This window comes from Dermacentor andersoni, chromosome 9, assembly GCF_023375885.2.
Source record: "Dermacentor andersoni chromosome 9, qqDerAnde1_hic_scaffold, whole genome shotgun sequence".
Lineage (NCBI taxonomy): Eukaryota > Metazoa > Arthropoda > Arachnida > Ixodida > Ixodidae > Dermacentor > Dermacentor andersoni.
Genome location: NC_092822.1, coordinates 67,994,945 through 68,066,793, shown reverse-complemented (window position 1 = coordinate 68,066,793; position 71,849 = coordinate 67,994,945). Strand labels below are relative to the sequence as shown.

The window sequence follows — 71,849 nt, the reverse complement described above, 5'->3', positions numbered from 1 at the left end:
CAAGTACGTAGAGTTTTTGTTGTCGTCGACAGGGATGAATCCGGAATACGCTTCCAGATTCGCGCACGGAGTTGGCAGGGTTACACGGCTGCGGTTTCGCATTTCGTTGAGTTTCGACTGGTATATGTTGTCATTTGTGGCGGGGAGCAGGAGATCATCGTCGAAAACGAGTCTGGAAAGAACACACGGTGCATTTGAAATGGCGTTGCTTTTTGGTTCACATTTTTTCAACGTTCATATGTTGACTAACAGGCGAGATGAAATCAGTTTTCTTTTTCTTTTCACGCTTTATGGATGCTTTATGTAAATTTGTTGTTTTTTTTCAGCACGCCATTCTGTTCCTGATGACGAGCATATAGACCACTTCGCTTTTTTTTTCAGACGCTTGACAACAGCAAGGATGCTCTTGAGTAATTCACAAGACTCGCGACTAAACACGGCATTTGAGCCGCGGGTCGTTCTCAGACTATGGCCGCCTCGTGGCTCAGAACTGCGCCTTACTTAGGTTCTAAAGCATTCTCATGGAATGAAAGGAAACTCTGAAAATAACTTTCGTGGCTGTGCATTTTTCACGCATTGGTGTAATATTGTGGGTGTCTTTTTTTTTCTTCTCTCACTTCCATTAATTCTTCTTTCGTCATCTAGCCTGTAGTAGCATGCCAAGTCTACTGCTAGGCTAACCTCTCAATATACCATTATTATTTCTGTGTATGTCTTTACAACTTACCAATGTTTCTTTTTTTCAAATTCAAGTGATTTCTGAGTATGAATCGTGAAAAAAGAAGAGCTTCATGTGGTTCTCGAGTAGATAGCGATTCTAATGCGACACATACTTTGCTTTGCCACCGCCACTTTGCGGGTAGTTGGCTGCCGTATTTTCGGTTCGGTTTGCGCGTAGTGTTACTACATTCAAAGAAAATTTTAATTGTCAATAAAGGAAAACCGACTGGGGCGGAGTTTCAGCCCATCTATGTGTTACTGAGGCAAGCAATACGAAAACACTTAAAAGCGGTTTTGCTTCCTTCGTACGAACGCTGAATCAGTACAGCTTCCATCTGCGACGGTTTCGCATTCGCCCACACACAGATGAGAGGAACAGTAAAAATAATAAAAATGTTGCATTCAGTGGCATGTCTTCACTTATATTGCTGCGGTAGATAAAACGTTAAAGTTTGCTTTAGGTTACACTAACGCAGTTGGAAATGGGAGACAATATTCGGAAGCGCTTTCACTTGTGCCCGTTTTGCCACCGCAGCTTTCCCATTATTGCCACAGAAAGAAGTCCCTGACGATAGATGGCGCAGCATGTCAGTGCAAAGCGGGTAATTGATAAGGAAATTATAGGGTTTAACGTGCCCTTCGAGTTAAAGATGTCCAGGTGACAGAGACAGATAGATTGCTTTCCTAACCACTTTCTGCTTTAATAACTGAGGTTGCATTCTCGGCCACAACATGTCTATTCGGTTATAACAGCACAATCGTTGATATTACGGAAGGCTCTTTTTTGCTGCCTCTAAAGCCTCTATACCAAGTGCTGTATAAGTAGTTTAGATGCTTATTATGACCGCTTAAAGGTGCCATTAGGCGTACTAAATATGTGGTGATAAGAATGCAGCTGCATTCTATGAAAACGTTCGGGGAGCTTTACGCTACTATATGGCAAGTCCATGAAACCGAAATGGTCTACCTTGCTAATTGCGCATCCCCTTGGCTAGGCGCACGCCTGGATATGTAAACATGCGCCTCTAGAAAATAAGTAGTTTTCAAATTGTATTGAATAATAACATTAGCTTATAAATTTCTACGCACGTTAAATTTTCAGTGTATGCTTACGTCGCTGAACTTCCGCTTTTATCCGAGTTCAATGTGTCCAAAGCAGTACAGTAATAGTATTTCCATGGCTGGCTACTGTGCTTGAGTAGAACACATGATCATCCAACCTATCTTGACGCTGATTGTAGGGTTCGATTCCTCTTTTTCATAACCGAAATCTTTATCTCTAGAACACTCTATAGTTTATTGGTGAATACAGAGAGCTAACATTTTCCTGTACATTCACTGTATCCGCCCCTGTGAGCCCTTCCATGACTTCTGGGGATTAGTTTTGTCATCTTACTGCCATAGCAACTACGTGGACACACCAGGCGAATGTCGGCCGTCGCCTTGATGACTGTATATATTTACGTATGCGTATGCTACACATTTACGTACGCCGTATATGCAGGAAAGGTAACATACTATTCAACCACCAAGGTAGCTCAAACCAAATCTGTCTTCTTGCCGGAATTGCCAAGCGAAGCTTGTATTGTCACGGAAAAACCCAGTTGCTCCCAGAGCAAAGCGGCTACGGCAAAGGTAGGTTTCATGAGTTCACAGCTGCGCCGACGCCGCAGTGTGAGTCATTAGACAATTTTAGTGCGTCCGGTATCCCGGCAATAACCGACCGGTTTGCCGGTTGAGCGGGGGCGTAAACATCAGCGGCCAGATTGGTGGCGCCAGCTTGTGGTGCAAAGCTCAACTACACAAACACAGAGCCAATTACTATATTCTGCTTAGCTGCTGGTGTAAATTTTCGGCAGCGGCGTAATCGTGTTCACAGTTAGGCCGTTGCCGAAAATTTGCACCCCAAGCGAAGCCGAATACAGTCATCATAATCATCAACCGCCTGGTTACGCCACTTCAGGGCAAAGGCCTCTCCCATACTTCTCCAACTACCCCGGTCATGCGCTGATTGGGGCCATGTTGTCCCTGCAAACTTCTTAATCTCATCCGTCCACCTAACTTTCTGCCGCACCCTGCTACGCTGCCCTTCTCTTGGAATCCAGTTCGTAACCCCTAATGACCACCGGTTATCTTCCCTCCTCATTACATGTCCTGCCCATGCCCATTTATTTTTCTTGATTTCAACTAAGATGTCATTAAACCGCGTTTGTTCCCTCACCCAATCTGCTCTTTTCTTATCCCTTAACGTTACACCCATCATTCTTCTTTCCATAGCTGGTTGCGTCGTCCTCAATTTAAGCAAACCCTTTTCGTAAGCCACCAGGTTTCTGCCCCATACGTGAGTACTGGTAAGACACAGCTGTTATATATTTTTCTCTTGAGGGATAGTGGCAACCTGCTGTTCATGATTTGAGAATTCCTGCCAAACGCACCCCAGCCCATTCTTATTCTTCTGATTATTTCAGCCTCATGATCCGGATCCGTGGTTCCGCGGATCTGCAATTTCAGCTCTGTGCTTGCTTGGTTGAGCTCTCCGCCACCAGGCGGCTGCACTGCTCCGGCCTCTCACGTTTACGCCCCCGCCCATCCGGCAGTCCGCCCAAACCGCCACCGTTTGCCGGAATAGCACACACGCTAAAAGTCTATAGTAGACACGCTAAAAGTTTCCAATGGAGAAACCTGTGAAACCGCCCATGAAAGGGCTCGCCGTCTGCGCGCCGATCCAGCAGTTAGAGCCGCCCGACCCCAGGTAAACCGACAGCAACGAGAAGATCCCCAGCTGAGGGATCGAGAGGCCGAAGCAATCCGGGGCTGTTACCTGTGGATTACTTAACCGTGAAGACGGTCAGGTGCGCGCAGGACAAATTTCGCTTACCCGCATTTTCCGATAGGGAAAGGGTTGGTCAGTATTTCTCAGACTTTTGCAAAATTTCAGCGTGCTAGAAAGTGTGAAAACGTTTATTTTACACCGCATGGCTTTTATACCAAACCTTCTGACCATTAAAAAGTGCCTAAGAGTATTACTGCTCACAATATGAAAATGACGTCATTTCACTGGCGTCGTTCTTTGCAGGCTGCGCAGTGGCGCTTGTGTGATACCATTGCAGGCTCTACACGGCGCATTGAAACATTTAAGGGTGTCAGAAATTTTCACGCACCCGCGTACATCGTATCCGCGTATAGAGGCATCCGCACATACTTAAGGTACCGTTCGAAGAGTTCAGATGCAACACTAAACTTTGCGCGGCGCACTCAATGATTCACTCTTCGGGTGAAACAGCCCATTATTTAGTCAAACTTTGTCATCCGAGTCCCCATTGATAGCGTGAGGCTACCGAATGAGTTACCACGAACCCTGGCGCTACTTTCAGATTATTATACAAAATACCTAATATATATATATATATATATATATATATATATATATATATATATATATATATATATATATATACTACTATATGTTATACAGCACAAAGATAAAAAATTTTTTCATTTCAGCATATACCCAACATTAATTTCCTTTCAAACCATGCTGGCTTTATAGGCGTTCCCATATTGCGATATCTTATGAATGTCGGCAAATTTAAATAAAATGAAATAATGGTCGCCAAATGCGTCAGCATTGGTCAAAATAAGTCTTTTTTTGGTGAAAGGCCCTGAGACTGTTGCTTCACAATGCAAAAGCATTGGCTAAGTATCTGCGGATTACATATTTACGTTAGAAACCCTCCTCAAAAACAGCTGATACCACATACTGGGTCTAGCCCATTGATCACATTGATCTGAATAATCCCTCTGATTCTAGTCCATAAATATCATAGCGCAACATAGTATTGCTATATGCGAATTTATTATACCAGTACACCTTGCTCAACGCCAACTCATTTGCGTGAAATTGCTGCTGCCCAAGTGAGAATTCAGTTTTTCAAATGGAGAATTGAAAACTATGAAAATGGTCGAAAATATTTACTTCTCAACAGTTGCCTGCAATGTCCACTTACCTTTGCTGGTCAGAGTCGTCATGCTCCTTGGTCTGACCAGTGGCCTTACATCTAGCTAAAGCTAAAGTCGGAATTAAAAACACTAGTGTGCCTGCGTAAAACTTCATCCTTGCCTAACCGACGACCGAACAGCAGTAGTGTCGAAATAATGTTCTGAGCTGTGCGCATTTTATATATTTCAAGAAAAAGAAAGTATCGTAGCGCGCGGCGTATGTGGTTTCAAGGAAATAAGAAGGAACATTTACTTTTAGTTTGAATGGTATAGTCTATTGTGCACGATTAAATAGATCTTTCCTTGAGTCACAGCTCGAAAGAACGTGACCTAAAGGTTGAATAACAATTCCTAACGCAAACAGGCGCGCAGATATTCCATAAGGAGTGTTTTGCCTGTATGTAAGTCTATGGTGGAAATATCATTATTTATCTAACACAATAGACGTACCCTGAGGAAAAAGCTCCTGCTAGTGGGAAAGATAGTCTATAGCGCACCAGTTAACACCGCCTTATGGCCAAGTCCCGCTGAGTCGACATGATTCCGAGGCCGTCAAGAAGCCGACGCCAACCGTCGGCCAACTATAGACGGCTGTGTGTGTCGCTGAAAGCCATTGTGCCGACGACAGCGAGTCCTCCTAGTGGGAAAGGCTTTCCGGCCGCCGATGCATGCAAAACCAGCCGACCGTCGTTCGGCTAGTGTTTTGTGCCATCGGCAGCTCAGCGAAAACTTTGCAACAACGCTGTTGTCGGGGCAACAGCGCTGGTAGAAACATTCATGCGCGCACAAAGTGAGCCTAAAGAGTTTCCGAAGTACACACGATCGTCAGCCCTCGCCAGCCGTCCTCATCGGGCCTGACCGGGTGTCAACCTTGATCAATGCAGATTAGGCCTAACAGAGCCGTCGAGTTCGTGTACGCGCGATATGTACCTTGAGCATTGCCAGGCCGCGCCATTAAGGGTGGTCATGATGTTTATTGGCATCCCCGTTGGAACTCAGCAGCAACAAACAATCAGTTAGCCTGCTTGGGGTAATCATGTTTGGCATTTTGGCTATCCTTTCTTGCTCTTCTCTTTCTCCATTAAAACTTGCATCTTTACATTGTACAGTCACCTATGCCTGTAACGACTTCGCTTCTGTCAACTACTTCCCTGCTTTTCTTCCCACATATACTCTAAAGGTATCTCGCTTAGCTTGACTGCTGAATATATGATGCTTCTATGCACTTTAAATCCAAGTCCTTCTGAAAGGTGTACGTTTCCTCCGGCTCTCACTGGGTGAATACCTTGACACTTCATTACGATGTGCAGAGTCGCTTCTGGACTTTTGCTGCCACATACACATGCCTAAGCTTGTCGCCAATATTGCCTCTGGTATGTTTTTGCCATCAGGCACCCAGCCCGGGCTTCAACTAGCAACGCAATTTTATTTGTGCTATCGTACAGATCTTCAAAGCCCCCTCCCCCCCCCCTCCCCCAACCCGATTTCTTTCTTGCCGTACTTGCAAATCGCAATGGCATTTTATCTTTCCATCATTAGGACTCAAATTACCGTCTCTGTCTACCTCATTTTCTTTTTGCTGACTGCGGGTTATCCATTTACACTTTCAACACCGACTGTTAGAAAACATCACCACGCAACCGCTTTGGCAGTTGTTTGGGGTAAAGAGATACTGCGCCATGTGAGTTTAATTGGTGTGGGACTCGTTATGGAACGGTCGTGGTAGAATAGTGAACAGTGATAAAAGGAACGGCCATCGTTACCATCATCACAACGACAAGATTCCTCGCACCACGAGACTTGAACGCGTTCTTTTTTTTTGCAGCGCTAACCACAAGAATGGAGTAGAATTACGGCACGGTGTATACAGTAACTATAGTAACTCCGGGAGTGTAAGCTCCTGTATACAGCAAGCCCCATCTACGAAGTCAGGAGGCTACCGTGGCAGGCAGTTTCGAAATCACCGGGAGGTGTGTTCCCCAGAAGCACAATCGACACAGCGACGATGCAGCAATTTATTACAGAACTGACCTGCAGCAGCATGCACATCGGGGGATTGTTTGCAATTTAACAAGAACCCAAGAATTCAAGCAGGCTTCGGTGACTGCAGCGTCGGTATCGCGGGGCAGTGCACAAACACCCTGCGACTGTTGCGATGCACGTTCACGAGCTAAAGTCAAACTCGTGCACAAGTCGACGACATTTCTGTATTATTCCTTTGTGAAACAAAACATATCACCGGCTTTGGAAGGTTCACGAGCCCAAAAGAGAACTAGCTAAAGCTAGGACGACTTGGTGACAAGTCATGCTTTCAAAGAGAACTGCTGCTCCCCGTGGTGGTCAGGTGCTTTAGGTTTAGCTATTGAGCCTACAGAAGCATCTTGAAAAGCTTCTATACGCACGAATGTTTTCCATACTATAAATTTATTGCATTTCTGGTAGATAGTGAAGCCGGCTGCTTATTTTTGAGCCAGTTGGGTTGTAAATACTTCTACTTAAGTAAATTAGCTTCCATGAGGCTTTCATACCAGAAGCACAACACAAATTCATAAATACACATACCTTATATAGCAGAACACAAGTTCATACATATAATGACTGCGTTACATTAGAAGAATCCTGCGCGCTTTTATTAATAAGTGTGATACGTCTGACTAACTGTAGGCAACTATCATTAAGTGTATGGTACATTATTATTTATTGTTTTGAAACGTTGCGGCGCTCGAACCTTTCTTCTCGGATACAATCACATCACGTTTATGCTTCCTCATCTTCTGCTTCTAGCCTGAATCAGATGCTTAGCGCCTGTTCCATAGGTAAGTTATTTTCTTGCACCTTTTTTCCCGGTATTTTGTTCGGCTCTGGCTAAACAATAGAAACGGCAACGTAACCGTTTATTTTTGCACGCCTTGGCCCTGTTGAAGTGTCGCACAATAGTATATTGTTTAGGCACAAGGAATAGGCGCACTGCAGTGCTCAAACCAACCAAACAAAGGGTAGTAGTCGTTCGCACACGATATGCAATTGTGCGATGTTTTGTGAACTTATTTTGATACCAGGCGGCTTGCGTTAAACAGCAGCTGCAGCAGGAAAGTTGTTTTTCAGAAGTGGAAAAATCTGGGCGAACTTGTTCTTGTTGAATCCGCAAACGCGAAAGCCCGATGCGAGCGCACGCGAGAAGTTTACAACTGGAGAGGAGACGTCCAGATAAATTGTAATCAATATATTGCAGAAACCATCGAACACGTTCGTCTAAATAAGCGAAGCTTCTCGTTGTTGGGCTATCTTGGCTCACTCTCGCCGCCTTTAACAATCTCGTCTTTTGGCTCACGCAGCGTCACATGTTGCGCCGTGCTTAATGAAGGATGGGACACGCTATTTGGAGCCACCTTCGTGGTATTGCAAGACGCGCCAACTCAGTGCCCAGGAGTAACACACGCCACTGAAAACCATTCCTTCTTCCGCGTTCAATAATAATAGCGCCGTTCAATAATTATAGATGGCGTCTAGGTCAGCTGGGTAGGTAAAAACATTCGTTATGTCGTGGAGAAACGCCCTCGTTTTATTAAAGAAGAAAACGCCCAGTGATGCATTCATCGATAAAGATGGCGATGATGTTTATTGGCATCCCTTTTTAACTGGACGGGGGCAAATAAACTCCTGGGCTGTTCGATTTATTTAGGCTTTATTACACATATCGCCATCTAGCGTTTGCCTCCCTGGTTTCGATCTTAATTTTCGTATTTAAAACCAGTATCACTTCTTTCACTTTACCATTGCTCACCCTTGCAATGACTCCGATGCTATCAATCTCTTTCCTGCTTTTGTTCCATTATTACTCTATACTCAAAACTTTGAGCCCAGCGCCATCTGCAGTGTCCTCGATGGACTAGCGTGGATAGCTTTCTTGAACTGGGTGCTGTCTAGCAGTAATCCAGAACTTCCTGGGATCTTCGAGCTCTTGCGATGCTTCCGTGGTGTTTGTAGCCAGTCTCCGGTTGAAAGAAGGTGTCGTCGTCATTCGAACGCTCATCTAGGATAGTCTGCATAAGAAGTCTATGCTCGCGGAAAAATTCACTTGGTAATGAAAGGGAAGCCATACTGAAGGAAAGCGCGCACAAGTAAGTGCGCTCCTAGAAAAGTGTAATATCGTCATCCGCCCTTGTCTAATGGGGAAGAGGGAATATAAACATCTTATGCAGAAAAGCAAAATAAAGCAAAATGCAAGACTGGGTGTTAAATTTGACTATTTTTTCGAGCTTTCTCTTCCAAGTCTGGGGATAAGGAGAAATTGCTTCATGTGGAAGTTAGGCTGATTTAGTAGCTGTTTGAAAGCAATCTCGACTTATAGTCAATAGAATCGATGTTCTCAGCAACGAATACAGGAAGCCTACTCCGAATACAAGTCATTTGAACCTCTGTTGATCCGTCCTGGCGGACTTGGGAGTGGATTTTGCGCCACCCGAACTTCTCGCCTTGTTGAAATAAAAGAAAGAAAATGGGTTAGCCGTAGTTGCGAACAGGATGAGTATATGTAGACTGCACACCCAGACAGCATCACGTTTTGATAATTGAAAGAATCTGCTCCTCATGAACGTATGTGCCATAACGTAACCCCAATGGCGCTGCAAAAGATGCTTAGTAACATTCATTAACAGCTGGTTCTTGCTAAGCTGAATTCATCATGTTTTTTTTAAAGATTGACTGTGTTTTTCGGTGTTGATTTAGCTTATGCACGCGTCCTTTGGGTATGCGTCCCTGTAAGGAATAATTTAGCACGTGTGAGATAGAAAGGCTTCGGGTCACGTTCATAACTTTGTTAAGATTAAGAATGGTTTGCCAGCTATATTGGCATGTACTTTTGTATTTGGGAAAACTTAATATTTTAGTATATTATCAATCCTGCAAAGCTTGACTGCCTATTCTTTAAATTTCTATAGGACCATAATTTTCAAAATACTCAGTTGCCTTTTACCATAAAAGTTAGAGAGATTGATTAGAGATATGCGCACAACGCTTGAGCTTGCATACTTTCAAAGGCACGTAGGCAGGAATTTCGAATATCCGTAAGTAGTGGTGAGCTATATCACAGGTTAGCTGCAAATAGTGCCTGGTGCAACTGCAGCCTCATTTAAGAGGAAGCTTTAGCTCGGACATTACTCCAACGCGGCCAATTCAAATACATGTAAAAAGCAAAGACGATTTTCAGAGATAATTCCTGGACCGATTTTAATGAAATTTCCTGCATTTGAGAGAAAAATTTAAATTTTAGGGACTAGGGGACGCGGACTTTCGATTTAGGGCTTGAATGTTATTGAAAGAATTTTCTAAAATTTGAAAGTTTAAAATAACAAACAAGCACGAAGTTTACAAATTATTAGCTCTCGGTCAAGAACAGATATCGCGCAAACGGCATTGTAAACGGCATCCATTAGATCATTTTAAGCAGACAAATTTGGTATGTCAATTTATATATTATGGGAATTAGTTACGTTGTGTACAAAGGTACTGCAAAAGCTGTATTTACAGGTTACTAAGTTCTTTTAGATTCATGTGTAACATATAAATTTTCTCTGCTTTAGATGTGCTATGAGATACAATTCACATAAATGTGATATCGTTTTTCACTGCTGAGTTACGGAGTTGTAAACTAGATAGTTTCGTATTCTGAAAGTCTGCGATCTTTGCCAATATTTAGTAAAAAATTTACGACCTAAATAAATGCAGTTACTAGATTCTAAGTTTGTCTTTTAAATGCAAGAAAGCTTATCAAGTTTGGTGCAGTGGTTGCCAAGAAAAGCGAATTCTCCTTTTACATGTATTTAGATAGAAGCACCGGAGCTAAAGCTTCCTCTTAATTTCTGCTACGTATATCAAGATATGTACGAAGCTTTCAAGTTTTCCTTTAGGCGTCGTTCCATGCTTAGACCTGTTGAGGCTGACGCATGGTGTCATAGCACAGTCAGTGGTAATCACATACCTGATCATTGGCGTGTGGGTTAAGCAAGCGCAGTAAATTTCGCACCTGCTACTTGCAAAGCACGAAGGTCTAAGCGCATCGAGACAGCAGATGAAGCACGTTGCAGTCACGTTTGCAATGGGGCTCATAATACTCAAAAAGTCCAACCACGCATGTAACCAGCATATGCTGTCAATTTCAAGTAACTCTTTCGGAAGCCCAATTAGGGCTGCATTAAACCCCGTAGGGACTTAGTACGCCACCCTGAGGAACGCTTCGACCGAGTTGGTGACAAACGCTGTCGCCATCAGCTGTCATCATGAAAAGCGTGTTACTTCTGTGGTAATGCATGAACCAAGCATACATGCAGCCCTCAACGCGTATCTCTTCCAATGCATCGAGAATTACTTTGTGTAAAACACTGTCATACGTGCCTTCAGTTTCCAAAGAAACTGCGCCCGACAGGCGGTGGTGTTTCGTCTACGGTCCTACGGAGGTAGCCAGATCGATGGCGCTGTTTAAGAATCCGCCTTTTCAAAAACCTGTCATTTATCTGGGTAGAGACTAGTCCTCTCTGTAATCACTGTAAGCGCGTCAGCACCACTATCGCTATCTCTTTTCTGGCACAGCTTGCCAGGGCAACTAGTCTGTAAGGTGAGATTTCGCGATACCTTTTCTGGTTTCAAAAGGACCACGATCCGACTGCATTTCTAATTTTGAGGCACAATGCCATACATCTATTGCGCATTGTACGCTGAAAGGAGAAGCTCGCGAGCCTCTTCTCCCTGATAACACAACGCTGTGTGTGAGATACCGTCTGGACCAGCTGCTGATGAACGCATTGATGAAGAGACGGCAGTTTTGAGTTCCTGCAACCTCTAAACAATGTAGACAAGGTCACCCATTGACGGCAGTGTGGTACGAACGTGATACGATAGTTAAAGATGCGAAGAGGTTTATGTTATCGTGCTGTAGTCCTTCAGAGAACTCAACCTTATTTTTGCGTTGTAGAAGAATCAGTGTGCGAAAAAATAAAAGAATGCTTCTCTTGTAGTGGAAATCGCAAGCTGCGTACAACCAGCGGTATTCTGCAGTGATGCCTTTAGGAAATCAGATAAGCACTGAATCTGGAAGATCCTCCAAAACGCTCAACCAGACTAAATCATTCCAAAAGAATCTATGTTCCCCCAAGTCGTGTTAATGTTCCCCAACATTCCCCTTTTCCGTCGGCAATTTCCCAGTGGAATAAGTTAACTAACGATATTGTGTGTTGCAATAACATCGACTCTCTTATTAATCGCATTCTGTGTATTGACTTTTCACCATGATTTTCTTATCATTACACTTCTGTACCACTCCTGCACGGGCCATGAAGGGCCTGCAGTATATTAAAATAAAAAGAAAGACTTCTCCATTGCTGTTTACTCTACCTGTCTTGGTGGCGGTGCATATGGCACTGAACTTCGGAAATCATTACGAGGTCTGATGGCGTTTTCATTCTATTTTTTTTTCTCTATGCCTGGTGCCGAATGGTACAAAGACGTTCATGATAACCACCAAAAGGAGTCCTAACAGTTTGTGTGCTGACAGATTTTGTTGTCCCTGAAAAGTTAAGGCAATAATCCTGTCGCAACGGACCATCAGGGCAAGACGCCTAACTCGTTCGTTCTCCAAAATCTAACTGCCAGCCGTGTCATGCTCTTCCGCATGCCACAAACCCCGCAGCTTTATTAACTTCGTCGCCTTATGCTTGCTAATTCTGCAAGCCGACTGAAGCTGTCGGGAGAGGGCGCTAGAGTGCCGCGGGCCTAGACGAGACGTCGCAACGGGCATAGTGGCGAAACGAGTTTAAGTCCAGGGTTCACGGGGAAGCGACTGTGGTAACATCGATGATCGATGTCCATGGGTAAGGTGTGATAAAGCGTCTTTAAGTAGGCAGGTTTTATGCCACAAGACTCACGACCTCCTCACTGCCGTTATGAAAAAAACTGTTGCCGACTTTACTGTTGATTGAGGGACGCCAAACGGCCCGTCGCAGGCAGGCGCCAAAAGTGTCTTGAGGGCATCGTGCCGGAGAAGCAGTCCACAAGGAAGCTGTGGTCCGATATGCGAGGACATACAATGCGTAGAAATTTCCGACAATCATGGAGGCACTGGGAATTAGTGTTTTGTCTGGAGTGGTGCGTCCTTCGAGGAATATAAGTCACCAGGATGCCTCAAGAGCGCATCAAAAACTAGGTCGGCCGCCGAATATCCTAGTTTATCGCGATAAACCATTAGCGCACCGAGCAGTGCCATAAGGAAATGGACAACCCTGTGTTCGTGGTTGAGGCGTCCCGTAAGAGCAATCTTCAGCTGGCGATGTAGCCGCTCGACCATGCCGTTGGCACAAGGTTGGTAAGCCGTGATTCAGCAGTGAGTTGTGCCGAAGAGATGAGCGAGAGACGTAAATAAGGTGGATTCAGACTTCCGGCTGCAATCTGTCGTGACAGTTCTGTAATAGCCGAAGCGCGATACCAAGGCGCACATGAACGCTTGGGCAAGAAATTCGGCAGTGACGTCATGTATGGGCACGGCCTCAGGCCAACGCCTAAAGCTAAAGCGCTCCACAATTTTAGTACGTACTCGTAGCTGCAAGCACATGACCAAGTAGTTGGTCCAACCACGTTTATGCGCACGTGGTCGAAGCATCGGTCGGCTATCCGCAAACGCAGGGTCGGAGACTTGATATGCCGCGTCATGTTCGCTTATTGGCATGTGCAGGAGCCCGGAATCGTGCCTTCGGCGTCTTGCGTAACACAGAGGGTCGCTCTCTGGCCGAAGCCGCTGATGCGTCTCGTAACGGGTAGCTGACCTACACTGCGGGGCGTCACTCGGAGGCTAAGTGAGCCCACGCCCTCGTCCGAGTTTTCCTGACCAGGGTTGCTTCTTTAAGTGAAGAGTGCGAGGTCGAGAGGATGAGGAATGGAACAGGGGGCTTATTCACGTAGGAAACACAAACTTATTTAACAAAACAAAGGGTACTCGTACTGGCCGGAGCACGGAGGGCAGTACATCGTTCTCGTAGCACCAGCTAGAGGTCAGAAGGCTACATCTTTCGGGCGAGCACACATCAGAGCACGTCAGCACAACAAAGCACAGTAGCACACTCCAGCTACACCTAGGCGCTCGTCGTCGCCTGGAGGGCGAGAGTGCGGCAAAATCACTCTGGTACCTTTGTTCCCGGAACGCAATCGGAGAAATACTTCCGGGTGCACACGGCTCACTCCCCCAGAGATAGAAGGGGATGCTCGAAGTAATGGTTGTCACGCTTGATTCCGTTTGCGCGTCTTGGCTCGCGGTATGGCCCAGTAGTGACCGTAACGAAGCGGCGCATAACACATTGTCAGTGGAGTTCTTTGGTTTCAGCGTCGTAGTCGGCGACCAAGTGCCATTTATGAGCCCCGTAGCTGTAAAACGTGTCTCGCCTTGGTTTCGCCGCCGGTCTGTCTGAGGCGACGTATTGTGAGCCTCATCACGCAATTTATCACAGAAGGCCAAGAGAGGCTGGAAGGTCGCTTCCCCCGCCGGCCGATTCCCACAGTTCCTTCTCGTGCTGAAAAATCTCGACTGGCGTGTGCTGACAACTTTTGGACTAAATGGGAATGGCTGGTGACCAATAAGATGGCTTGGCTCTACGCAACAACTGGAAACTCGGAACGCCTCAATCTCACAGCAACCGGCACGGAAGCGCCGATCCCGGGAACACCGCCCCACACCGCGTGCAAGCACCCGGAGTCAGCTGTTAACCTACTGGGCTTCCTACCAAAATTTCAATATTCGCCGCTCAACTGGGGACTAGAAATTTCGACCCCAAAAGTCATAGTGAATTCAACCAAGCCCGACTGTGGTGCTGCACGAGAGCAAAGGTGTAGGCACAATTGAACCAAAGGCTGTAAGTTAACAATGCTTCAACATAACTTATGCAGCCTAACTTCACGAACAGCCTGTTTATACCGTAGTGCAGTGGCGTACTTATCGTACGTAGTGGTGCCACTGAACAGCCTCGTCGTCAACTGTACGGATACGTAATCGAAATCGCGCTAGCTTTGTGGTCACAACTGAACGCGCACTTGCGTCTCATACAGGCGTTTCCTAACGCTTACTCACGTTTCTTCCTGTAGTTCATACAGGACACGTACCTCAAAAGAACAACTGAACTTTCGTAACTTCCACACTCACAAGGCCCTAAAAAAACCGCGTCTTCTAATAACTAGTTCCTCGTACGCTTACTAGAAAAGTATAGAATATTGTATTGTGAAAACCCTTATAATCTCTGCCGATATACCGCGGCCTTCAATCAGGAGGGGGAGTCTCGATAGTTATCAAACATGCTCTTGTGTCGCAACACATTCCGATTGTTTCATCATTCGAATTTGTGCGTGTGCGAGTGGTCATTGCAAACCGCGAGTTTATTTTCTGTGCCTGTTATACACCGCCTGCTGCTTCTATTTCATTTTATCACGAACTCCATGATGCAATTCATCATATTATTATTACATAACTTACGTCACCTTTGCTCATACTTGGGGACTTCAATTTTCCGCATGTTGTGTGGTCAAATGTCCCGTCGCGGTTAAACAACGTTCTCCAAAATTTTCAGAATCTTTAAACCTTTGCCACGATTGCAATTTAATCCAACTTGTACACTGCCCCACGTGTTCTACACCGATTTCTGCCAACACATTCCACTTTTTCTGACTGGTTGGGCGTTGGGAAACTTATCAGCAGTGTAAAAATGTATTCGTCTTGTGACCCTGACGCCATAAACTGAAAAATGCTAGAACGCACTGAATTGTTTTGATCTATTATTTTGTCGAACATTTTTTTTACCACTCTTTACAGCTTTTTGCCCTGCCCAAAGATTGGATGGGGGGAAAGGTGGTTCCGGTTCACAAATCACGTGACATCCTTTGCGCTGATAATTACCGACCAATTTCTTTTAAATGCATCCTAAGCAAAATTTTGGAGCATATAATTTATTCACATCCCATCAATTTCTTGACACCAACTTTTTCTCTGACAACGCGCAGCATGGCTTTAGAAAATTATTTTCCTGTAAAACGGAGTTTCTTTCTTTTGCGAACGATTTCTTTAATAATGCGGATCAGAAAATTGACAGCGACAGCGTATTTCTGGACTTCTCGCAAGCTTTCGATTCTATTTCTCACGATTTACTGATTTCTAACCTTTCTTAATATTGACTCCAAGTTATTTGAATGGCTAAAGGATTTACTCTTTAATAGGACCCAGTATGTAACCACTAACGAATTTACGTCCAGACCTTGTTCCGTAACATCCGGTGTACTACAAGGATAGGTACTCGGTCCCTTGCTTTTTCTCACCTACATTTATGACCTTCTTACTGCATCTCTAATTCAACTATTAGGAAGTTCGCGGACGATTGTGTCAGCTATAGCAAAATAACCAATCTTAGTGATTCAAGTCTGCTACAGGACGACCTCGACAGCGTATCCAACTGGTGAAACAAATGGCTAACGCAGCTTAACAAAACTAAATGCAAAAGTATGTGTGTCTCCTGTAGTTCCTACCTGTTGTGATATATTCCCATATTGTATTAATGGTACTGCCCTATCGGTTGTTAACGACTATAAGTATCTTGGCCTATATATTACAAAAAGACCTTTCAGGGAATGTGCAGGTTGAATATGTCACTAACGATGATAACCGAACGTTAGGCTATCCCCTTTTATTCTCTCAGATTATTCACGTCATTGTAGCGTCACGTCCATGAAAAAAAAAAGAAAGAAAACTAGATCTCCTTGACCTCTCCTTGCGTGTCAAGTAATCTTGTCTGTCTTTTTCATAGAATATATCACTTTAACCGTTCTCCTAAAGGAAAATCTTTTCACCGCACCATGTTATACCTCGTCTCGCATCGACCATCAATATAACATCGAAGTGCCATCTTGTCGAACTAATTTGCACCATAGTTTCTTTTTGCCAAGAACCGCCATCTAATGGAACCTCCTTACCGCATATACAGTCTGAATTTGGGACACCACTAACTTCCAAGATCGCCGTTCTAAGTGCCTTGTCTGATTCTCTATTTTTGCCCAGTAGTGCAAATTCTCTATATTATCACCACTCCTTTCTCTTGTGCCTACAAGGCCTTGAAACTATGTATAATAAAATATATATATATAAGAAAATAAATACATTACAAAATAAATTGACAACGAATGTGTGACGCCAGCAATTAGTTGCGTTTTTCGTATCGACGCCGAACTAACATTGACCTTTCTTTTGCTTGTCATTCGTTTGGGTATTTGCAGTAGTGCGTCTTTGATTCGCTCTCACCTCAGCTGGTTACATCTGGAGTGACTGCTGTAAGCAAAAGAAGCATGGGGCTCACGTAGATATTTATCGCTGATCAGACTATGCAAAAGCCAAATCAATGCGACCGCATGGGCCTCTCTATGTGGCCTTTGCGTGAAGGTCAGCTGTAGTTTCTAGTGTATATAACAGAGCGACTGCGGGTCGAGATGGCTCCCATCCGAAGGGGACATGTCTTTCGTTGATGGTAAAGTGATCAATTCGTTTCAGCAGTGAAAAATAAGAATTTTGGGCATTATACCAATAAAAGGTTTGACAGAACGGGCTTACAGAACGTAGTTTGGGAAAGTTTGTCCACCTGTGTAAAGACTTCCTGTGCGTTGAGCCTTTAAATGTTTGACAGAGCTGGCTTACAGAACGTACTTTGAAATTTTTTCTTTTTTTTTGCCGGGGAACAACATTAACTATGAATGCGGTATGGGAATGCTCGCTGACAAATGATAATACCGTTAGGCTAGAAGCACACCATCAAACAGCTAGGAAAAAATTAAAGCAAATTTTACGTCAGAACAGAAAAATGTCACCAGCTGTGCGCGCACAAAAAAAAAAAAAATGAAGCCATGCGTCAAGATTTACAACACTACTGCTGAGTGCCCGGTTTTCGCAAAGAACGTGCGGCGGCTTTCTGTCTCGAGCCCCTTCCTTTCGATGTTACCCGCCGTGGTTGCTCAGTGGCTATGGTTGTGGGCTGCTCAGCACAAGGTCGCGGGATCGAATCCCGGCCAAGGCGGCCGCATTTCGGTAGGGGCGAAATGCGAAAACACCCGTGGTACTTAGATTTAGGTGCAAGTTAAGGAACCCCAGGTGGTCGAAATTTCCCGAGTCCTCCACTACGGCCTGTCTCACATTCAGAAAGTGGTTTTGGCGCGTACAACCCCATATATTAATTTTGATTTTCCTTTATACGTTACTGGAAATTACCTTTGAAACATCAAAATTTTATACTCGGCTTTTATTAAGTTTTGCCTTTTGAGCGGGAATGATAAGCAACACTTGAAGTCGCCTGAGGAGACCAATATTTTCCATTGGTTAATAACCTATTTATTTATACAGTGTGTTTTATGGTGTACATTTTCAGAGGTTGGGCACCAGCACTGCACGTCACTGCACTTTATTAGCAGGCTTAGTGTTCTTAATGTTGTCCTAAGCGAGGAGCCCTTTCGATAGCGCGTAGTAGCTGACGTGTTCATGCCAACGAATCCCATATTTCCTAGGCACCTTTCTCTTCGCTTAATTGTGCAAAGGTCCCATAGAGTGATCGCATATTTCTTACTAGTTTTTACCATAGCACACTTCACATCGATGCTTCATTTGTTCGTGTGGTAAAAAAATATGCACATGTAGTGCTCGTGTGGGAATGTCTGGGAAGCAAAGCTTTAGTGAGGACGATAATTAAATGCTATGCTTGTAGCTCTGCCGAAATGCGAGCACCAAAACAGACGGATGAACAGCGTGATCCGTCTACGCAGTTGTGTCACGCGAACGAAAACAATCTATGAGGCTTGTCGAGGGAACAATGGAGATTACGGGAGCGCGTACAGAGAAATATATAACGCATGTCTAGCTACATTTAAGAATCATGAACCTCTTCTGTCACAGTGGCACAGCTTGCCTCACGTGGTATGGGGCTCTTGCATTGCCCAGGGGGCGCTGCAAAAATGGTGCTAAAAAGCGCCCTCTGTCCTGAACTGGGTACTACCGAGCTCGGTCGTCTGCTTCGGAAAGCACGTTTACAATATGGACCCGCCACTTTCGCTTTTGTTGTACCACGGCTTGCAGGGAATATCGGGCGCCGAAGATATTTTTCAGGGGTGGCACGCTGCGTAAAGGCAATAAATTATGCAACATCGAATACGTGTACACCGTTCAAGAAATAAGCGGCGAAGTTTTAGCGCGGTGTCAGTAGCAAGTGAAGCCAGTCGCGTACGAAGTTGAACTTCAGGCAAGTATTGCATGCTGCTAGATTCAGGCGCACAAACGCGAGGAAATTCTTGCTATAAATGAATTCACAGTAGCGATAAGCAGACATCATGTGTACGGAACAGCTCGATCGCATGATCGTACAAGCCGCGACGGCAGCGGTCTTTCGACATGCCGCGAAACGGCGGGCCTCATGCAATCTTCGTTGACTGCATGCCGCTAGAGAAGTAGTTATGCCTGCACTGTAGTAGCGGCCATCTATCCCTTTAGCAACTGATAAATAAATGATCCAATGCATATGAGCTCTCAGTAACGTATGTGCGTATCGCGCTGCTCGCTTGATGTAGCTTTTAATGACAGCGCTCTAACATCGATGTGCTGCAATCAATACTACCTTGCTGCGCTGCCTCAACGTGCTGGCTTGAGGTCAAGGATGAGCACATTTAACTCTATAAGCTGTGCTGCTCGTAGTGGGATAGTGATTTGTCACCGAATCAGCCCGACCATTTGTGCTCATTTGGACACACCTGGTCACTTCACCACTTCGAACCAGTCGAATTGTTAATTGTCGCTGTGGTCGGGTCTCGAATCGTGAATTACCAGCCATGCCTGCTGCTATATTGATATGCCGTAGGACTGTAGGTGGAAAATACCAAATTTTAGAACGCAGATAATCAAGCAAGCTTTAAGACCGGCGAAGCAGTCAGCATGGCGCGAAGTTTCGCTTACCCAGCGCGACGAACTGCAGCTATCCAACGTGCCCGACGCTCCGCTTCGTGAAACCTTGAAGGAAAACGGTAGAATCTGATGTTGGGATTCAGGCCTTCTTGTTCATGGCAGTCCACGAGGCAGAAGTAACGATGATGACGCTTTTTCGAGGCTGAGGTAAGTCTCTCCGGATCGGCGTCGCCGATTACTTCTGCTTCAAGCATTACGGCTCACGGAGAGTCCGCTTTCGTTAAACTATAGGCTGCAGCGAGCTCGCAGCGTGGCCGGCCTGGTCTTTGAGAAGTGACGAGCCTTTTCGCACTCGCAACAGGGCAGAAAAAAAGCGCGAATCGACGCAAAACTTGTACTAGAAACGTGCTTCGCCACAGCCAGGGTTCAATACTACCCAAGCTGGTACTACCCAGATAACGTTTCGCGCGCCGCCACCAGGCGCCGCTATTATACCTCAAACTTCAGCGCAAGACGCCCATACGTGCTACTGCATGTGTTTGCGAAAAGGAACTTGAGCCACGCGCTAAGTGCCACTGTCTATGTGTTCCAATAAACAACTTTTGTCACGGGGTTTGTGAATCCGGCCATGTGCCACTGGGTATGTGTTCATTCTTTGCCAATCTCCCAGAATAGGATTGTGCCGCTGTGGACACAAGTGGTACAGAAGCCTTAGTTATGATTTAGATAGATTTCGTACTTCTCTGTGAACGCACCTCTCAATTGCGTTCTTCCTGCGGCAAGCATAATACACTGCTCTCCTACTCACCAAACAGACAGCTGACAGCTACAGGCTACAAGGCTGTGTTTCTGCAACCATTTTGGGAGCTGCGCTCAGCTCCTTTGGATTCCCCTCCCCTTCCTTAAAGGGCAACTCCTGGCGATTTTTCGATATCAACTGATCTTAATAAAATTCTGAATATACGTGCTTTTTGCGCTCTGGTTATCTTTGCCAAGAGTATGGCTGCAAGTCATTTAGTTTTCCTGAAAACTAATTTTAAAGATTGGTTCCGTTCCCGATTCACGAGTTCTTGCTGGCCACCTTGTGTTTGTGACGTCAGAGACTACACCGCCACCATCGCTGAAATCGTCACTGAAATTGCCTGTCTAGTTCAGAAAATCTGTAAAAGCTCCCTGTGTCGTCAGGATTTGTGTTTAGCGCCAAGTGTACTGCGTGTTTAGCACGCGTTCTGCGTGTTTACATTGTGGTAGTGTAGGATCTCACGTCATCGACTCATCGCGCCCTCACACAAATTCGCTACTCATTCCTGTTTCGGTATCAATTTCATTTGTTATTTAACATTATTCATGAATTTCAAAGCAAACTGAATTCGCTCACCGGTGACAGGACTGGCAATGCCATTTGAAAATGATGATATCCACATATGGTAAAAAAAAACTGCGCAGTTGCCCTTTAAGGCACTTAGCTGCGCTGCCAAAAGAGTTGAAGAAAATAGCGCCTTTTCCTCATCACAATCTCTCTCACGTGTCATATTTTAGTGCTGCTTTCTCGCTAACTCAAACAAGCATTACCTAACTATCTTACAACATGGGTTAAATCTGCGTGTTTTGGAGCATTTAGCTTTCGCTTGGAACTAACGGCAATTTGCTTACGACTCTAATTGCTCTCGTAGGCCGCTCGCGAGGATAGTGCAGTCAAACACAACGGTAAAAAACCACACGCTGGTGCGGCACCACACGGTGGTAAGATGCATGAGCGTACTCGCATCCTCCTCCCGTGACAGCTAGCGTTTTGAGACGCTGTTTTTGAGACGCTGCGTCTCCTGTAGAAGTCGCTGCATGGGTTCCGAACTGGTATTTGAGGAAGTGGTGCCATGGATAAGGCACGCTGCGAAGGGGCGCGCTAGCCATATTGTAGATTGTAGATTGTGCAACATAGTGTCAGAAATAACCACCTCCCAAAGCATGCGAAACGCGTTATGGATAGGAACCAGGACTGGTTCTTCATATTTTTTTCGCTGTTTCTGCAGAGCTACGCTAATGAACCTTGAGAACCTATATTTTAGGTGAATAACAATTTTCCGGTGGTGTACATAACAATGGACGCAGAAATTGAAGATGCGTCATTGTTAATTGACTCGAACTTGTATTATTGGACACTGACACTGGCTTCCGCAGGCTTCCTGTTTATTTCGAAATCTCCCTGGTCTGTACTGTCCACTCAGCCAACCCAGCGTTATTCTCTTTTGCAACGAGGAAGCCACCTACACATTTAAAATAATAAGACCAAAACCAGCACTCATGTGCCGGCGTCTGTTTCAGTCTCTTACGAGTGACAGTTCTTCCTCTTGACTTGAAGAAGATGTATCACCAAAAACTTTAGATCTGTCGGGTAGGGTACAACAAGTGGAGCGCGTATAATTGTTTTCTTTTTGGCTCGATCGTCTAACAAGAACTATGAACTTCCGCTAAAGTTTCCGTGTGTACTAACAAAACATGTCTTTAACAATGGACGCACAATGTACACAGCTTAGAAGTTGAACCCATAGGCCATTTGTGCAACGTTGTATTTGGTGACGCACGCTGACTAGCAGCCGGTGCACCACGATAGATCGACGGACTCGCAGACACACTCCGTATTTGCGCTTCGAGCAATTCTGGACGCACTGCATAATCGAGCAAAGCCAGCTTCCCTTTGATACCATCTGAAGCTATTTCTGTCGCACACACACAAAAAAACGCTATAAGGTGCCCTGCTTGTCTTGCGAACAAAAACCTGAAGCTTATAACAGCGTTTGTACAGTTCATCTCACCGTGTATGCAGCTGAACCGACGCAGTACGTAGATGTCTGCACACCGGCGACAGTAGAGACCTCTTATACATCACTCGACAATCATTTTTAGGATCACTCTAATTGCGGACGATTTCCTTATTTCATTGTACCTTGTGTTACAGTGCGATGCGCTTGGAGGGTACAAAATATCTGCAAGGAAATTCTGGTCCATACGTTCGCTGCAGTAGTGATCTATAAGTATGAAAGACAATTTTATTTTACTAACGCACCAAGCGCCGACCTTTGCTAAGGGAAAGTTTATTAACCAAGAGGTTAGCCTACAGAAGCTATTCTAGGAATCAATCGATCAACTGCAATTAAGTAGCAGAGTAGTTTTCATATTAAAGCACACTTCAGCAATGTACACTATCAGCCAGAACATTACATTGTCAACAGCAGCATGGATCTGTACTCCGGATAAAACATTTAAAAACATAAAAAGAAGAGAAAGTGTGAGTGCAAATTTAATACATAAGAGTTAAGAGAACACACAGAAACCCAAGCGAAATAGTCCATGTCAAATACTAGATACAGCAAATGAAAAAGTAACATTTTCTGATAGAAACGAGCTATATATAAATTTTGCGAAGTTCGGACCTGCTACATAAAGCAACGGCTATACCATCCCGCTATATTTCATTTAAAACAAAGAGCAGTGTAATAATCAACATTTGGGCACGGTAATTTGTTCGAGATGTTCTATGAAACTTCCTTAATTGGTTAATTCTGCTTTATAATTATGGGTCGAAATAGAAATGTTTACTTTATGCTAAAATGGTAAAGCTAGCCGCAATTCATAAAAAATAAAAGATTTTCAGAATATCAGCAATTCGGAAGAGCTGGACAGTGGGATGATCTCGGCCTAAGTTGTATATCGGGAATAGAAATACTTTTTTTATAGACAAACTTATTCCAGCAACGTATGGTTGGCGGTGCCTCAGACAGTTTGGCAGTATCTCATGTGCGACATGTATATAAATTTAGAAACAACTTCAATAGGCAGGCTATGATTATTACGGCATAAAAGACCAATTAAAAGAGACATGGATAAAAAAAAAACGTGGGTTACATGCACATCCCAAAGCAGCTTCTCTGTAAAAAAAAACGCCGAGTTCTTTGAAAGCTGGCACAATTAATATGTTATTGGAATGAAAACTAAAAAAAAATCAGAACAAAGTCTACTTTTACGTTGCGGATCGAAAAACAGAACTTGTTTTCGTACCATTAAGTTGTGAAGCATTGAAACGCGACAAACGCTCGAGCATGGCAAGCATTTCGCTAGCTTTACTCATTAATTGATCCAGACCTTTCCCGTAAATAAAAATACGCGGGTGATTGGCGCATACAACAGAATATTCATAAGAGTGAATACAGCATTTTTGTATAAATAAAAAAAAAACTCGAGCAGGGTATTGAACAGCGCCGTTTAACGAGATGCCTAATTGTGTGTTTCTTTAGGTAACAGGGTGCAACGCGCTTCATTTAAAACTTCGCAGGCAATACTTCTGTCACACGGCACGTGTAATGTAATTCACAGTAAATGAGAGAGAGAGAGAGAGAACCCTTTAATAAAAGGCAGAGATTTTAGCCCGCGTACATTCATTCCGAGTGACATTGTTATCTTGCGTTCCCCGTCTACACGTTATATAAAAAAAGGCAGTCGCAATTGATGGCGATGTTTATCGGCACCTTGCACACGCAGGCACTCGGAAATCGACATGTATACTTTCAGGTTGCGCTTCACCCTGCACAAATCGGTGAGGTGGTCTTCCCACACTTTCAGCAGCGCCCACCGCTCGTCGTCGGTCCAGTGTGCTTTTCGCTTCTCCGCTGACAAAGCAGAGTTGGTCTCCGTGGCTGGTGGATAGGCTTTAGCGTGGCACCACTTTGAAAACAGTATGAAGAAATAGAAAAAAAAACAGCAGACGAACGTTTGTAAACATGGTCGACAAGAGGTGCTAGCGTCCAGTCGGAGACTGGGAACAAGAATATAGCTGCACAAACTACTTCAGCGATCGCGCTGTACGTCACAAATGTGTTAAAAAGTTGATAACAGCAATTACGGCAACCTTTACTCTGATTACATTTCGTTTTAGCTTATCGATTCCGAGATCTTTTGCCAAGTTCCTGCCGTCGAGATTACACAAGTCGCGCTTGCGTGAGTTCGGGAAACTCATCCAATGAGCGAATGCCATTAGTTGCGAATGTCATTCACTATGCTCGTGTAGAAGCAACAGAAATGACATTAAGACGCAATCTCATTCGCTTCGAATGACATTACACGTGCCGTGTGAGTGGAGTATAAGTCTACACATGTTCCGTAAGAAGAATAGAAAGCTAAACCGGACCTCATCGAGAACCATTTCGTGGCCTACAGTGTAGAAGAGTAGCGCACATGTTAGACAGGACCTGCGTTTGCGCAATGGAGCGCCTAGTGTTTCTTGAAAATTCTAGCTGCCTTCGCGAGATCTCATTCAGCACAAATTGGGATTGCAAAGAGCGATGTATACATGTAACTTACGCGACTGCATGTATAACATAGACCACCTATTGTGCCACAGTCCCCCCTTTTATTTAAAACTGCCTGAGATGGTCCAACGGCACATTGCCTTTAGATTGGAAAATGGCTAAGATAATTCCAATTCATAAATCTGGTGATACGCACAACCCTTATAACAATAGGCCCAATAGTTTGACTTCAGTGCCCTGTAAGATAATGGAGCACGTAATTTATTCTCAGGTAATCAATCACCTTGAATCTAACAACTTCTTTACGTCTAGCCAACATGGTTTTCGTAAAGCATCCTCCTGTGATACCCAGCTTTACTAATGACTTGCATGCCAACTTGGACGCAGGATTTCTTACGGACTGTATTTTTCTTGATTTCGCTAAAGCTTTTCACAAAGCGCACCACAGATTACTGCTATCTAAACTCAGCGCAGAAGACATTGATAATAATTTACTTAATTGGATAAAAGCTTTTCTGACACACCGCAGCAATTTGTAAGCGCTAATGAAGTTAATTCAAATCTAACACCCGTCAAATCTTGTGTTCCACAAGGGTCTGTGCTTGGACCACTGTTGTTTATGATCTATGTTAACGATATACCTGATAAAATTTCGTCTAAAATTTGTCTTTTTGCAGATGACTGCGTAATATATCCTAAAATTACTACACATTAATATTTCATCTCTTCAGGACGATTTAAACACGCTGCATAACTGGAATATAAAATGGCACATGCAGCTAAACATCAAGAAACGTAAATCGATGCGACTATCCCGTATTAATGAAGCTTGTCCTGCCTATTTACTTCATAACATTCCTTTAGAGAGCGTCACAAACTACAAATATCTGGGCGTCCATATAACCCATACCTTATCCTGGAAGTACCATATCGAATTTATAACAAGCAAAGCTAATCGCACACTTGGATATCTTCGCGGAAACTTCTCGCTCGCACAGTTATCACTCAAGCATTTGTTATACACGACATATGTTCGCCCATAGTTGGAATATACATCATCAGTATGGGACCCACATCATGCCATCTCAATTAACTGCCTTGAAAGTGTCCAGAACCGCTCCGCTCGGTTTATATACTAGCCAATTACCATCGTACGGCAAGCGTAACACAAATGAAGATTACACTGAGCCTACCGTCGCTATTAACCCGCAGGAAACAATCACGCCTATGCTTATTTCATAAGATTTACTACGAGAACACAGCGCTTCGGTCGGCATGGATTAATCCAGCACCATTCATCTCCTCACGTAGAGATCATACGCATATGGTACATGTGCCTCGCTCTAACACACTAACATATTCGCATTGATTTTTACCCAAAACATGCAACAAATGGAACGCTCTGCCAGCATCTATTCTTAGTATAGGTAATCCTGTTCAATTAGAAATGCTAAATTTAGTTAACTACATGTAGATCATGAAACTTACGTTCAATATATCATGTGACTTGTTATTGCAGAAATACTATATTTGCAAATTAACTATGCATGTATTCACCTATCATTCCCAACTTGTGTATTGCAAAGTCTATCGTGAGATTTCTATGGTGAGCTACCACTATTATTTCTTGTTTATGATGTGTAAATTAGTGAGTTAGCATAATTTTTCATTGTTACTTATACTGTGCCTTTTCTGTATATCCTTTTTTACCTCCTTTATGTAGCCTCTCCCCTCTGTAATGTATACTTACTCTCAGGGTACTGCAAATAAATAAATAAATAAATGCACTGCGGCGATTACGCGAAGGCCCACTGTCCGTGCAGACGTTACTGAAAGGCCGTCAGCGCCGATAATCGGCCCGAAAGGCCGTGAAGGCACTTTTGTGCTTTTTGAAAACGACTTGCTTGGGCGAGCGTTTTCGACCTTGCGCTGCTGTCTGCGCATGGGCACACGCTCACCGCCTCCCACTCTCTCTCTCCTCTTTGTACTGCCCTGGGGCCCTATAACGTAAAGCTATTCCAATATATTTTTATTCCAATCTCCTGACGTCAAACTTGCGTAAACGCCGACGCAAGCATTGGGCGGTCACCAACAGGGTTGTCTAAACAGACCAATCAGACGCTCTCCCCGTTCATAGGAGGTCACTTTTGTTTGCTTGAAAAACTAACAACATTGCGTAAACAATGAGCGGCTTGTCTTATCTAATTGGCTGACAAGAAGTGAGGAGCACGCTCAAGCGCAGAGGGATTCGATGGGGCCGAGCCACTTCACTGAAAATTGATAACCGGATGAAGGGGTGGAGCCGGCGTCTGCGGTTGGTCCGCTTTCCCTTACTTAGCCTGCGGTGGCTAGTCGAAAATCACGGCGGCATGCAACGGAAGCTTAAGAATGACACTAAAACGGATCTTCAGCAAAGAAGCGTTGGTAGAACGAAGTCGCAAAAGTGCCGAAAGTGCTCGAAAACGTTACACGGCCACACAGAAAGCTTTGTGCGAATAGCCAGTGCCCGAATGATCGGGGGCAGCCATCGTTTATTTCTTTCGGAACGGGTCAGTCTGCGGCTATTCAGAAGAAAATTCAGTTTTGTTCGTCATATTAATGCATCTTTAACGCGTACACGTCACTTTGACGCGTTGAGTTTTCGCAGTTTTTAGACGCCGCGTGACAGGCAGGTGAAGCAGGTGCAGCCCGAAAACTCTTGACCAATAGCCAAGGGCTAATGGGGAAATGCGTCAAATCAAACATGGCTATTTTTTTGTTCGGTCAAATCATACATAATCAGGGTGTACAAGTCATATCAGATGGGGAGCTATCGCATTTTTCGTGACGTCGCGTCACTGACATGCGAAATGGGGGTGGTCCCAAAAAAAACTTTTTTGTCCTATCGCGGAGGGCTGATAGCAGAATTCGAATAGAAAAGTTTAGAATAGATTTACGTTATATCGCCGCTGTTTGCTTTCCCTAGCGTATAGTAGCCAACAAGACGCGTTTTCGGTTACCAGACCCACCTTATTTCCTCCCTCTATTTCTATAACTGTATGCAGCTCGAACAAGTAAAGACCAATTACGTGCGCTTCTCTTTATTGCGAAGCAATACTACATTAGGTCGCACTTCAGCCCGTTCCGTGGCGAGGCGGTGGTAGGCACCATTGACCTTTAGCGTGCCCTCGCTGCGTGACGTCACACCACGTGACCTAGAGTGACGTCACACCAGCTGTGTAAAAACGGGGCCCCATCTCACGCCGTCGCGAGGCGAGGCGGTAGCCACCAACGGCGGCCTAACTCCCGCTCCTCTCACCAGGGGCGCCACCGTCGATGTGACGTCACACCAGCTGTGCAAAAACGGGGCCCCATCTCACGCCGTCGCGAGGCGAGGCGGTAGCCACCAACGGCGGCCTAACTCCCGCTCCTCTCAGGCATTACTGAGTATATTTACTCAATTACTACCAGCTGATCCGAGAATAACACACTATTGCTTGGCAATCACCAGGCTTAACCAAGCTAAGCCACGGCCGTTTTTTTTTTTATTACAACATACGAAATGGTAGATCAACCTACGCACTAGACACGAGCGTCTTAGTATACAGGCCTATAGGTGAAGACATATTTGTCGCTATCTCTGCATAGTATTATTCGCCCGCACGAACCGATGAGCGTCAGAGACAGTGGCGATGGTGGCTTGGGAATGAAGTTAATTTTGAAGCAGTGTCTGTCTGTGCTATATATTCTTATGCTTCGCTTTCGTAGTCTACGTTGCGCTTTATTGATACTTATTAAAATAAATCAGGCAGCTTAAACGTAAACTTCGCTTGCCGATTTATCCAATCACCTATGTATATACTAGTTCACGGGGACTACGCCACTTACATCATCCTTCATCTCAACCTGTGGTAACACCATTAAGCCTCACCTTGAATGTCTCATCAACAATTTCTGACCAGTGTCGCAAGGAACGACTTCCTGCTTCCGATTTATTCGCATTGACCGATCGGGCCCCTAGCGTTTAATGACATTATTACTCACAAAATTGCGGCAATGTTAAAGAGCGCTAATTCACACCCAACACGTTTCTCCTGGAGTTGACAATGTTGACGCCGGTCACAAAGCGTTCGATCATATTATACACGGTTTCGGACGCGTGGAACAGCACCTGGTGTCCAGAGCGAGTCAAAACAACATATGTCAGGTCCTTGGTCGTCCTGGCGTAGCCGACAAGTCTTGACCCGGGCCCGGACACATGCCAGGGTCTCCTCGCTGCCTTTCTCAGTGCCGCTGTCCCCGTCCAGTTGAGCGACAGCAAGTATTTCTCTTGCTTAACCGCTGGGAACACCGTGTCTAGCTGCCCCCAGAAGACCAGCATCTTCGTAGCGTCGAGCAGGTACTCGACTTTTTCTCGGAGGTCCACGATGTAGTCGCCGGCAAGGTACAGCATGACCAGCAGCCGGCTACTCTCCACTGTAGCCTGGGAGCGCAGGTGCAGAGATTTCTTGAAAAGCGGCTTCTGCATGTACCGGTAGTAGTGGACGAACTCCCGGGGCCTCCGGCAATCGAGCAGGCCCCCGTGGTCACTGTAACCGGTGAGGTTAGTGAAGAGGCTGCCCGAATGGTGCAGCCGGAAGATGGTGTGACTAAGGAGGTGCAGCGCCACAGTGTGGTTGGTGGTCCACAGTTGGCGGATGCGGTGCATCGCCTGTGCGAACATGTCGCGCCCGTTGGCGTCGAGCATGCCGAAGTGGTACAGCGTGTCGGCAGAGTCCAAGTGGTCTAGGGGGCTGTTGAAGACTGGGGACCCAGCAATCACGCCAGACACCCTAAGCGGTAGGCCGGGATCCGCATTCGTCATGAGGCTGTGAGCCAGGGCTACGGCTCCTCGAGCTGAACGGAGAAAGAAAAGCAGCGGCATTATGGTTCAGGCGAAACACGAGCAGGGACAGCGGGTGAAATACGCCGTTTGCATTTGTGTGCCTGTAGAGAGGCACTACGCATTTATGAAGGGGGGGAACGCGAGAGTGCATGAGCTGCATTCTGCGTCGGCCGCTTCTGCCACTGCCAACTAGCGGCTGGAAGGGTGATAGTGATGATACGATGATGATGATGATGGTGATGATGGTTTATACTGGTGTTCGCTGTGAAACGGAACGGCGACCGTCGGCTAATATGCGTAAGCTAATTATCTTGTACCATATCTATTACGATCTTGTATTTTGCCTGTCTGCTATATCGTGTAAAATTATCCATGCAACTGAGGATCCCACGCCCCATATCTCTCCTGCTCATTTTCCACCAATACTCTCATGCCTCTTTCTCATGTAGACAGCTGTCCTGTTAACGCTTCTTTAAGTTTCGAACCGCAGTGCCTCTGAAAGATCGACGTTCTCTACGGCATTGGCTGGATAAATGCCGTGAGATTTCTTTGCTCAGTCGTCTTGCTTGAAAAATCGAGACCCTGTCAGCTTTTCACGGCTTAGCAAAAATTTTCTTTCCTCATTAACGCACCGCATATGTAAAGCTCCACGGACTGATTTGTTTTCATTCCTTGCATCAAGTTTGCCCCCTCTGTTTCGGTAACTGTTTTTTTTTTCATGACTCTGAGTTGTCTACTTGGACTTCCACTTACCCTGTACTTACCTGACAGCAAGGTTGAGCGTGTAGGCCCTACACCTGGTATATTCATGAGCAGGCAATCGGAAGAACTACCAATGTCAAGCCACGAACAAAAAACTCCCTCGAACAAAGAAAAGGGGACGCGGCAGCCGTAGTTTCCGCCAGCAGCTGTCAAGCTTCTCGCCGCCGCTGAGCGACGGCACCATAAGCGACTGCCGAGGATCAGAAGTCACGTGCCCACGTGTTCTGTTTACCAAAGGCAGTGTGTGTACCTGTGCTTCAAGGTTGATCGATTAACAAAAAAGAAAGCTTTTCTCAGAAGAAAAGTAACTTGAGCCAGAACCAATCTCACGATAACTGTCGACGTTATTGAGACCAACAATCAAGCACTAAAGCGACACACCGTATTCCTGAAGGCACCTTTAGGAAATGTAGTGTCATTCCAAGAGTTTCATTGCTACGGCCATATGCGACCTGCACTGTCTCCGCGATCGGCCCACTTGGCTGACTCTCGCTCGTCAAGATCGGCCATGACCGCCACGGCATGACAACTCTATAACGGCGACGCCACGACGATGATGAAATGACAAAAAAAGAAAGGATTGACATTAGGGGAGAGACGAAGGTGGTAGGACGACGAGGCCAGGACAACGATGGGGTGGCGATACTGAAGTGTTGACAATGGTATAACGATTACCGCGTGACAAAGATAGTGTGAGGTCAATGGGACGTAGATGAAAGGTCAATAACGTATATGAAACGATGAGGGTGGTATGACGACGATGGCATGACGATAAGTAAATGACAATTCTGCAGGGATGATTATGGGATGGCGACGATGGCATGACGAGAGTCGCATAGCGAAGCTGGAATGACGACGCCAGAATGACCACGACGGCATCGCGACCGCGAGCACCCACCTAGTGGCGCGAGCTGGTAGACAACCTGAGTCACTGCGTCGGCGTAAGACACAAGACAGATACTCAAGGTGTCTGAAGTAGGCAAAGAGGGCTAATTGCAATAAAATACATAAAAAATTAAAGCTTTGACCACACAGGGTTGTCTGACAAAAAAATAGCCGATAGGCTTGGCGCTGGGCTGGTTGGTTCATGGTATATAGTAAGATAAAGGAGCGTAAAAAAATAGATGGGCAAGACTTGGACGCTGGAATTGTTCAGTCTCGTCAGTGTCCACATTTGCGCTCCTTTATCTTTACTATAAGCCAATGGGTTTTCTTTATTTTCCCGCTGAGAGCTTCGGGAAAGCGCTAGCTAATGGCCGCCAATCAGACTGTTAAGAGAAATCTCCGCAAAACGTCTAACATTTTCCATTTCACAGATTAGTGTGGGAAAATTTATTGCCACTTGCGCGAAGTATTAACTCCTTTACTAAGTTTTTCTAAGGGTAAAACGCTTCGTGCATGCAATCGAAGGACTAATTGCATAACCCTCGTCCGGAAAACGCTACAGCCCTCGTCTTGGGCACTGGCCTATAGCTAAGTGCGTCAAGATGTTAACGGAGCTGCAAGAACCTCGGTTTAACACTTTGTGGGGCGACATTTCGGTTTCTGTGTTTGTTATAAGTATTTTCTTTGAAAACAAGAGCCGGTATAAGTTCTTATGCGAGATACACACATTTAGCTTTAAATCGATACATTATGGAAAGGAGTGCTATACTTGCCGTTGATTCGCCAACTAAACCCCACTAATCAATCAAAGCCGACCCGCTAGCATACTGAGCACTTCCTGAGGCACTAGTGACTGAAATTGCTACGACTTTGCTGTGGTTCAAGGAGAAATCGGCCCCGTCAATTATTTTGTTAGGCACCGGGAGCGGTGATCTTTCCTCTACAAGGCAACCGTCAGTGCAGTACGCCATGCAACACTTTTATTACCTTGCACTATTTAAAACCAGCACCAGCGCAATGCCTTATTTTGAAATTATTTTTAAAAAAGTGTTTTTCTGCCGCAAGGTAAAACCCCCACACAAGAAAAACACATAGAAGACAACGCGGGTGACCCGTGTTGTCTTCTATGTTTCTTCCTTTTGTGTGTCATTTAACTTGCGGCAAAAAAACATGTGTTTTATCAAGCACCAGCTAGGCCTATACACAGTTCTATTGCAAGAAATTATTTTTCTTGTCGTGGTGTAGAGAGAGCGCTGTCATCTACACCACTTGCTCCACTGTCGAAAATGACGATGGAGAAAACGCTGAGTCATTGAACGGTGAAACGACTAGCCCGGACGGCAACCCGCTACCAGTTCCGCAGGCAACAGTCTGCCGCCGAAACATCATCACCCGCAATAAAAGTGGATCGCCTTCTTGCTAGCCACCACACACCACTCAGAAAGCGACACAGACGACGACCAATGTGAAGAAATTATCAGGGAGTAGAGATTTCGGCGCCGACACGGAAGCGTTGTTCGCAATAGCTTTGTCAACGTGAATAATGAATGCGAATGAAATCTTATTTTTAATTATTAACTGACTGGAATGGCACAGTGGGTTATGGTACATACTTTAGTCTGGGACTCCGAAATATTTTGACGACCTGCGTTTTTTGTTTTTTTTGTTCCTGTGCACGGTACACGAGTGTTATTGCGGTTGTTGAAGCTTACATCGAACCTCTGGCATCGCGCTTAGCAGGGAAACCCACTGCCACTGGGTGACTGCGGTAGCTATATGTATTAATCAAGCGATAAATCAAAGTTTACGATGAATGTGAATTCCCTGTAAATGCTTTCAGATTCACTTTGAACAAGGATCAGCGTGGGGCCTGACAGGTCAACTGTTTTTTGTCGTGGCCGGCGTCAGTTACGTTCCTAAATCTTCCAGACCGCGCAATATTTCGTCACGCTGTCGACTTTGTCGTACATCGTGTTCCTAATCCTCTCGCGAATAAATTTTGGTTCTGGCCCTCATGTCGAAAGAATCGACGTGTCCTTCGCGCCAACGTTCTCAACTCACTTCCGTAACTCTCGCCGGCGACGTAGAGCTCGCGGTTCCTGTTCTCCGGGAACAACAGCAGGAACTGCCTGAGGAACTCTCGCAAGCCCGCCACGCAGTCGTCGATGCTGCGCGCGTAGCCCATCGGGGACTTGCTGAAGCTGAAGCCCGACCCTACCGGCTGGTCTAGGAAGATGACGTTGAACATCCTCTGGACGGTGTGCGGTCTCCGGTAGAGGATCCCCTCCGAGTTGACGCCCAGAGGCCCAACCTCCAGGAACTGGCCGAATGTACCCGACTTGCCGGGACCTCCTTGCAGGTATATCATGAGCGGCGCTCGCTCCGGATTGAGCTGAAGAGGACGAACGCCAAAGAGAGAAGTTGCACACAAATTACGTGACGTTCAGGTCCAAAGTTTGACGGTGACCCGCAATGCTGAGTGGCTATGGCGTCGTGCTGCTCGAGGACACGGGTTCGATTCTGACCGCGGCGGCCGTATTTCAGTGGAGGCGGAAGGCAAGAAAACTCGTGCACTGAGATTTAGGCGCGCCTCGAATAATTCAAAGTGGTCAAAATCAATCCGGAGTCCCTCACTACACGACGTATCCCTTGATCGGATCGTGCTTTTGGCACGTAAAATCCCCGTAAGTCGCTCTTCTTTTTCAGGTTGGTGGCAACCTGACTGGCCGACAAAGATACACGTCGCCTAAAGACGTGAAGGGAAGCACAGGCCAAAAGACTAGTGAAATGTATTTGATGCTGCGGAATGTCTGACACGTTCGGATTCGTTCAGATTCGGCAGATCGAATCTCTGCCCCTCCGCGCCGTGACGCACCCATTCAACAGCAATTATGGGACACTTGCCGTAACGCAGCTGAATGCTTGCGTTCCATATACAGTTGAGCGTCCGTCGTTTTTGGGTCAAACTCGATAATCTCAGATCTTAGCACCTCGAACAAAATTTACGGAAATCTGAATAAATTCGGTTTCTCCCCGAAGCTTGCCGTTTCGTAAAGTATAATTAAAAATGCAGGTGTCACAAAACTTGCAAATGCAGCCCACCTTTTGTGAGCAAATTGTAAATATATGTCATAATAATAATAGTCGCACTAATATATCAATGTGATATTAGGCCCTATCTTCAATTAACACTCATACGAAAATCGGGGTGCTTAAACATATATATTTAGCAGCTCCGGCCTTGAGTAAACTAAACCAACGTTGTAACATTTTTAGTGGCCGGGTTTACATGGTGCACAACAATCATGTAAATGCGGCGGTGTACTGGGAAGCGGATTACTGCAGCGCTGACGTTGCTGTCGATTGCGAACGGTAGCGTTGTGAAGATGTTTACCGAATTACATTAACTTTAAACAGCACCAAAAAACCCACGGACAAGGAAGAGCCCATGCCCAGTGCTGTCTAGTGATGTCCGTGTCTTTCTTGGTGCCGTTTAAAGTGAATGATCCGTACTAACTAGCTCGCACCCAGAACCTTCTAAGTTACCGAACCACGTTTCATTCGAAGCAGGGTGGCTGATCAGACTATTTGGTATTCCATTAATTTTGTTGCAAGAGAATATATTGGGAATTAACCAGTAACGAATGACGACAACAAGCAAGTATGAAAGACGCGACCGACCTACGATGAACGCAGAAAAGCCCCCAATGCATAAAATAATATAAGTTCACAATAGCCTTTTAGTATAAGGAAAAGCATCACACCATGCTGCGACGCTTGCCCGTGTGCGCTTGTTTTTCTGCTTTGCCTGTGTTAAAAAAAGTGCACTCTAAAACAAAGTGAAGAAGTCATCGCTGAACTTGCCCCTATGTTGTTTTTGTTGTTGTGGTTTCCTTTAAATTTATTCATGATTTATGAATACCGGCATTCGTAGAGACGACACCGTCACATAATGTGCGAGCAGATTTTATTGCTATTACATGTTCCTGTGAGTGATTTCATTCGTTTAATAGAACGTTTGCCTCTAAAGAGGTACTATTTTTTGTGTTAATGAGTAAAGTTACCAGCAAAATCCCCGCACTTCAGGCAGCCGCACAATAAAACCCCAAATTTATCCCCTGGTTTTCTCTCTAATATTACACCAAATTTTTCTCCCCGAATTTGAATTAAAAAAAAAAACGATTACAACGGGCCCTATAACGTACTTAAGCGTACACGAACATGCTGTGTTTGTTTGCATGATTTTCAACAAGGCTTTCTTATAAGAGGCGAACCGCCCATTAAATCTCATTGCTATTGTGGTCAGCGCTACACTTACATTCACTTGGGACAAAAATAGTTGATATTTGCGAAAACAGCTAAGCACACAATAAGCCAGGACAAAACGTCACAGCATGCCATGGTGACACAGTGGCTATGACGCTTTGCTGTTGAGTGTATGATGCCGCTGGTTGGATTTTCAGCCACGGCGGCCCCTTTTCGACAGAGACTGAATACAAAAAGCAGTCTTGTGCTAGGATTTTGGTGCACCTTAAAGAACCGCGGGTGGCGCAAACTAACCGGAAGTTCGCCACTATGGCGTCCCTCATAAGACACTGTGAAATTAGTTTCGACAAAAGCAACACAGCAACTGGAAATTGACACTCAGTGTAAATAAGGAGAATCCTTGCCACAGGTTCATATTATCGGTCTGTTATCTTTGATGATCACTTTCTGAGGACAAGTCTCCCGTCCTCTGGTATAACTGTGCAGCATTTGGCTTCGACGACAGTATTCACAAAGATCTTCGTTGTGATGCTCTTGTAAAGGAAGTACAAAGGTTCTTTTATAGCATCTTTTCATTTTCCTTGCATTTTCTTATCTTGTATGGTTGCCATGTTTCGTGATGTTTTCTGCGGTTTCAACATTATAAAAGCCATGACAGCACTACGTATTTTGTGGTTTTCGTTTCATATTGCAGGGCACATAGCAGTGGCACAAAGAGTTCGAAAGATAACTTTAATCAGGAAGAGAAGAGCCCAAATCTTGCTAACTGGCCTACGAAATAGGAACTTCATAATTTGTATGTGTAACAACGCTTGTACGCCCACTAAGTAAATTGAGGCGAATGCTTCAATGTAATATAAAATTCTGATAAGTTAATGGAGCAGTGATCTTAAAACTCAAACTTGCTCAAGTCCAGTTTCAGAGCAGCGTAAAAGCAGTTACTGTTTTAACGCAATCCCAATGCAGCACTATTATAAGAGTTCACCGGGACTTTCTGTTTAAGTACTACACTCCTGACGAGACACGCCGACTTAAAAGCCAGCTGACAGCTGCTATGTCTTGTAACGATCTAAACAAACACTAAGTGGGCTTTCGCATCAGCCATGGTATGTCTGAGCACATTACAAGAAAAAGAAGTAGACGTTTCCCTACGAGTGTTACGTAGAACTTACGAAAGAGTACTTTCTAGCAATTATTCGGCGATACCCGTGCCCCCTTTTCAAGAACTCAAACCCACCTTAGGTACTCTGTTTCTATTAGTCATTCCTCCTGAAATCTCGCAAAGCATGTCAGCGCTGACGACAACCAGAATAAGTAAAGAAGGTTTAGACCTGAGTAGCTACACCGCGAATTCAAAATTGGTTGAATTGCTTTTTCGGCAATTTAGCACACTAAAAAGATAAATCAAAAGCGAAGTTATTATTCGCTTGTATTGCAACATACGTCATATGCGACTCATCATGGCTGCCGTCGTCAGCACTATAACAACCCGCGAGACCCGCTCCTGCTACGAGACTGTTCCCGAATGTTGCTCCCGCATATAGAAAGACGGGCCCGTTCTCACATAATGTGCCGACTAAGCTGTAGCACGTGATCGTGATTTCGCGGTTACCCCCAAGTTAGCTAAAACGTACGATGAGACCCGCTATATAGCGGGAAGAGCCTGATAACAGTGCAATTGTAATCAACAGCTGCTAACCGCGCTTGTACCTATCGCTGCCTGCCGAGTTGTAACATCATCACCATCACCATCAATATCATATTTATGTTCACTGCAGGGGGAAGGCCTGTACTGGTCATCTTCAGTTACCCCTGTCTTGGTCCAGCTGGCTATATCCTATGCACTCAAACGTTCATCACACAAGATATTTATCTTCCGTCCATCACTGCACGCGCTTGTCTTTTCTCTTGCTGCTGATTTCATGACTCTAATAGATCACTTTAGCTCACCGTACGCATTATATGGCTAGTCCCGCTCCATTTATTCTTCATAATGTGAAATAGAACAACGGCTACCCTTCTTTCCTTTCTTATCCACGCTGCTGTCTTCCTGTCTCTTAACAGTTTCACTCTCATACAGGCTGTCCTACGCACTTTGGCGCCAAAATTTAATAATATGCAAGTGCCACGTAGATGGACATACCCAAGGTAATCTTGTCTGCCGTCGCTTTGAGCAAGTCAGACGATCTCTTCTTGCATTTGGCTTAATTACATAATTAGTTACTATTATTTATTCAATTACTGGAATATGATATTCTGAACAAAATTGTATTTGATAAAGTGTAGGCTATCCTACGAAAATCCAGATCCAGCTATATGTTGCTCCATACGCGCTACATATGTATTTTCCATGCCTAATAGAAAGCCCGCGAAATACACATGGCATTGAAACAGTATATCTTCATTGAAAGGGCGTGACTTTAGTCGATAAAGCGTTTCCGTCTGGGTAGGTTGTCGGCCTTCTTTCCTGCCGGCCAACTCTCGTGACCACCACGCGACAATACCGTTTCCTAACTAGGCCCTCCGAGGCCTTCCTTACCTGAGCTTGCATATAAATGAAGTACAGATTCGCCTGCTGTTCCTTGTTGATGGTGATGAAGCCGGAGTATGCCGTGGCGTTCGCTCTCATCTTGAACATTTTCACGAAGCTGGCATCCCTGGCGGATTTAACGGCTTTCCTCTCGATCAAAGGCGTCAGGAACTGGCCGCTGTAATCGGTCTTCTGCGATCTGAGAAAATACAAATAAGCGTGAGGTAATGGCGCACAACAACTAAACAATTTCAAACATTCTCCAAGTAATCTTTAACAGTGAACAACTTGCTAATCATAATAAAACTCGATTTGCATTAGCTAACAACTTCTTATCACCTAAAATCAGAACTAATTTTGGTGAATTAATTTTTGCGTTCACAGCGATGTCCTTCTGGAACTGTATTCCAACGGACATAAAGCTGTCTCCTAGTATAGGCAGCTTTAAAAAGCATTTATTGTCATATTTACTTAATTTGTGAATGCTGTGATGTAATTTAACATGTTCTGTTTGCTTCATTATGTGTAAACCATTATATTTCTTTAACATTTCAGCATGTCTCAGTCCACTTGTTTCCTTCTGTCAGTACTTGTTAAACCTCTGCCTCTTGGCTACATTTAACTACCCCTGATTTGTTTTGTGTTTAATTCAGTACAATATGTAATTCTGTATAGCATTGTGCCATGTTTTCAGTTTACTTGTTTTCTTGCATTAATACATGTTAACAATTCTACCTCTTCGCTGTATTTGCTTTAGCGTGAATTGTTTTGTTACTTTTTATTTGTTCAAAACGCAATTCTGTGTACTATTATATAATATTTCAGTTCTTTTGCTGTCATGTGTAACTATTTGAAGACAACTTTACAACTTTGCTACATTTGCTTTAACCTAATTTGTTTTGTTCTTTCTTATTATAACAGGAGGTCCCCTTACAGCCTTGAGCTTTGGGACCCCCTTCTGTATATCTTGTTACTGTGCTTTTGTTTTCGTGAGTGAATAAATAAAATTCTTGTTCTTCAATTTCTCTCGCAAGTGAGCAATTGCGAAGATGTGCTTGATTACTAGCTAAAGGAAGAGCTCGCTAACGCTCTTAGAGTAACATTGTAGCGCATGAAAATGAGGAAGCAAGAAGTCACATGAAACACACAGACACATCTTTAATGTGCCTTCTTGCGTCCTCATCTACACGCTCTACAATAATACACGAAGATGTCATCCCCCCCCCCCAAAAAAAAAAAGAAAACGCATTGGAACACTGGTCGCAAACAGAATTTTGATAAACTTTAATTTTTTTTTTTTTAGAACGCTCCCCTGCTTAATCACGTTCACTTGTGCTTCTTCAAGCGGTAGCGCCACTAGATGGCGCAAGGTGTTCAGCGGGAATCGCGAGAGAGGAGTCAGGCCAAATCACACTCGTCATGCATGACGTCTTTCGGTGGTGGTTATAGGGTATCTCGCCACATTGCTTCAATGCTGTTCGCATTTGCGCCTACAGTCATCCTGAGATTCTTTCTGAGATAACTTTCTTTTTTTTTACCCATGTTTGAACATATCTCTGTGTATCGCCCGCAAAAGTCGAGCCAGGTTACTGACCTTGACAATGTAGATCCCACAGGCGGACCTTCTTGCGACGGTGAACAAGGCATTAGACACAGCAAAAGTACAACAGACATTTTCGCAATCACCTGCATATCTTCAGGCTTTTTCTGGAGATCCCGCAACAGCTACAAAGAAAGAAAACATCAAATTACTAGGTAGCTGCACGAAGTAAGGATAATAGTTTTATCGGCCGTATAAACTTGTAAACACTCGCTTGCTAACTTAATAAACTAATTAAATGATAGAATGCGTAAGCGTGACCCAATGAGGACGTAGAAAGCAACAGACACACAGAGACAGCGCTGTCATTGTGTGTCTGCTTTTTTATACATCCTTGTTCAGTCGCGCTTACACATTCCATCATGGATTCAAACCAACTAGCCCCTCAACGTGTTTCAACTAAATCAACCAGCACAGTGTCACGCGCGCACAGGTGAACATGAACACATCATGCTCGATGCGCGTGCAAACTCGCTGTCAATATTTTGGAGTGAGGAATCGCGGCAGCTGCAAGTGAATTGAGCTTCATGCATCTCTCGCTTTACCGCGAACGAAACGTCAAAAGCACAGCGCGTGAGAAGTTACCGGCACTACGCGCACTCTGTAAGCATCGCAGATCGCTTTGAAGATGAGGCCCGTGCTGGCGCGAACTTGGCCACGTCGCAGATCGCTTTCAATACACACGAGCGCCGGCAACGCGTCCCTACGGCGTCCGCCAAAGGCGTCTACCACGGCGGCTACGATTCGCGTGGCCAACGCCGTTGTAGACGCCGCGGTTGTCTCCACTTTGTACGGAGCGGCTGGCGAGAACGACAACGAGGCACCCTAGCAGCCGCTGGAGAAGAACGCCCCTCCTGCCTCGCCTGAAACCACTGCCTCGCGCGCGACAGGCGAGGGCAGGTATCCGAGCCGCGCTCCTCGCTCGCACACGCGAGATGGAACCGCGTTCGCCGGCTCAACTTCACACGCTTTCACTCATGCGGAACCTCACGGCGACGCCGACGGCGCAGGCAGAAATGCGCCTGGAGTGTCCACATAATTGCTATTGGAATAAAATGGAAGACGCTAACACAGGCAGTCATGCTACTTAAGGACAGTCATGCTGCACAAAGACAGTCATGCTTTCTTTTCTGAATTATCTTTTCGGAAAGGCCTTGCATAAACTTTGACGCATAACTTGAACTGAAAAAGAAGACCATGTTTCTGTCTGTTAGATTTTTTTTTCTTCAGTGATAGGAAGTAGCTTTTCCCCTCACGTAGTCTCGCGCTTGCAGACTTATTCAACGCTCTGTTTTTCAGAATAATTATTATTGGCGAGGGCACCGTTTGCCTAGTATCCATCTTCTCGTTTTTGTTCAGCGTTGTGCGCTGCCCCGCACAGCAATCAGTATGAGCTCCGTTGAGGGAGCGGATGGGATTTTAAGAAGAACCAATGCCGGTGGGCGTGAATATAACCGATAGCAACGAATTGCAGCCCTACTCGAGTACAAATGAAAGACGGTGACAGCGAGTTGCAGTGGGGATGAGTACGATGCGAGAGATGCCGGTGTCACACGTCAACTTCCGATGGTAATCCAACGCGATCAGTATCGCTTTTCTTGATCGCGATAATGAATACCGCTACACGGTCCAAAGAGTCGGATCAAGTTTGGCGAGTTCAAGCGCATCAGGTGTCATTTGTGGATCCAAAAAGCTATGTAATCTCTAATATGCTGTAAAAATGTTTGATGTAAAGTGAATATATTTAAAAAAAATATTCTTAAATTTGTCATTGTGGGTAATGCTCTTATCGTGTGCTGACAGTCTACGAGTCTCAGAAGTACGGGGTCGTTAGCCTACGATCGCGATCTAGAGGCTCGATCGCGATGGGCGGATGGCACGGATGAAGATTGTCTGAATCTGGATCGAGCTAAGTTGTGAACTAAAGCGACCGTGTAGCAGCACTCGATCCCGATTGTGCTCATTCCGAATCGGGCCCGGTCACAATTGAAAGTGACCGTCTGACACCGATATAAGCGTTGGTGATTGCGAGTGGATGCACGCTTGAGTATTTGTGGGTGTTTGCTGTAAGCGTGAACGAAAGCAAGTGTGAACGTGGCTTAGTGTTTGCGAGTAAATGTGGGTGCGACTATATAGGAGAGTGAGTTAACAGCGATGACAGAATGTTAGTAGAACGTGCGAGTGAGCGTGTAGCTGACTCACACGATTTGTGAGTTTCTGTGAGCTAGTTGTGTCACTTATTTTGCCAATCTATGCGCCACACAAGCCACGCCTATGCCGTCTGTGGTTCGTCCGTTAACCACCATTGCCTTTTTTTACTTCGAAGCCCACGATAAGGAATTGGTTCACTAAATCCCCGCTAAGGAATTGCTCACGCTGCCTTTCCCACAGTACAAGACGAGTAAATTGTATAGAGAGAGATTCAGAATGATGGACGACGAGCTTATGGTGGACAATGCGTGTTTAAGGACCAACGCTTGAGTTTTCTAGTTGTGCAATTCCTACGCAATAAAATATTACCGTTCAGTGTAGCCTTCTGAGCATACTTATTTTGTTTAAAAGAGGATGTGCACGATTTATTATACTGGGTGTTTTCCTCTTGGGCAATATTGGTTTCCTATTTAAAAAAAGAAGAAGCCGTACTTTCGCCCGAAAGGCGAAGCATCGATAGCGATAGCAAATTAATGGATATCTATCGGAAGTAAGGATAGTAGTTTTATCGGGCGTATAAAACTGTACACGCAGGCAGACTAACTAAATTAACAAGCATGGTGTCACGCGCGGACAAGCCAACATGAACACATCTCTTACCCGCCGTGGTTGCTCAGTGGCTATGGCGTTGGGCTGCTGAGCACGGGGTCGCGGAATCGAATGCCGGCCACGGCGGCCGAATTTCGATGGGGGCCAAATGCGAAAACACCCGTCTACTTAGGTTTAGGTGCACGTTAAAGAGCCCCGGGTGGTCAAAATATCCGGAGTCCTCTCCTACAGCGTGCCTCATAATCATAAAGTAGTTTTGGCACTTAAAACCCCATAATTTAATTTTTTTTAATGAACACATCTCAATCGATGACCGCACAATCTCGCTATCAAAACACTGTAGCGAGGAAACGTAGCAGCAGCGGCTAGCGAATTGACCTTTGCGCTGCATCTAGCGTCAACACGAAGTAAGCCACGAAAACACAAAGCATGGCGGACTCTGTTCCCGTCGCAGGTGGCTTTCAAGATACAGTCGCCGGGGCTGGCGGGCGCGGCCATTCTGCCATGGTGCGTGGGTCGGACGATGTTGTACGTTACGTGACTAACCACATGCATTTTTGTGCAAAGGCCTTTTGATTTGGTATAAAGGACATATTTTATGCTCCGCCACGCAATGGGCTTTTGTGTTGCACAGTAGAGAAAATAAGACAGACATGGCGTTGTTGTCTTTCACGATGAAGCAAGTATCCCTGCCGGTGGCTTTTTGGAATTGTTGCATGTGTATCTATCTGCACGTCTAATTATGCTATTTTGGTCAAAGGAACTTTACCGTAGAAGGAGGACATCTGTATTGGTTCTTCGATAGCGCCTGTACTCAGTGACTTATCCTTAGCCATGTGCGATAGGAATCTTAACATCCAGTCGCGTGGTTTAAACTTTGTTTGTATGCTTAGATACGTTGACGATTTTTTAATTCTTCCTCACGTGCCAGATAACGGTGATTTTACTGTAGCAGGGAAAAATGTGCTTATTGTTTTTGAAAGTGTTTCAAGTCCACCAACCGTCACGCATTGGCTTTCTGAAGAATATCCCATTCGGTTTTTAGACCTGCGCGTTCAGTTTTTGAGACAACACGTGTGCTGGATTTTTGAACCAAGGGCGAACAAGCCATTACTTCCATTCGGGTCTGCACAATCTAAACTCGTGAAGAGATGTGTTGTATTCTCTTGCCTTACAAATGCCTTGAAGAAGTCCTGTGTACACAAGGCGCAAGAAAGGTTTCAGTCGCAGGTATACCGCTTCAGTGCAGCTTAATATGCCTTATGTTTGCAGGTTGATGTCCCGGAAGGCATACTTAAGAAAGTAAAAAGGGCTGGTCGCACACGGACACAGTTTACAGAAGGGCCAAGCCTGGATAACGCTAAGGCAGGTATTCCATATTTTCATGGAATTTCACGCTACCTTAAGATGGTAGGCGTGCAAACGTTGATGTTCTTTTTTTCCGTGCCTAGAAAACTGGTGTCACTGAGTAAGCAAACTTGCGGTCTTTTCTAAGAGAAGGCTCAGTGCAAAACTAATCACAGGCAGTGTTACGCACAATGTGCCCAGTGTGTCGTATATCACATACCTATCTCACGTGGTAAAGTCTACATCGGGCTAACTAGAAATGCATTACCGATCGGCTTAGGGAACACGACAACAATGTCAGCACCACAATTCAAGGTCATCTAGGCGTGCACTATTGCCACTCTGGGCGTAATCCTGTCTTCTAAAAATGCAAGATTATATCTAGAAACAAATCAAGCCTTGGTAGAAAAATTACCGATGCTTCCGCCGTTTAATGCGCGGAAACAAACTGCGTCAGTTGTCGATCGTTAGCCTTGTGTAAAAAGAGCTGACCTCCCTATATTCAAGTGCCAGGGTGCGATAGCGTTTCGATCAGGCTGTGCGCGCATGTGCGATCTCCTCGTTTCTTTGTCCCAGTGCTTACTAGAAAACTAGCTGTGCGCCGGCAAAATTATGAGCACTTTATGATGGGATGCTTAGGCCAGGCGATCATAAAGTGCTGGTTCTATAATAAAAGGTTATCCCCCCCCCCCCCCCCCCCCGCCGCGGCAACAAATTTTTTTGTTGAAAGTAAGCGCTGCGTTTGTGTACTTTGGCGCCTCCTTTGTCTCCATCGGTTCCCGCGCTGTGTCCTCCTACTAATTTAAGTAGGCTAACTGCTTACGATACAATTCTATGCAGCTGACCAACGTTGTGCCTGTCCGCGGACTGAAACAACACTGTCATCTATTCTGCGAATAAATATTTGCCATGCATGCGAAGTGGTCATCACGCCGTGTTTACATCAGCCAAAGGCGAGGCGAGTGCTTACCTCTAATTTCTTTCCAAATATGCGCATTCACGCCTCCGTGGTTGGTAACGCCCTACACGTCGAGGCCAATTTTTGGGCTACACAGAAGCTTAGATCGTTCCAAGGCTACCACATCATGGTGAAAATTTTGTGCCGCGCAGTAGCTGATGATGACGCCCCTTTAGTATGCACGCACCCACAATGAGTGATGGGTCAGAAATTGGGTAGTTGTATGCTCAGTTCACTCATTTAAATATAAAGAACAGGAATAGATATAACTTCGAATAAAAAAGTATGTGTAATTTAGCTAAGAGACCAGATGAATTGACGGTCTAAGGTAAAAGAAATAATAACCTTGTTTGCGCAATATATGATGAGAAGACTCTAGTGTAATAATAATAATAGTAAGGAAAGTAGGGATTAGCATGGCATACGCTTTGTTGCATCCTACGTTATGGCATTGTTCCTGTGTGGCTGCATCCTACGCATGGCGTACGTTTCATTACTTACTGTATAATTCTATTATGCATGAAAATAAAAACACAAAGAAAAAAAGAAGAGAGAACTGCAATCCCTCACAGTGGGTATGCGCCATCATAAAAGGAAGACGAAATAAAATAAAATGCAGCAATGCGTTCGTTTTCGGCAACACGAAGGAGCGCGCTTCGTTTGGAATTGCGCAAGTAAATCTAAATAGAACTCGCAACTAAATTTAGAACTTAACCGGACCTCATCGGTAGGCCATTCCGGGAAGTAGATATCGAACAGCAACAGACGTATTAATGAGAGGCCGGCTTCCTAAGTTGATCCCCTGCGCACACTTAAGAATTCTGCCTGTATACAGCTGCAAATATGTCTACTGACAACGCGTCAACATTATTGAGGCCTAGAAAAACAAAACCAATTAGCATACAGACGCTGAGTTCAAGAATTTTGCACAAATAAACGTTTGGGCACGAGTTAAACATGCACTGAGGAAGACAGCACGGGACTAAAGCTGCAGTTCTGATTTTAACTTTTTTATTGCTATTTATAACATTTATTCGCTCGTACGAAAGCAGCGTTCAGAGTCATTGTCTGTTACGACGTTGGTTCCGGGGATAAAGTGAATGTAATAGCATTTTCTGTCTGCATTACTATATCTTCGTTATTGTTCGCGTTCATCGCATATACACTGCGCTCTAATAAAAATTAACTCATTTCATGTACACGTAAACGTTGTGTGGCGGCTGAATCATTCCTACCCAATTACATATATACTGGTTCATAATGACTGAGCCAATTGTCGTGGCAGTCATTACCTCAACACAAGGTAACACCCTTGAGCCTCCGTTGAACGTCCTAGCGTATCTCACAAGGCCTTACAAGGAATGCCTCATTTCTATTCGATTTATTGGCAATAATCGATCAGGCCACTCATGTTTAAAGGCATTCCTGCATTCCTACTTTCAAATCTGGCGGCGATGTTAAGAGCGCTAATTCACAGCCAGCACTTTTCGTCTGGAATTGACAATCTCGACGCCGGTCACAAAGCTTTCGATCATATTGTACGCGGCTTCGGAGGCGTCGAACAGCACATGGTGTCCTGAGCGAGCCATGACCACGTATGTCAGGTCCTTGGCCGTCTTGACGTAGCCCAGAAGCCTCGACTCGGATCCGGACGCATACCAGGGTCTCCTCGCTGCCTTTCTCAGTGCCGCTGTTCCCGTCCAGTTGAGCGACAGCAAGTATTTTTCTTGCTTCACCATGGGGAACACCGTGTCTAGTTGCCCCGAGAGGACCAGCATCTTCGTAGCGTCGAGCAGGTACTCGACTTTTTCTCGGAGATCGACGATGTAGTCGCCGGCAAGGTAGAGCATGACCAGCAGCCGGGTACTCTCCACTGTAGCCTGGGAAGACAGGTGCAGAGATTTCTTGAACAGCGGCTTCTGCATGTAGTGGTAGTAGTGGACGAACTCCTGGGGCCTCTCGTCACTAAACAGGCTCGCGTGGTCACTGTAACCGGTGAGGTTAGTGAAGAGACTGGCTGAATGGTGCAGCCGGAAGATGGTGTGACTAAGGAGGTTCAGTGCCACAGTGATGTTGGTGGTCCACAGTTGGCGGATACGGTGCATGGCCTGTGCGAACATGTCGCGCCCGTTGGTGTCGAGCATGCCGAAGTGGTACAGCGTGTCGGCAGAGTCCATGAGGTCTAGGACGCAGCCGAAGATTGGAGACCCAGTAATCACGCCGGACACCTTGAGCGCTAGACCGGGATCCGGATTCGTCATGAGGCTGTGAGCCAGGGTTATGGCTGCACGAGCTGAAGAGAGAATGCAAATTAGCGAGCCCTGTGTTCGGGTTCAACATGGACAAGGACGATGGGTGAAACGTCCCCAGTGTATTACGTCTCTGTGTACATGTAATCGCTGCGCTTTTATGAAGTCCACCACTCGATCGCGTGGCACGCCCTCCACATGGGCCGCTTATGCCGCCGCTAACTGGCGGCTGGGAAAGGCTCAACAGCTACTAGAGGATTCTGCCTGACTGCGACAACGCTACGAATAGCTGGTGTACATTGTGCACGGACTTAAGGAAGCTCCAAGCGGCACCTGCATTTCCCACTAGCGTTGGTCAAGTGTCTCACAGCCGCCTAATTGCAGCACGATAAAGTGGACGCTGCGGATGACAAACCACTTCTTTATGTTCCATTTCCTTAGGCAGGGGCCCTATAACGTAAACCTATTCCAATATGTTTCTGTTCCAATCTCCTGACGTCAAATTTGCGTAACCACCAACGCAAGCACCGGACCAAGCAAACAGACCAATCAAACGCTCTCCTCGTTCATAGGAGGTCACTTTTGTTTGCTTGAAAAACGAATAACATTGCCTACACTGAGCGGCTTGTCGTATCTAATTGGCTGACAAGAGGCAAGGAGAACGCTCTTGTGGAGAGGGATTCGATGGGGCCGAGCCACTGCACTGAAAGTCGATAACCGGATGAAGAGGGTGGTGCCGGCGTCTATGATTGGTCGGCTTTCCCTTACTTAGCTTGCGGTGGCTGGTCGAAAATCGCGGCGGCATGCAGCGGAAGCTCAAGAATGACGCTAAAACGGACCCTCAGCAAAGAAGAGTTGGCAGAATGAGGGGGTAAACGTGCCGAAAGTGCTCGAAAACGTTACACGGCCACGCAAGAAGTTTTATTATACGCAAATACACCCATGCTCTCCGGCAGGTGCGAGTAGCCAGCGTCTGAGAGATCGGCGGCAGCCATCTTCTGTTCCTTTCGGAACGGAGCAGCCTGCGGCTATTCCGAAGAAAATTCAGTTTTGTTCGGCATATTAATGCATCTTTATCGCGTACACGTTACGTTGACGCCGCGAGTTCTTGCGGTTTTGTGACGTCGCGTGACAGGCAGGTGAAGTGGATGCAGCTCGAAAACTTTTTACCAATAGCCGAGGGCTAATGGCGAAAAGGGGTCGAATCAGAAATAACTCTTTTTCCTTTTTCTGTCAAATCATGCATAATCAGTGTGTACACATCATATCAGATGGGGAGGTATCGCGGTTTTCGTGTCGCCGCGTGACAGACAGGTGAAGTGGGGGTGGTCGAAAAAAGTTTTTGACCAATCGTGGAGGGCTTATAGCAGAATTGGAATAGAAATGTTTGGAATAGTTTTACGTTATAGCGCCCCAGATCTCTGTACCTGGGCTCCGAGAACGGTTCACCTACAGGAATGCTTCTCAAAACTACGTTCAACATAACGCAGGCCTCACCGGGGTGTTTGTCAAAAGACTAACCAGAGTGCTTTCTCTCTTTCTCCCTCTCTACTTTCAAGTGAAGTCTAGCATGTTTATTTGCGAAAAGAATGCACTATTCTTGTGGGAGACAAAGACTTCAGGCAAAACGCTTGACATGGTCTTGGCTCCCTGACCAAAGATTCAGCCTACAGCAGTGGACAATACACTGGAAAAAATAAACAAAGTAAATAAAGTAAATAAATGCACAAAAGTTTTCTCATTATATTCACATTTCATAGAAGTACGTACCATAGGTTCACCTTCGATTGTAACTACTTGCGCAAGTCTACGCACATTCAAGGCCCCTTTTTAGACTAGTTACACCTCCGCGAAAGTGCTAGTAAATTTCAGTAATGCATGAAGATGGGCGTCTAAATCTACAGAATAATAAAATGCGTTGTGGACGCTACCCCACATAATTAAATTTATTGCAGAGCCCATCTCTGCATCCGTGCGTATGGTCTTCCGGAAGGAGTTACACAGCCCGCGGCTTGAGCGACGTTCCTCCGTTGGTTTGGTGTGCAAAGTGCTTATTTAGTAGCAGGGGTTGGAATTATTACACTGACTAGAGCACGATGTAACTGTTTGTTAAAGGTTATTTTTCTTTGTTTTGGGGGGAACAAAACCTGACGTGATTTTCTGTGCGAGACAAACACAAGGAGCTCTGATATGCAGGTTTCGCTGCAAAAGTACTGTAATTTGAGTTGATGAGTTCATTAAATCTCTTAATTCAATCAGAAGAAACTCCAACATCCTCCAAGTATCTTGAGGACGAAGTGATTAACAATGACAGGTGTGTGCTGTGGCTCAAAGCCACTACTGCCATGTCGATTACTTTGCAGGACAGGAGGTGGAGAGGGCGGTTGTTAGGTTATAACGGGGGAGCATTCACCTTTTCTTTGCTGAGAGACACGACGGGCATCTACATGTGACATGAATTCCAATTGTTCCTGCCAGCAAAATCAGCGTTAGTTCAAACTGTACGGCGGAAATGACCTTTTTATGAATTGTGAGCAATGAATGTGAAGGAAGGAAACAATGAATCTATAAATCAATCTCAACAATGAATATGAATTCCCTGTGATAGAATTTCGATCAGTCGTGAATCAGGTGCCAGTGTGCAAGCATAAACGCCCAGTTTTATTGCCATAGCAATTTAACGGACATTGCATCCCATTTTGTTGCACGAGGACCGCCTCCGCCGTTATGCTGACGACGGCGCATCCCCGGTCCACACGTGAAGTCACGAGAAACGCGAGAGAGGCGCAGTGTGTTTGGCCGCAAGACGTGACGAAGTGCACGCACCTCCACAGCCCACTCAATCGGCTCTGACGCAGAGCCACATCTGTGTTTAGCCTTCCGCGCTGCCGGCCCGAATGTTTTGGGCACAAAAACTATAGCTGTGCGCATACCCCCTCCCCTCCCCTATGGTTGCCGTGGATGGCTAGTGCTTGTGTTCCAGCGCAGTAATGACCCCACCGTGGTTCCCACAGTCGTCTGAACGGATCGGACAGTAAGCTTCAACCTTGCAATGCCGATGGTTTACTTTGCCTCCCATATCGTGCACCAATGAGGTGCGGCGTCTGTAACGCCTATGGCAGTACTCCTCATCACGCTAGTGTTGCGAGAGACCAAGTACAGCTGCCAGGGCTCCGTTTCTGCTACTCTGCAGCAGCTGCCTTTCTTGCTATTTCGCGCCAAAACACTGCACCGCCCGTATTGCTTCAACATGGACATAAGAGGTCAAGGGCAGTGGTAAACCTTGCTATAGATTTCCACTCCTCGTTCTTCGGGTGAAATCTGAATACTTCTAAATAGGTTTTTTTTTTCACATTAGTCGGCGTTACTTTTGCTTTCATCGCGATTGCTCTGGACCGGACGAAATTTCCTCCGACTCTTCCCTTCGCCTACACGGTGTTCATCTAGCCCTCCCCTAAAAGTTACGTTTTAGGTTCTCAAGCCGTAAAAGTCTCGCCGTGTCTTTCGGTGAACGCTCCGAACTCACTTCCGTAACTCTCGCCGGCGACGTAGAGTTCGCGGTTCCTGTTCTCCGGGAACAACAGTAGGAACTGCCTGAGGAACTCTCTCACGCCCGCCACGCAGTCGTCGATGCTGCGCGCGTAGCCCATCGGGGACTTGCTGAAGCTGAAGCCCGACCCTACCGGCTGGTCTAGGAAGATGACGTTGAACATCCTCTGGACGGTGTGCGGCCTCCGGTAGAGGATCCCCTCCGAGTTGACGCCCAGAGGCCCGACCTCCAGGAACTGGCCGAATGTGCCCGACTTGCCGGGACCTCCTTGCAGGTATATCATGAGTGGCGCTCGCTCGGGATTGATCTGACGTGGACGAAAGTCGAAGATACAAATTGCACAAATTATACGACATCGAAGTGCAAACACTGTCGGCAACCCGTCTGACAGGGGAAATGCATGTTGTGCAAGGACACGAAGTAAGGCGCATACCAAAAGAGTACAGAAATCTAATAAGCGCTTCGGCACGCTCAAAACACCACAGGGATTCGGGAGATCCAAAGCCCTGAACGTCCAGACCATGGTACGCACGTTGGCCGGACATGACGGGACACTTTCCACGATGTATGCTTCTTGCTTGCGTCAGATGGGGGGTGCGATCATTTTTTGAAATATATTTTTGATAATTGAGTATGTGTTTCAATTTATCGTGCAAGTAATGTCCGCCTCTCTGAATAAGCCAACTTAAGGACTAGGATTGAGTTATCTAAAACAGGAGATATTTAAAAATACTGTAAAATTTTAAAATGATCACCTGGTATACTGAAGCTTACTGAACACGCTGTTTTATTCACTAGTCTTTATTGTTAACAAAATTTTGGATTGGGAACGCTAGCGTTCATTAGAGTTAGCTACTCATTTGGCCAGTCTTTCACTTCGCCTATTTGGGCAAGATTAGTTTGCGTGGTTGAAGTCAGGTAAGTACTGCATGCACTAAGACAAAATTAACAATCCGCCGCGCTGATTTGGAGGTTGCGGTGCTTTGCTGCTAAGCACGAGACTGCTGGTTCGATTCCTAGCGTTGGCAGACGCACTTTCATGGAGAAGGAATGCGAAAATGCTCGCACTCTTATGTTTAGGTGCGCATTAGAGAACCGCAGGTGCTCCAAATTGGCCGGAGCCCTCCCCTAACACATCCCTCATAAACCACTCTACAATTTATTGGCGTATACGGATGTGTACAATTTGACTTTGAGACAAAAAAGTAAGAAAGGACTATGCTATTGTAACAACACTGAGCTTAAACTGGGAGAATCCGTGCCGTCGGTTCCTAGTTCTGGTCTATTATCTCTTTGTATTCACTTCCTGAAGACAAGTCTACCGTCTTTTAGTAGAACTGCTCAAGACTTTCTTCTAGTAAAATTATTCAGCACAATTTTTGTTATTATGCCCGGTAACACTACAACGAAGGATCGTGCTTGTTTTTGTTTCATCTTGTCGTTTCCCTGGTATTGTTTTCATGCTTCTTTCATAGTTGCCACTTTTTCTGCTGTTCTTGAGTGTTTCAAATTTTTCGGCAGCGAGGACGGCACGGTAGCATACCGTTCTGTCTGTATTCCATTGTACATAGCTGTGGTTCGAATAATTTGCAAGATACTTTTATTCATAGAGGGAAGATTAGGTTCTACCTCAATTACGACGTAGCGATTGCGTAATTTCTTTAACAGAGCGTTGCTCGTACATGCCATCTAAGCAAATCAAAGTGAGTGTTTAAGTGTTAATTAAAATCCCGTTAATTTAAGTAGGCAAACATTTTGAAAGCCATGTGCGCTCAAATTCACAGTCGCAGCGCTGTGCAAAAGCATTTACAGGTTTATTTCACTCACATTTCCGCACTCTTACAGCAGTTCGCCAGGATATTGCAGTTAAGCACAGAAACATCTGGCGCGACATTCAGATTCGAAATCCCGATCAGAGCGCAATGCCTGGAACGATCTAACCAACCACTGTAGCTAGGCATTTTGTAGAATTATACATTCTAGCACTTGACACGAAAAATGTCAACGTTTCACTATGCATATTACCTCAAACTAATACAAAGCACCTCCTGCTATTAATCGGTCAACTCTGGTAATTTATTTCTCAGTGGTCAAGGTAATAGCAAGATGGCAAATAATTTAGCCCTTGGTAATACTTGCCCTATAAAATTCACTAACTGTTGAATAACTTTTCCAGTATTTGAGCTCACTGATACCTTATCTCACAAGTGAATATCTTATTCGGTTTCAATGCCACATACGTCATGTCTGATTAAGCGTGACACCCGTTATCACAACTATATCATCCCACGAGTTGCGGCCACGCTAATAAATTTTTTGTGTGTGACGAATCTTGCAGCCACATGCAGAAACATACTCTATACACCCTATTTATTTAAGTAGCTGAAATACTCCTTTTCCGGGGCTTTAAATGAGGTATGGTCAAGTATACATAGAAACAAGTCAACAACAAGAAAAAGCGTTAATTACTACAATGCAAAATAACTATGAATAGCAGATACAACCACTTAGGAAATACAACGCATATATGGGTAAAATAAATAAATATGGACATGAGTAATATTTAGCGCAGTAAAAAGAAGACGTAAGTGCGCTTGATATGTATATACATATATAAATATGTCAATGCAGCGCGTTGCAACATGAAACGAGCGATCAAGGCATAACACTGTAATGTCCGTAAGAACCGATTTGTGTTTCTCAGGTTCGGTGTTTAGAGCATCTACGGGTAACTTGTTCCAATCTTTTGCCGCCTGGACAAAAAATGAAGGCATATGAGCAGAAGTGTCGGCATGTGAAGGATTTTTGGTGACTGATGCGAAGCGATAGTCGGTGAGCAGGAGTGATGACGGCGTGCTTTGCCGATGTGTGAAAAAAGAATTATTGAAATGTAGAAAGCCTCGAAATTTTGCGGCGGCATTTGAGACTGAAAGCTGGCCCGGTACGTATTTGAGTGCTGTGACGCTAGTTAGATGAAAGCATACTCTGAATAATTGAACCTCGCAGAATTATTTTGGACCGATTGCCACATTTTTCACAGGTTAATCTGATGGGGCTTTCAAATTGCGCTGGCGTACTCCACCTTCGGTCGTGCCAGTATTTGCTAAGCAAGACTATTTACAGAACACGGGGTGTTATGCAAATTACGGCGTAAATAAGCGAGGGTGCGGTTAGCATCGTTTGTGATGTTAATTGTGTGAGACGACCATGTATTTGTAAGACCACGAGATAGGCAGACGCCAAGTTCTTTATATGACTGTAAGGAAGATATTTGGGAGCCATAAATTGCGTGACATGTTGCGAAATGTGCGAGGGCCGACGGTGGAAGGAAATGAGAGCGTTTGTTTTTTGCGTTGAAGGACCTCAACCACACATCGCGCCAGTTTTAGAGGAGATGCAGATCATTTTGGAGTTTGTTAGAGACGAGGTTGTTATTGATGCTGCAGTAAATACTGAAGGAAGAATGTACCGACAACATTAGCACGTTCTCGATTTTGCGTGGTTAGCTCAAAGTTAACTGGAATGCACATCGACAACAGCTATAAATAGGGGACAACATGATAGGCGCGTGCCATTGTATTGGACGACTGGCGGCCACATTCGTGCCATCGCTGTCGCCGAGATATCATCATCATCGTCGGCATTATCATCATCATCATCATCGTCATCATCATCATCTTTATGGTCACTGCTGGACGAAGGCCTCTCTCGGGAATCTCCAGTTACCCCAGTCTTAAAGCCGCTCACTGCCTCTTATGCCTGCAAATTTTCTAATTTCCTAACACCACCCAGTTCTCTGCTGTCCTTGACAGCACCTCCTCTTTTCTTTGTTTTCGCATCCATATTATAACTCTAGTAGGCCACTTGTTATGCGACCTACGTATCAAATTGGCAGGCGAGCTTCGATTTTTCCTCTTCATGTCAAACACAAAATTGGCCATGGCCGTTTGCTCTCTAATCCCGGACGCTTTCTCCTTTCCATAGATCGCACAAGTTCGGCGAGTAAAACGTTTCCTTCCAAGTAGGTTGTTTGCCTGCCTTGTTGCCTCCCAGCACTCGTGACTACCACGGGACCATACCGTGTACAATTCCTGACTGAGCCCTCCGAGGCGTTCCTTACCTGAGCTTGCATATAAATGAAGTACATATTCGCCTGGTGTTCCTTGTTGACGGTGATGAAGCCGGAGTATGCCGTGGCGTTCGCCCTCATCCTGAACATCTTCGCGAAGCTGGCATCCCTGGCGGATCTGACGGCTTTCTTCTCGATCAAGGGTGTCAGAAACTGTCCGCTGTCATCCCTCTTCTGAGTTCTAACGGAGCGCCTTTTGAGGCAAGAGAAGGAACCGTGAGAACACCAGGCATAGTGACTTACAAATTTCGATCGTGATTGAATAAACACAATGTTGTTAAATTATTAGGTTTTACGAGTTATTACCACGATCTGGTTATGAGGCTAGCCGTAGTGGGGTACTCCAGATTAATTTTGACCACCTGGGGTTCTTTAAAGTGCATCTAAATCTAAGTACAGAAGTGTTCTTGCGTTTCGCCGCCATCGAAATGCGGCCTTCGTGGCCGCGATTTAATCACGCAACTTCGTGCTTCGCAGCGAAGCACCAAAGCCACTAAGCAACCCCGGCGGGCAAACTCACCGACGTCTTAGCTTATACTAACTAAATAGAGAGCTCTCAAGCAGTATTTTGAAGTGAAAGAAGTGAGTTCGAAAAAAATTATGCACATCTAACGCACATTTTCGTATATATGTGAAGCGCAGCCTTCGTGAAGCGAATAATGAAATGCTACAAATCTGCCTATTTCACATCTGCGTCTTCTGTGTAGAAAAAAAAAGCTGCCGTCCCGTATGTGCTCTCACGCATCCGTGCTATACGCAACGTGACAACTCATATATTGGCTTGTATTCCCTAATTCTTTTCTTACATATCTTAAATGTACCGCCATATTTTTAGCCCATGCCCCGTTGAGGGTATGTACCATAGTATGGAAATTATCATAACACGCGGTGATCCTCTCAATGTGTTACTTGGCGTTGGCACGGTAGAAGTGTACGTACGATTCCGGCCTAATGTTAATGACAATAGCACAAGGACACAACCACAAAGAGATACAGAACACTTTGCAGGAGCTACTAACAATTTAATTGAAAGGAACTGAGCTGCATTATATGTAATATTTCCAATATGCAGGTGCATGAGCCACAGTCGACTTGCTGCAGTGGGTGGATATCGAAGCAGGCAAAATGATTTGCAAGATTAAAGAAAAAAGTTATGCTCCCCGTAATTGATGATCTATTATTACTAATTAGTTCATTATTTGGCCGGCTTCGACAAGCACTCAGTGTCGCACGTCGATTGTCGCTGATCCATCTGCGCATTAGAAAGAGTACATACAGTGCAGTTCAATGCATTTTAATAAAGTTGTTAGCAGCGCTTGTGTCATGTTGTGTATCTATTTGTGGTTGCGCCCTTGCGCTACATTATGTAATTAAGTAAGCGCCAACTAGTTCCCAGACATGTCTCTTTGTGGCTTAATAGTTAAGGCATCGGGGGCTGCTGTGCGGGGGGGGGGGGGGGGGGGGGGTACGTGATTCCAACATCAGACACGTATGCAACACAGCAGCAGCACCGAGACAGCAGCCACGGTCACAAAATTCCAGGAGGATTCACAAAGAGATCTTCTCTTTAAGGCGCTATTCGTCTCCATACGTTTACCTAATGGCAATTCCATAATCTATTACTTGTACTGGCAACACTATCCGAATAAGCAAAAATGGCTACGACGCCTATGTTCGCGGCGGCTCTTACACTTGTTGCTTTGCTCAAGCTTCTCAATTGTGGCGTTGAATCGAGGTGTTTTCGGCAGAGCCGAAGGGTCCCTGCTGCCGATTACATTATTTTGATTGCCCCCAAGGATTTCAGCAATGAAACTGCAGAAAGCATGGTGCTGTGCCTGCGAACGTACGGCCTACCTAGTGAGCTGTGTCAGTCTTGTTTTGAGAGAAATAGTGTAAGAGTGAGAAACACTGTAATGTTGAGAGGCTATTGTTGATCTTTTTTAATGGCAATTAGGGATATCCTGTAAAAGTGACCCTTTGTTCCTGACAGTTAGCTGTCTTTCTTGCACTAGTCAGTACAGGCGTGAGGCCTAATTATACCGGAAGAAAATATTCCTTCTGTAAATATATACGTCTGCGTTTGACTACTTGATTAAATATTCGACGCGTTCTACTCCTATTACATTCGTATTCAAAAGAAGTTGATATTCGCCAAACTCTAATTTTAAAGCGATAACTTGCTTTGTCTGGAGTACTTAGCAGCCTTCTGTTTTACAACTGCGATGCGACGCTTTCTGCAGTGAGTTTAAACACATGGCCTACCTTTGCGGTACACATATAGGGTGTTGCGCATGAAATTACTGAACCACGGACCGAACCCCGTAAGTGAATTTTATTTTGAGCCCCTGGCTTAAACCAGTTGCGTTTACGACAGCGTACAATGGTGGTCAAAAGTGACAGGAACACGGGATCTGCGGCTTAACTATAGAGTCAACGAAAAGCCTTTTCTAGCGAATCTGGGCCAAGCCGCATGCCACTGGTATGTGGTTTGGCCCAGCTTTGGGAGGAAGCAAGAAATTGTAGCACCCCTGCAGTAAGACTGGCGCCTACAGCAAGTTCACAACTCCCCAACAGATTTTTTTTTTGTCACCCACGCATTAGAGCGTCATTCGCAACTTCTGTGGCTGAACAGTCGCTAGATTAAAGGCGCTAGTAGCATAGCTGTCTTTACAGTTCGCGTACGCTATAGAAACACTTCATGACGCAAGTGAACATACCTATGCCACCACCGCCTCAGTCACAGACACTGAGGACAACGCCCCGATGTGCGTGTAAAGAAGCTGGTCATTAGGCCTGATCTGGCGACCAGCGCCGGTCGGGGCGAATGTGAGATCCAGCTTCGTGCTTGCTCCGGAAGCTGCTAGAGGGCACTGAAATACTGTTGGACCCCAGCTTCCATGTTCTTATTACCTTTGTCTTCACCCGTGCATCATTTCCGAGTCATATGGTAGAGCGCATGATAGTTAGCCTGAATAAAAAGAACTACGGCGGTTGTACACTGATGAGGTCATGCAGACGCCAGGGTTCCTTTATTGTAAAAAAAATTCTTTCACAGATTCTATTCTTTAAACCTAAACCGTTCAAGGCTGGTCACTCTCGGTGGTAACGTTGGCGGAGCGGCCTCTCAGACCGCATATAATGTGTGCAAAGGAGCACGGGAATATAACCAACACATTATTCAGACCAATTGCTAGATTTACCTCCAGTATTCTTAGTATAGAGATCGGAGACTCACGTCATTCTCGGTGCGTTATTACGCCATACCCATTACGCCGCTTCGAGAACCAATGCAATCACTGCAATGGAATTTACTCCACAAGAAGTGTCCGTCATGGTGAATTCTTATTTCCCGAAGAAGACGGCAGTGGTCTTTTTGTTTAATCCAGAACTACACACGCTTCTGTATTGCCGCATTCAAAATGGGCCAAGTCACTCACCTTGACAATGTGTATCTCAAAGCCTGACCTTCTTGCGACGGTGCGCAGAGCAGGAGGCATAGCAAAAGTGCTACACGAATTTTCGCAATCACAAGCATATCGTCGGGATTTTAATCAAAAACCCGAAACTGCTGGAAAAGAGAGAAAAAAAGAGACTTCAGTCGCTTAGTGAAAATAAAAAAAAAAAAAAACAATTCCAGCACTTTCGCGTGGAAGAGGCTTTCTACGTGCTAACGCACGTTCCGAGGGACCACAATAAAGTTTTACCATACTATACCACACTTTCGCAGTATTCGAAAACTACAGATGTCTGGTTTACCATCAATGCTAGGTCGAATAGCGGAAATCTTGAATGCACATCGTAAAATAATTGAAACATCGTAAAATTTTCTTGGCAGATTGATTGAACTAACTGCAACCAACTCGAATACCTGAATCTTGCCGCCGAATGGAGGTTATACTAAATAAGAAAGAAATAATGAGAAAACCGCCTTAAGCTAGCGTGTTCAAATCATCCCAATCAGAAATCTCCTGTGTCATGCATAGAGGCCATAATATGGTTAAAGAATAAGAAACGCTGCTCGGTATAATTATGAGGTATGATGTACATTGAACGTTGAGTGGTCATAAAAAAAATTTTCTTCACGTCTACACAAGCATGTCTACACAACCAGCGTTTCTAGTTAATTCTTCGGGCACGATTCCTTTACAACTTTTTTTTTTTTACCACGGAGTCCACAGCGAGGAATGGTTGCGGTAAATTTCCGTTCAATAATTATTCTCGCTGCCTCTCTTGCAGTATCAGCCGAGTAAAATGTATAGAGAGGCTTAACTCCGTATTCTCAAACGATCCACGACTCGTACCTCTTTCTCCCCTACATGGATGGATGTTATGAGCGTCCGTTTGGAACGGGGCGGTGGGTTACGCCACCACGCTCTTGCTATTATACTGCGTAATGTCCTACCTAGATTAAACAATAAAAAAAGAAAGAAAAAAAAGACACTATGAACTTCCACGATCAAATTTTCTGATCCCCTATTGCGAACTATGCTTTTGTACGTCCGTTTTTTGTTGTTGTTGTTTCCCTGCTTTTCTTCTACCAATCCTCCAATCGCCTCTTACTAACCCATACTGCGGACGTGTTTGCTTTTCCACTGCTCCCGCTGAACCCAAGGGCTTCAAGGACGCCAGTGGTGCCTAAATCAACCGCTGGACAGACGTCTTCACATTCTAATAAAATATACTCTATTATTCATATCCATGCGCCGCCCCTCGGCTGATGAACGCGCTAACCTTCTCAAGAATTGCCACGGACGATAAAGAAGCGAAGTGACCACTTCTGTGGAGGTGTGGCACTGCCGTAACTACTTCCCTTGGGTAACGCTGGAGTGCTGATGAGAGTGACGTTCTAGAATACGAGGATCAGAATAATGGACTGCAAGACTATAGGTATAATACATACGGCTATTACATGATTCAGAACCACAGGCGCGGAGGCTCCGAGTTGCACAACGTGCGAAAAACACAAAATTACCGGTTAACGTCATGCTCCGAGACTATCGTTTTCTGTAAGGCAAGAGGTACCACCGTATTTATTATAAATACCAATAATTTTTTTCTTCTACTATCAGGCCTACTCCAAACACCGGTGGTATAGGCGAAAGTGGCGCGAGGTTTAACCAAAATAATGTCAACCCAAAGGGGACGTTTGGATGTTTACTCTATTTTTGTTAGAAGCAACATGTAAATGCGTACCGCCACGTAATACATAGTAGAGCTTCTGGTACCTTTAGGACTGCATGAAAAGTGCTTCAGATTTTAACAAACAGTAGTATTAACACCCTTACGGCTACTACTTTTTCTGGTATGGTGCTGAACAATATCAGAGACAGTTTATTAACTCTTGCCCGCTGTATATTACCCTTTGTACATTCGCAATGATAAAATGCACGCGTTCCCATATGCAGTTCTAGTTGCGCGACGAGACGTCGTACACGTGTGAACCTAATAATATACCTGAAGCGATGAAACAAATGCATTGACGCTGGTGCTAGAATATTCGCACTCTTGCGAGACTGGACAGGCCACAGAGTAGAGCATTGGAACAGAATAATGAAATGTACGGTGCATCAAGTTGGCACTACAAACATCATTAATCCGAGAAACGACTGGGTATACAGGCATATTTAGAGGACTAAGCCGGCGTATAAAATCAGAGTTGCCACCTTAAATAACAATGGAGTACGATGTGCGAATTATGCGCTGTCTTCATCAGCGTTCTCAATATCGCAGCGTTTTGACCTTCATATATTGCCCTAGAGGACGCATTATAATTTGGTAGGTGTGTACAAGGATTTGTAGTCTACTAGCGCTTCACTCTCAAAATTGTGCGGAAATTTTCGTCAAGTGGCGATTTCAGATTGGACTGGACTGACGGTGGCATGAAAGGTAATTGTGAGAGGGTTTTTCTGCGATGCATTGAAGCTTTTCAGTACAGCAGTTATTCTACGCAGTGACCCAGACACGAAACAAGGACTCAAGCAAAGGTGAGACAGGGAGCTCGCAACAATTATTGGAGCGCAGTGCAGGCTCTATAGTGCGTAAAAACCACCGGTCTTAATTAGGGACGCGAATAAATAGGAAGACGCGGGCATAGACGTGAATAACCGACAACATCAAGAACAAACGTTCCGATTTAACACAGAAGAAAGACATGAACAAAAACATCTGTCAGCCGTCGAGTGATACTGATCACGATGGTGCTATAAACCCTCTTCCTCGTACCAGGAAGGGAGAGAGCCATAGGCATAAATACTAAGAAGTAACCGGGAGGGCAACCAGAGGATAGAGCCGGTTTGCTACCCTGTACTGAGAAAGTGGAAAGGCGTATTAAATAATGGATAAAAAGACAAGAGAAAGCAAACGAAGAGAATAACAAAAAATGAAGAGCGCTGTCACATAATCTGTGAAGGCGCCACATAGTGATAAACAATGTCAATGTCCCACTCATGCAGAACGCGTCTCTCCGTGCACAGTAAAAATTGGTCGCACACCCCGGTGTCTCCAACCAAACGCATGCAGCAGCACCATAATAGCGGCTCGCACTGATGTCTGTGTAGGCCAGTGCCATATCATTGTTATCTGTGAGTGTACCACGCAGGACTTCACCAACACTACAAGCCATAAACATAGGCAACACCCGTTTAGATCAAGAGTGCCTAATCTCGACTGCGTTGCCAGCCGTGGGCATGTAATTTGGCAGACTGCGGTTTTGATGACGCGGTACCTGACGACAAAACCGTGGGGAGCAAACACTGGCGACAAGCACAGGATAAGGACAGGCTGAGAATTGTCGCGGTTATTTTGTTTTTACCACGAGTTTCCGCACTCCCCTGCAAAAGATGGCTACCCCGAAAGCGCTGCGAATTCTGGTCTATACGAAGGTGGCTGCCAAGAACCGAAGCCACTAAACTTGCGCAGATTACGATACGGCGTAGACCAATGCATACGCAAAGTGTAGCGCTGTGTTGGACCTTGACGTGCATACGAAGCGCTCATCACATTGTGTTCGCATGAGCCAAGACTGAGTTAAACGCTACCTTACCTCTAATTTCGTTCGAAATGTGCGCAGTCACGCCTCCACGGCTGGCTATGTCCCACACGTCCAGGCCAATTTAGGTCACATAGAAATCTCTAGATGAACCGAGAGCTACCGAATCATGGTCAAAAATTTTGTGCCGCACACGTGAGCTTCGCGACCACTTCAGTTTTGTCTTCTTCTCTCGGGCCGGTACCAATGATAGTTTACGAAATCAATTCGATCAGACATGGCCGTGTCAACGAGAAAGATTGGCCACGCATGAGAAATGAAATCACCGAAGCAAGAAATAATAAAATTTAGTGAACAGGATATTGGCACGTTGTTATGAAGGGAATCCCTTAAGCACTGCCAGGAGTACGGTCCAAGAATTTAGTTGTTCATTGCGCTAACAGTCCCCAGAAAGAGAAACACTGAAAGCACAAAAACAGCGGTGAGCACAGTCATACCCGTGCCTGCCTCTCCTCTTCCGAGAGAGTGACATCGTGAGTGGGCGGAAGCATCTACCGCCCGGCGCAAGAGACTGCGGGAGATAATTCCATCAAACGCCATGTGCTCTGGGATTGCTGAGTCCTCGAGGATGCCGCGCGACCGCCATCGTGGCACTGCAAAAAAAAAAAAAAAAAAAAAAAAGAAGAAACCCCTTTCGAGGAGTGGATTTTTCCGCCCGGGGCTAAGTGGGGGCTGCCCTACAGTTTATCTGGGACTACGCCCTGGAGATGCCGTGGCCGGCCGGATGTCGGTGATCAGGGACGTTATGAGAAGTTTCGTCGCCACCGAGAGCGTTGACGTTCCTTTAGCATCTCGTCTTCAGCGGCAGGCGGTGGGGTTTCCCCGCCAGTTTCTTTTCTATTCCCTACCCATCCTCTCGCACCCAGCATAAGGCATGAAGCCGTCCATTTTTTCAATAAAATTTATTCATTCAGTGATTTTGTAAAGCTGGGCGCGATTTCGGCCAAATGAATATATTGTCAGTGCACGAAAATGTGCTGATGCCTCCGAAATTCTTATGCAGCAGATGCATATGCTTCCTCCGGATGCGAATATTTGCTCCTGAATGGTTTCGTCCTCAAGCAGCCCGCTCTTTCCTCAAAAAGCAATGTTTTGCCGTTTGATACACTGCACCTTCGGGCCACCGGCCAGGACACCTGAGTCGGTGGCGTCATCACGCGGCGTCGACCTGTACCTTGTCGAACCTTTCAAGCGCGCCGCTTTTTCTTGATTGTCCTGGGCGGCACTCGTACATACTGCGTTTTACAAGAGTAAGGCTGACTTATCGACATTGTAAGGCTGACTTATCGACATTGTAAGCCCTGCAAATGGTTATGGAAGCACACGGAAGGTGAAGCGCGCCATGCCGGGTTCATTTCTGTGGAAAACTACTGCGACGATTGAGCACTGAGTGTTTTCTCTACACGTAAATCGTTTTGCCCCCGTAAGGATTAGCCTCCGTGTTACCACAATTGCACTTAACTCCCAGACTTTTGTCGCAATCTTGTGACCTACATAGTCTTCGTTTCTGAATGCGAAAAGGACGCTTCAGCGAGAGAAAGTATGATTTTGACGTCATCTGTAGTCATCTGACAAACCATTTTTCAGTGTGATCGTCTCCGACTCTAAAAAGGATAACTGGCACGCAGATGTTTAGACGACAGTAAACACTCTGGTGTAGAATAATAATCATTAAAATAAAAACAGAAACAGCGCAACACAGGACAAGCGAGTAAAGAACACAGGACAGCGCTCTGTCCTGTGCTCTTTACTCGCTCGTCCTGTGTCGCGCTGGTTCTATTTTTATCCTAAAGAGGAACCAATCAGCCCCTTTGAACACAATGGTAATACTAATAAATTGCATGGCATTCATTTAAATGTTTTACGAAAGGTTCGCTTCTCAGATTCCAGCGTGTAGGTAAGCAGTGCATAAATATTTTATTTTAACGTGGGGCTTTCCTTGCCTCCCTTGCTGTGTTTGGGTAGCTTCTCGATGCATAAACTGTATGGCACGGTGAGTATCCCGGCGGGTATGGTGGGGATCAACAAAGGTTCTCAGAGCATGGAGCAATTGTTCAAGTTGTCTTTTGACAGATTGCGCATTGGAAACAAGCGTTACGTGTACGATGTTGTAACTGGCACCATTGTACTGAGTAGCAGACACCTAAAGAAAGCTACAGGTTCTCGGGTTCCTAAGCTCACCCTCCTCATTGACGTGACTCTGTTGGTCACGCTATCATATATTATAAGGTCTATTCGATTCAGCCAAGTTCCTCTGCGCCTTCTGCACCTATTCAGGGTGCGCTGCACCTAGGCCTTCGATTCTCCGAGGTGCAGCGGTGCACCCGGCACCCCCGTGCACGATTGAACGGGGTGCAAGGCAAGGTGCCGCCGCGGTGCAGCGCACCCTTCAACCTTCCAGCGAGTGGGTACAGCCCGGCACACCATAACTGGCACCCCCTGCACCTTTTCGTTTGCGGTTCCGTGCACCTTTTTCTGAATCGAACAAACCTATATACGTAGCCTGCAGAATAAGCGCTATCTGACCTGTTTTATTTTTTATAGAAAGCAGCGTTCCTCACATGTTTGCTTTGACGGAACACGCTTGTATCAGAGCATCACTGATGGTGAAATTCTCCCCAACATAAGCCGATATACCATATATCAGCGTGCCCGCACTGATAAAATGGGTGGTGGTGTCCTGCTTGCAGTAAATAGAGGCATTTCTTCTTTTGAACCTGACACCACGTCCTCCCTTGAGATTACCTGGGCTGCTTGCGAAACCGCTTGTGCAAATAATTTAATTGGTGGCTGTTATCGCCCCCCTCGGAAATTTGCGTTTCCGTTGTTAATCATCTGCGGCCAGAAATGTCCCGCTAGTAATGTTTACCTTCTAGGGGATTTTAATTTCCCCCAAATTTATTGACCACAGTTGACATCCTCTTGTAGCGCAGCAAACGATTTCGTGAACTTGACACTGCATTATAATCTTTTTCAGGTAATTGACGAATCCACCCGCAATACTAACGTTTTAGACTTGATACTATGTACAGACCCGGAAACCGTGCGTCCGATATCATTTTCAGATGGCTTCAGGGATCATGAAGTGCTCCAACTAACACTTCAGGTGCCTTTGTCGTTTCTTGGGCTTCAGCGTAAGAAGATCCATAATCAGAACGCAGTTAATTATTATGCTACCAAAACCGAAGTGTGACTTTTCTTGAACCAATCATTTCTGCCATAATTTTCTAAGGTCCCTCTCTCAACTAAAATTAGATTCTTTGTTAGGAATAATTTCCCGATCTTGTTGAGAAATACATGCCGAATGTTTCTGCAACTAACGAAAAAAGGAAACCATAGTTCAATAAAAAGTTGCGAAGACCTAGAAAAAAAGTTTCGCCGACGATTAAGACACTCCAGAATGCAAAATTTGAGCGCCGCTTTACACGTGTTTTCATTTCGGGATATGTTGATTGCTTTGGACAGTCTGTCTCGTGCGGCACATTTCAAACGGAGCGAAGTGTGGGGCGGAGGCCTCGATTATCGATATCGGGAGATCTGGAACGGCAGCGCGTGGGTGACGAGTGGGCGCGATTCACAGTAGCAGCCGCCGCAGACAGACCTCCACTCATGCAGCCCTTTATTTCTATATATGGTATCGGTGGACGCGCTCACCGCGTGTCATCGGTGAACAAACGACGGCTCCCTATTCTGGCGCCGGATCGTAGCGGTCGTCGCTGCCGAGCCCGTCTTGCGCGGCTCTGCGCTTTTCCTCGCACGCTTTCTCTGTACCCTCGTCCTCCACTTTCCACCTCATGGTTCCGATGTAGTCTCCTCTTCCGCCTACCTCTTCCTGTTCTCTTCGCTATCGCCGTCTTACATCCCCCGCTGCGTTCCACGTTCGCTTCTCTTTCCGTCGCTATGCTCGTTTGCTCGGTTTGCCGAGGGTAGTCGCCCAGAGACGCCGAGGCTAAACGTAGGAATGGGCGCCTAAGAGCTGCGCTCTAAGAAATGCCAAACTTGCCATCCATTTTGTCGTGAAACCCAATGCTTTCAACGCTTGGTGCTGTGCGTCTTTTGAAACAGCAATACCTTCATTTTATTAGCGACCGCGCTAACGTTTTCAACGCACTTCCCAAGTGGCAGCCGGCATTTCCAAATGTTTCATGACATTGCTGTGCATTCGGGATCAGAATGCGCTAACATTAAATGGTACGATTGGTTCTGCATGCTGTGTAACACTGCTATAGATGAGAAAGGCGAGACACGCATTTGTACAACCTTCCTGCACTGCCATGCGTCTCGTTTTCACGCTTAAAAGTAGTCAAGGGGCACTTAGTTCTCCCTACGGGGACGAATGGGAAAGGATTGCGACCACCGCGCAATGCTTAGACATTAGGCCACAACGCACGGTCGGGGGTATGACTCCTGACAAAGGCCTTAATTCACTGTGCCTTAATTACATTTGCCTTAAAACCAAAGGTCAATGTTTGGAGTGCCTTAATTAACTGTACCTTAATCAACTCCACCCTAATTAACCCCAATGGCCGTGGGCTCGACTCCTACAAATGTTCGTGGGTTTGAGTACCTTAATTAACTGCCCCTTAACTTCGCTTCAATTAGCCCCGAATGTCGTGGGCTCGACTTCCACCAGAGGTCGTGGGTACGAGTGCCCTAATTCTATCTTAACTCTGCCTTAATTGCCTTCCCCTTAATTATGCCAAAGGTCGTTGGTTGGACTCCAGAGGTCGAGGGCTCGTAACCGTGTGGTAACGGCACCAACGCTGGATTTTTCCCCTCATAAGCAATTTAATACTTTCGCATTAAAAACATAAATATTGGGCTTTAAATCCCAAAAGCACGATATTGACACTCACACTCGTTTGTATTTTTGCGGTGGCCTAATTTTACCGGCTAACAAATTTAGGAGTTGTCGCTCCGCGCAAGACGCGTTTTTCCGTATCGGACGTTTTTCAAGTGTTAACGAAGGTTCTATCCCTTGTGTGTAGTGTGTAGTGTGCAGTGTGTAATCAGATTGTTTGCGTGACATAATTTGTGTAGTACGGTAGTACTTGCTGGAAGGCACGCGGGCACCAGTCATTACGCTGAAACCTTCAATAATTCATGCATAAAAGCCAACGCGCTTGACCTGCACGTGACTAAATGATGAAGTTTAATATACAAGAATATAAAGAAATTACGGCAGAATTCTTCAGACAATGACTGGCGACAGTAATGTGAATAGTATTCGAGCAATGTAGCAAAAAAAAAAAAAGATTATTGAAGTGATCATTTACTACGCGCAGGTGGTTATTCTCAGGCTTTCGTTGATCTGGCTATATATCACATACTCCGATATCTTCCAACTTGGCTACGACGCTCGCTTGCCATAATCGGCCATGAACATGGCGGCTTGATGACGACTGTATGATGACGGCACAGTGACGATGACATGACGAAGCGTTGTCATCCCGACGACAGTGTCACAACGAATACAAGGCGACACCTGTATCACGACGATGAAGTGAAGAAGATGGCATTACACATGTGGACAACGGCATCAGGACAATTGGGTGAAGACGAGTTCGTGATCTCAATGGCGTGGCGGTGACTATATCACGAAACCTAGCTGTACGACGACGATGACATGACGACGACGGCATGACAAGAGTCGCATGACGAAGCTGGGGGACCATGATGGCACGACCAGGACGGCATTACAACGACGGTCTGACAATGGAGGCAGGAGAGCGACTCTCTGACGATGACGGCACGACAAGGGCGACATAATCGAGGCTAAATGAAGACAGTATCACTGCACTACAATGACGAAGAAATATTGACATCATTGGAATGACGGAGGCTGTATTACCAAGACGGCAGGACGTAAAAGGGACTACCTTACTGAAGCGATAATAGTGATAATACGACAGCGAAATGACGACGTGTGATGACGAAGGCATGACGACGACTGCATCAGAAGCGTCGGATGAGAAAGCTGCAAAGACGAAGACGCAACATCCACGAAGGCATCGCAACCCCCTAACACATGCCTAGTGGCTGACGCTATTAGACACATTGGACCACTGGGTCGGAGCCGAAGGCATGACTACGGCAGCATCACGAGAGGCAGATCGGGAAGTTGGATAGACCGTGACTTAGCGACCACAGCGGCATCACTGTGGTGGAGTGACAACGAATACATGTCGACTGCTGGCTACCTGGTGCCACAACGTTGGATGAATGCACAAAAAGCCCGGAACGAGTATTTATATAGAGCAAAATAAACATTGCCTCATTTACAAGGCATCTTGCGTCTAGTTTATGAATATGCACGTGGCACAGATTCAATATAGGCTTGAAAAGATCGTCCATGATCATTTTTACTAGATGCTAAAACAATTCCATACTAAGACCGCGCGCGGTTGAGCAGTAGAAGGAATAATAAAAAAATAAAAATAGAATGCCGCGCCGATCTGCGCAGCCGGCGAGCGGCGTGCCAGCTAACGTTCAAAACGCGCGCGGCCAATAACAAAATCGGAAGCGTAGTTCAAGTGTTAATCCCATCCCCTTGTTGCGCCACAGTCAATTCAACAGGTGGGCTCTATGGGAGTCTCCGGTCCTGCTGAATGTAGACTTTCTCTATGATTAATATCGCATTTTAAAACGGGGCAGCTTCCTTTAGCTCTTCCGCGCGTTTTCGTAAATGGCTGCTATACTTTCTCCGGTTTCGTAAAGGGAGCATGTTCTCGCTCAAGCCACTTGCGGGAAGCGTTCATCGAAGAGCCCTAGAAGCACTTCCTGTCGCGCGCGAGTTTTTGCCGTCTACATGCCTAAATCTAAAGGTCGGAATTGCCATGAAGGGTTCCTGTAAAAATTACTATAAGTGAACACTGGCACTACTGTCTACTGGAGCTGCAGTTATGGCGGTTCAGTCGAACTGGAATGATGGAAAATAAGGGGATTTACACATACTTCCTCTTTCTGGCTTCAAAAAGCTAGGTGACTTTGCAAATTGATCACCTGAACAAACATTTTGTTTTAAAAGAAACCATTCCCAATAAACACGTACGAGAGAAGAGAATAACTGCCCTGGTTTATTTACAAAAGTATGATTGGTTGGAAATTTGTAAACAGAAAGCGTAATAAATAACTTCGCAAGAAGCTTCGCGAGCTTCGTGTTGCTAGTTCGTCTGCTACGCCTGCACGTGATTTGCAATGTCCTCGCCATCATCGTCGTGCTCTTTTTCCGTCCTCCAGCGGCGACTATATCCTGCAGGTGGGAGTCGCTGGCGTATTAGACCTGGCCAATCACTTCTGACTGGATCCACTACGAAGCAGTGAAACGGAAAGTGCGGCCAGCGACAACTATCGATATCCGTACGCACCGCTAAATGTAGTATGAACCATTTGTCGTGAGCGCTTTGGGAATGAGGCATATTCCGGAGCAGGACATAAGGCGTGGTAAAGGTTGGCACAGCATCAGGCTTGGGGGTTCGTAGTCTTGGTGGAAGGCCATCGCACGGCTCTAAGCTCGGTGGCTATTGCTTATACCAGGCACGCTCCAAACGAAACGAGCAAATCTGACTGCTCTTCAGCGGGGTCCATTCTAAGCGTCCAGCGGCGCGCATGAATTCGGGCTACTTCTGCCGCTTACCGACGCCGACGGTAGCGAACGAGCAAGCCAGGTGAGCTGGCGATCGCTGGGAAACGGTATGGTATAGGCCCAGCTCGCTGGCAGTCGGATCCAAGGCCCATGGCCCTTGCGATCTGTTCGAAGCTCGTAATAAAGTACCTATATTTGTCAGCACAATGAAGGTCTGCACATTTATGTCGCTCGTAAGTGAGAATACAATTAGTTTTTCCGACGCCGTTGGTAGCGATGAGAAAACATGTAGCCAGGGGAGCCGCTTCGCAAAGACGGTTGCAGCGGCGGTTGGGCTGACCGCTTGCGTATCGAAATCACGCCAGCGATTCACTATTTCGCGCAACGTTTTAAAACATGCACACTTTCGAGGTCACTTTACTCCGAGTTATTTCGTTTCTCAAACAAATTTTAGCCGATTTTGTGCTGCCATTTGCCGCGAAAAAAAAAAATACACACCTGGGTGATCGGAGCGGCGAGATACTTGCTCGCAGGGCTCGCCCCGAGAACAACGCGAACTCGTGACGTAGCGTTTTTTCAGTTGTTTACAATCCTTCCTTGATGTTGATGCCGCGAGGTGCTGCGCTTTGCTGTTGGCTGCGTGCACGTACTTCAACATTGATGTTGCATATGTTCTAAACTATATATTCGCGACTGATATTTTGCAGACAATGTGTGCATGTGCCCGCATAAATTGAACTCGCACGTTAACTCCGAAATTTTGTGTAAGTACTCCTTTAAAGATGTATGCAGGTTTCGCGTGGGCGTTAGTTGAAAACCAAAGAAAGTTAAGCGATCGTGCGCCAACATGGATACATCAGAGCGCGACAAAAAAAGCAGGAATGCACCGCGACTTGTAGCGAGATGGGGCACCGAAATGGATGCTCAGCGAATTCGGCGGTAAATAACGGTGAAAATTTTGGTGTGATCAACCTAAAACAGGGCTTGCATCTAGGTTCCTGGGTTAAAGCAGAGTCCGCACGCCACTAGCAGCAGCGGCAGGAATCAGGCGGCGGAACTAAAAGGCTGGGGAACGCGGCCATATGCTGCGTTGCCGATACGTTCAAGTTCGGCCGTGCTGGCCGTGGCATACCATACCAGGGTGCACGCAGATGTTTCGAGGGGATAGTAAACGTGAAGCTACGAAGGAAGGAAGGAAGGAAATAGACTTTATTCGAGGTCCTGCAGGCCGCGAGAGCTTTGGGCTCTCATGGAGTGGGCGTCTCCCACGACGGAACCGGGAGGTCGAGTTTCCCGGCGGCGTCGTGGACCTGCTGGACGGCCTAGAGCTGGGGAGCTAGTTCTTCGCTCCGGATTGCTTCCTCAAGCTTGCGCTTCTGCTGTTCGCAGTTTATGCGAGCTTGCGAGCACGGCCAGAGTAAACGATAGACGTTAAGGGATGGTGTTGCAATTGGTGCAGAACGCCGATGGTTTTTTCGTTGGATGCACCTCGTACATTATCGATGTGCGTCACCTGCAGCGCCGCTCCCCATCCCACCCGCTTTGCCAGGCACCTGGTAGCTGCCAGCACGCAGGCACGCTGTTATTGCTACAGAACAGTAGTCACATCAAGTGGTGCGACACGCCAACTCGCTCGTCATATCGTTAGAACACCGGTCGAAGAGCTCGAACCCAGTGCTGAACATTGGTGTTACTTACTGTCAATGGTGCGCCCGTCGCGCGAGACAGACAATTTGTAAACAACTTTTACGGTTGTTTGTACATTGTAAACAATTTACAATTTGTAAACAACCAAACTGGGCGCACTACATCAAAAACACTGTCATTCTTGCCTTCGCAGCCGCAATATAGAACGGCATGGGATAAAGGCAGTGTAGCAATATCACAGAAAGCTTTCTTGAATAACAGTTTTATTGGTTTCGTTGAAACCACACACTTTGAGCGTATTCTTTAATTCATCGTGTGAAGCTAAGAACATCTGCACAAGAGAATAATTGAACACTTAGTGTTAGTTAACAGTGCAATAAACGCAACCAGTTTGCTAAAATGTTGTAACCGAACGGCAATAAAACGCGAATATATCTCGGGATTTCTTAAAACGTACGCGACAGTAAAATGACAGCTTTTGGTATCGTTCAGCTCTTGCTACAAGGGCATCAGCCGGAACCCATAAAAGCGAGAAAATACATACACGACGACACTATTTGGGTTCGCTTAAAATACTTCCTTGCGGAACGCAAACTGGTGCCGGTTGCAGTGATCGTGCAGAATCTGGCTGAGCGCTGGCGGTCCGCAGTAGAACACGGTCACCTTTCCTTTCTTTTGTTCCTTGATCCCCTGG

General features: G+C 45.6%; 4 protein-coding genes and 1 long non-coding RNA gene across 5 annotated transcripts in view; all 5 read right to left on the bottom strand.

Moving 5' to 3' along the window:
* Nucleotides 1-4,874, bottom strand: part of LOC126528212 (probable serine carboxypeptidase CPVL) — an 11,339-nt gene extending 6,465 nt beyond the window's left edge. Inside the window, exons 1-2 of the mRNA XM_050176100.2 lie at nucleotides 4,728-4,874; nucleotides 1-172 (exon numbers count right to left, since the gene is read on the bottom strand). The exon at nucleotides 1-172 is cut by the window's left edge and continues 24 nt beyond it. Of these exons, the coding sequence (XP_050032057.1) occupies nucleotides 1-172; nucleotides 4,728-4,834 (279 nt within the window). The 5' untranslated portion in view covers nucleotides 4,835-4,874. The remainder of the gene's footprint in view (nucleotides 173-4,727) is intronic.
* Nucleotides 4,875-28,787: 23,913 nt separating this feature from the next.
* On the bottom strand, nucleotides 28,788-33,877 carry LOC129383972 (probable serine carboxypeptidase CPVL). The gene is made up of 2 exons (XM_055069015.1): nucleotides 33,548-33,877; nucleotides 28,788-29,850 (listed from the first exon to the last, which is right to left on the bottom strand). The coding sequence occupies exons 1-2, from the start codon at nucleotides 33,852-33,854 to the stop codon at nucleotides 29,024-29,026; spliced, it is 1,134 nt and encodes a 377-aa protein (XP_054924990.1). The 5' UTR covers nucleotides 33,855-33,877; the 3' UTR covers nucleotides 28,788-29,023.
* A 4,068-nt stretch (nucleotides 33,878-37,945) lies between these two features.
* On the bottom strand, nucleotides 37,946-45,117 carry LOC129383971 (uncharacterized). The gene is made up of 3 exons (XR_011890151.1): nucleotides 44,960-45,117; nucleotides 39,877-40,007; nucleotides 37,946-38,481 (listed from the first exon to the last, which is right to left on the bottom strand). It is a non-coding gene; the product is annotated as an uncharacterized lncRNA (long non-coding RNA).
* Nucleotides 45,118-45,949: 832 nt separating this feature from the next.
* Nucleotides 45,950-58,945, bottom strand: LOC126528209 (probable serine carboxypeptidase CPVL). The gene is made up of 4 exons (XM_055069013.2): nucleotides 58,313-58,945; nucleotides 54,867-55,068; nucleotides 50,723-51,053; nucleotides 45,950-47,240 (listed from the first exon to the last, which is right to left on the bottom strand). The coding sequence occupies exons 1-4, from the start codon at nucleotides 58,408-58,410 to the stop codon at nucleotides 46,414-46,416; spliced, it is 1,458 nt and encodes a 485-aa protein (XP_054924988.1). The 5' UTR covers nucleotides 58,411-58,945; the 3' UTR covers nucleotides 45,950-46,413.
* A 12,456-nt stretch (nucleotides 58,946-71,401) lies between these two features.
* Nox (NADPH oxidase) overlaps nucleotides 71,402-71,849 on the bottom strand; it is a 6,201-nt gene continuing 5,753 nt past the window's right edge. Inside the window, exon 3 of the mRNA XM_050176096.3 lies at nucleotides 71,402-71,849. This exon is cut by the window's right edge and continues 360 nt beyond it. Within this exon, the coding sequence (XP_050032053.1) occupies nucleotides 71,723-71,849 (127 nt within the window). The 3' untranslated portion in view covers nucleotides 71,402-71,722.

Coding starts and splice junctions, on each gene's coding strand:
- LOC126528209 (XM_055069013.2), bottom strand. CDS start 58,410: ATGCTTGTGATTGCGAAAATTCGTGTAGCACTTTTGCTATGCCTCCTG. Junction 51,054..54,866: donor TCATTTATATGCAAGCTCAG/GTAAGGAACGCC, acceptor CGTCCACGTCAG/ATCAATCCCGAGCGAGCGCC. Junction 47,241..50,722: donor CGCCGGCGAGAGTTACGGAA/GTGAGTTCGGAG, acceptor TTCTCTCTTCAG/CTCGTGCAGCCATAACCCTG.
- LOC129383972 (XM_055069015.1), bottom strand. CDS start 33,854: ATGATATACCTGCAAGGAGGTCCCGGCAAGTCGGGTACATTCGGCCAG. Junction 29,851..33,547: donor CGCCGGCGAGAGTTACGGAA/GTGAGTTGAGAA, acceptor TTCTCCGTTCAG/CTCGAGGAGCCGTAGCCCTG.